The 72,089-nt window shown below is 36.0% G+C and overlaps 1 protein-coding gene across 1 annotated transcript; it reads right to left on the reverse strand.

Annotated features, from left to right (window-relative positions):
- Positions 1-22,011: 22,011 nt before the first annotated feature.
- Positions 22,012-50,142, reverse strand: LOC116864648 (phospholipid scramblase 1-like). Its single transcript, XM_032852430.1, has 9 exons — positions 50,084-50,142; positions 46,656-46,682; positions 44,042-44,122; positions 39,154-39,503; positions 37,504-37,546; positions 35,447-35,667; positions 33,868-34,029; positions 25,447-25,608; positions 22,012-23,138 (listed from the first exon to the last, which is right to left on the reverse strand). The coding sequence occupies exons 2-9, from the start codon at positions 46,666-46,668 to the stop codon at positions 23,100-23,102; spliced, it is 1,071 nt and encodes a 356-aa protein (XP_032708321.1). The 5' UTR covers positions 46,669-46,682; positions 50,084-50,142; the 3' UTR covers positions 22,012-23,099.
- Positions 50,143-72,089: the final 21,947 nt, after the last annotated feature.

Genomic DNA, 72,089 nt, shown 5'->3' on the forward strand with positions numbered 1-72,089 from the left:
ACTCTCATTTAGGTACATTAAAATAAAAAAAGAAACAAATAAGTGATAGCAATATAAATGCAAGAGATAAGCATCAATTATGATAAGAGAAAGATGAGTTTTGGAAAAATATTTACCACAGAATGCAAGAGTGAGTTTTCAATAGATTGCATTCCAAATAATCAGAAGTGAGAGCTGAGATAAATGAAAAAAGGATGGCAGCAAAAGAGAGGAAAATGCAAACTGAAGAGATTTTTTTCTTTTTAGTTTTGCTATTTATTTAAGTTTTTGTGATTAAATTTTCAAGGAACTGCAAAATATTTTCCAAAGTGGCCAGTACATTTTACATTACCTCTGGCAATGTATGAGCATTCTGATTTCTCAACATTCTTGCCAACACTTGTTATTGTCTGTCTTTTTAATTATAGATACCCTAGTGGGTATAAAGACATATCTCATTGTGGTTTTGATTTACATTTCCCTAATGGCTAATTCTGAGTAATAATTTTTCACGTGTTATTGGCCACTTGTATATATTCTTTAGAGAACACTGTCTTCAAATCCTTTGCCCATTTTTACCTATGTTATTTGTTTTTTTGCTGGTGAACTATGAGAGATTTTATACATTTTAGACTAAGTCCTATTTTAAGACTTACAGATATTTTTCTCCTCTTGTGTGGGTTGTCTTTCCACTTTCTTGATGATGTTCACTAAAACACAAAAGTTTAAAATTTTTGATATAGTCCAATTACCTATTTTTGTTATTTTTGTTTGTGCTGTGTCATATCTAAGAAACTGTTCCTTGGTCCAAAGTCACAATGATTTTATTCCTCTGATTTTCCTAATGGTGTTAGTGTTTTAGTTCTTAAATTTAGATCTTTGATTCCTTTCGAGTTAATATTTGAATATACTGTGAGTTAAGGTCCAACTTTACTCTTGTGCATATGGATATACAGTTGTTCCAGCACCATTTGTTGAAGAGATTGTTTTTTTTTTTCACTGACTTATTTTGGCACCCTTGTTGGAAATCAATTGTGCTTAAATGTAAGGGTATATTTCTGGACTTTCATTCTATTGCATTGATGTATATGTCTTTCTTTCCTAAGTACCACAGTGTTTTTACTTTGTAGAAGTTTCAAAAGGGAGAAGAGTGAGTCCTCCAACTTTATTTTTTTTCAAGATCATTTTGGATTATTTTTGTCCCTTGAGTTTCCACATACATTTTGGAGTCACTTCATCAGTTTCTACAAAACTGCTTGTGATTCTGATAGAGATTAATTGAATCTGTAGATTACATCACATTAGGAAATATTGCCATCTTAACAGTATTGAGATTTCTAATTCACAAGACCTATGAAATTTCATTTATTTAGATTTCCTTTAATTTCTTTCAACAATATTTGCTGATTTTCAGAATTTTATGCACCTTGTAAAATTTATTCCTAAGTATTTATTCTTTTTGACACTGTTATAAATTAATTATTTTCTTCTTATTATTTTGGAACAGTTCACTGCAAGTTTATAGAAATATAATTGATTTCATTTCATTTATTGTAAATATTGCAACTCTACTGAACTCATTTTTAAAAATTCTGATGTTTTAGTGGAGCCCTTAGGGTTTTCTATATAAGACTATGCCATCTCCATGCAACATGGGGGGTTAAGGGGGTAGGAGAAGAATAAATGAAACAAGATGGGATTGGGAGGGAGACAAACCATAAGTGACTCTTAATCTCACAAAACAAACTGAGGGCTGCTGGGGGGAGGGGGGTTGGGAGAGGGGGTTAGGGTTATGGACATTGGGGAGGGTATGTGCTATGGTGAGTGCTGTGAAGTGTGTAAACCTGGCGATTCACAGACCTGTACCCCTGGGGATAAAAATATATTATATGTTTATAAATTAAACAAACAAACAAATAAGACTATGCCATCTCCAAATAGAAAAAAATTATTTTCCTTTTCCAATTTAGATGATTTTATCTAATTTTCTTGCTTAATTGATGTTAAGAGCTTTTAATACAATGTTGAGTATATTTTATTTTATTGTGCTTTGTAGATATCACATTTTTTTACAAATTGAATGTTTGTGGCAATCTTGCATCCAGCAAGTCTATCAGTATCATTTTTCTAAGAACATTTGCTCACTTCATGTCTCTGTCACATTTTGGTAATTCTCACAATATTTCAAACTTTTAAAAATTATTATTACATTTATTATGGTGAAATGTGATTGGTGATCTTTAATGTGACTATTGTAATTGTTTTAGGGTGCTACAAATATTCATTGAGTAATGCTTTTTTGTGTTCTGATTATTCCACCAACAAGCCATCCCCCCCTTTGTCTCCCTCTCTCTTGGTCTCCCTATTCTCTGATCCATAACAATATTGAAATTAGGACAATTAGTAACCCTACACTGACCTCTAAGTGTTCAAGTGAAAGGAAATGTTGCATGTCTCTCACTTCAAATCAAAAGCCAGGAATAATTAAGCTTAGTGAAGAAGGCATGTTGAAAACTAAGATAGGCCAGAAGGTAGTCTCTTGCATCAAATAGCCAAGTTGTGAATGCAAAAGAAAAGTTCTGGAAGGAAATTAAAAGTGCTATTCCAGTGAAAACATGAATAAAAAAATCAAAACAGCCTTATTTCTGAAATGGAGAAAGTTTTAGTGGTCTAGATTGAAGATCAAACTAGCTACAAACATTCCCTTAAGCCAGACCCTAATCCAGAGCAAGGTTCTAACTCCCTTCATTCTAGGAAGGCTGAAAGAGGTAAGGAAGATGCAGAAGGAAAACTTGTAGCTACAAATGTTGGTTTATGAGGTTTAAGGGAAGAAGCTGTCTCCATAATTTAAGGTGAAATAAGTGCTGATGTAGACGCTGCAGCAAGTTATCCAGAAGATCTAGCTAAGATAATTAATGAAGGTGACTGCACCAAACAAGAGGTTTTCAATGTAGATGAAACAACCTTCTATTGGAAGAGATGCCATCCAGAACTGATAGCTAGAGAGGAGAAAAAATGCCTGGCTTCAAAGCTTCAAAAGATAGGATGATTCTCTTGTTAGGGGCTAATGCAGTTGGTGACTTGAAGCCAGTGCTCATAAAGCATTTTGAAAATCTTAGGGCCCTTAAGAATTATGTTAAATCTACTCTGTGCTCTATAAATAGGACAGTCAAGCCTGGATGACAGCATATCTGTTTACAACACAGTTTACTGAATATTTTAAGCCAACTGTGGAGATCTATAGCTCAGAAATATAGATTCCTTTCAAAATATTACTGCTTATTGACAAGGCACCTGGTCACCCAAGAGCTCTGATGAAGGTGTACAATAAGATTAATGTCATTTTCATGCTTTCTAACATTACATTTGTTCTGCAGCCCATGGATCAAAGGAGTAATTTTGACTTTCAAACCTTATTATTTAAGAACTAAACATTTTGTAGAGTTATAGCTGTTGTAGGTAGTGATACCTCTGATGGCTGTGGGAAAAGTAAACTGAAGACCTTCTGAGAAGGAATCACCATTTTAGATGCCATTAAGAACATTTGGGATTCATGGGAAGAAGTCAAAATATAAGCATAAACAAGAGTTTGGGAGAAGTTAGTTCCATCCCTGATGAATGACTTTGAAGGGGTTCACAACTTCAGAGGAGGAAGTAATTGTGATGTGAAAATAACATGAGAATAGAATTAGAAGTGGACCCTGAAGATGGGACTGAGTTGCTGCAACCTCATGATAAAACTTTAACAGATGAGGAGGTGCCTCTTATGGATGAACAAAGAAAGTGATTTCTTAAAATGGGATCTTCTCATGGTGAAGATGCTATGAAGATTGTTGAAATGAATATAAAGGATTTAGAATATTACATAAACTTAGTTAATATAGTAACAATAGGGTTTGAATAGATTGAGTCTAATTTTGAAAGTTCTACTATGGGTAAAAAGCTGTAAATAGCATCACATACCATAGAGAAATTCACCTTTCATGAAAGAAAGAGTTGGTTGATGCAGCAAACTATTGTCTTATTTTAAGAAATTGCCACATCCAGCCATCCCAACCTTCAGCAAGCACCACTCCAATTACTCAGCAACTGTTAACATTGAGGCAAGACTGTCCACCAGCAAAAAGATCATGACTCGCTAGAAAGCTCAGAAAATTAGAATTTTTTAGCAATAAGTATTTTTAAATTTAGATATGTACTTTTTAAAGATACAATGCTATTACACACTTAATAGACTATAGTATAGTGTAAAGAAAACTTTTATATGCACTGAGAAACCAAAAAACGTATTTGCCTTACTTTATTGTGACATTAGTTTTATTGTGGTCTTCTGAAACTAAACCTGCAATATCTCCAAGGTATGGAGACTATATAGACTCTCCTTTTACCATTGAGTATTCTTGGCTCCCTTATCAAAAATTAGTTGATCTTATCTGCATTTATTTCTGGGCTCACAATTATTTGTCTATGTGTCATTTTTATGCCAGTACCAAACTTTTTTTTTTTGAGATATCATTGGCAAATTAAAATGTAAGCTATTTAAGTATACAATGTGATTTTATACATACACACACACACACATACATACATATATATACACACATACATACATAAAGGATTCCCCCCTTTGAGTTAGTTAACATATCCATTAGCCATATATTTACTTGTTTTTTTAAATAAGAACCCTTAAATTCTATTCTTTTATCAAATTAAAATTATATAATGTTATCAGCTATAGTCACACATTATACATTAGATTCTCAGAAATTATTCATCTTATAACAGGAAGTTGATACCTTTTTACCAAACTCTCTATTTTTCCTACTCCAGGGGCCCTGACAATCACTATTTTGCTACCCTCTATGAGTTTGTTTGTTTGTTTGTTTGTTTTTTTAAGATTCCACACACAAGAATACGATGCAATATTTGTATTTCTTTGTCTGGCTTATTTCACTTAGCATAACACCCTCTATGTTTAGGCGTGTTGTCATAAATGGAAGGATTTTCTTCATATTTAAGACTGAACAATCTTTTGTATATATACACCATATTTTCTCGACCCATTCATTCATTGACAGATAATTATATTTCTTCTAAACCTTGGCTGTTATGTATAATGCTGGAATTAATGTGGGAGTCTTCAAGATCATGGTTTCATTTCCTTTGCATATATACCCAAAAGGAAGATTGTTGGATCATATGGTAGTCCTATTTTTAATTTCTTGAGGAACTTCCATACTGTGTTTTATACTGCTTGTACAAATTTACCTTCCCACCAAGAGCACACAAAAGTTCTTTTCTTCACATCCTCATCAGCTCTTGTTATCTTTTATTTCATAATACCTATTCTAATAGGTGTGAGGTGGTATCTCATTTTGGTTTTGATTTGTGTTTCCCTGATGATTAGTAATGTTGACCACATTTTCATGTATCTGTTGGCCATTTGCATTTCTTTGGAAAGAAAAATATCTAGTCAATTCCTCTGGCCTTCTTAAAATGGGATTTTCTTTCCTGCCATGGAGTTGTATGAGTTTGTTATATATTTTCATTGTTACCCTTTATCAAATGTGTGATTTTCAAATATTTTCTAGTTTCTATCAGTCAATGGGTTGCTTTTCATTTTGTTGATGGTTTCCTGTGCTGAGCAGAAGCTTTTTAGTTTCATGTAGTCCCACTTGTTGATTTTTTCTTTTATTGCTTTTGCTTTTGTTGTCAAAGCCAAAAAATCATTTCCAAGACCAATGTCAAGAAGTTTAACCCTTTGTTTTCTTTTAGGATTTTATAGTTTCAGGTTTTACATTCAAGTCTTTCATCTATTTTGAGTTGATTTTGTGAATGGGGTAGGGTAATGATCCAGTTTCATTCCTTTGCATGTGGCTACCAGTTTTTCCTGGCACCATTTATTGAAAAACTATCATTTCTCATTATACATTCTTGACTTATTTATTGAAAATTAATTGACCAAATATGCATATATGGATTTATTTCCGAGCTCTCTATTCTGTTCCATTTATGTGTCTGTTTTTATTCCAATACCATACTGTTTTGTTTAGTATGGTTTTGTATATAGTTTGAAATCAGGATGCCTCCATTTTTGTTTTTCTCTCTTAGGATTGCTTTGGCTATTGGGGGTCTTTTGTGGTTCAGTTTGGATTTTAGGATTTTGAAAAATTTGTTTTTGAAATATGATAGGTGTTGCATTGAATATGTAGATGGTTTTTGGCGCTATGGACATTTAACAATATTAATTCATCTGACCCAAGAACATGGGATATTTCAATTTATTTTGTCTTCCATCTCTTTCATCAATGTCTTACAGTGTTCAGTGTAAAAGTTTTTCACCTCCTCAGTTAAATTTATTCCTAAGTATTTTATTGTTCTTGATGCCATTGTAAATGAGATTGCTCCCTTCTCTTTCAGATAGTTCCTTTTTAGTCTATAGAAACAGAACTGATTTCCGTATGTTGATTTTATATTCTGCAACTTTATTGAATTTGTTGATTAGTTCTAACAGTTTTTTATGGGAGTCTATAAAGTTTTCAATATTTAAGATTATGTCATCTACAGAGACAGTTTTACTTGTTTTTTTTTTTTCCAGTATGAATGCCTTTTATTTCTTTTTCTTGCCTAACTACAGTAGTTATTAGTTCAAATATTATGTTGAATAGGGCTGATGAAACCGGACTTCCTTGTCTTATTCCTGATCTTAGAGGAAAAACTTTTAACTGTTCACTGTTGAGTATGATGTTAGCTGTGGGCTTGTCATATATGGATTTTAAAATGTTGAAATACATTCCTTCTATACCCAATTAATTGAGAGTTTTTATCATGAAAGTACATCAGATTTTGTCAGATGCTTTTTCTGCATCTATTGACATGATCATATGGTTTTTCATTTTTATTTTACTAATGTGGTATATCACATTTATTGATTTGCACATGTTGAAACCACCTTCCATCTCTGGGATGAATTCCATTTGATTATTTTAATATGTTGTTTCATTTGGTTTGCTGAATCTTGTTGAAGATTTTTGAATCTATATTCATCTGGGATATTGACCCATGATTTTCTTCTTTTTGTAGTGTCCTTGGCCCTGTTTTGGCATCAGGATAATGTTGGCCCTATAAAATGATTTTGGGAGTGTTTCCTGCTTTTCAAATTTTTGGAAGTTTGAGGAGGATTGCCATTACGTTTTTAAATGTTTGGCAGAATTTACCAGTGAAACCATCTGATTCTGAGATTTCTTTGTTGGAATTTGTTTGAATACTGATTCAATCTCCTTACTAGAAATTGGCTAATTCAAATTTTCTATTTCATCATGGATTCAGTCTCAGTAGGTGGCATGTTTCTAGGAATTAATCCATTTTAGGTTCTCTGATAGCATATCATCGTTCCTGGTAGTCTCTTATGAGTCTCTGTATTTATGTGGTATCAATTATAATGTTTCCTTCATTTCTGATTTGATGTATTTGTCTTCACTCTTTTTTTTTTTCTTCTTAGTCTAGCTAAAGTTTTGTTGATTTGTTTATCCTTTCAAAAAATCAGCCCAGTTTTGTTGATATTTTCTATTTTTTTTTCTTGTTTCTATTTCCCTTATTTCTTTCTAATTTTTGTTATTTCTTTTCTTCTTCTAACTTTGGGCTTGGTTTGTTCTATTTTTTTTTTTATTAATTTATTTATGTGTACAGTGGGGTTGTTTATTTGAGATTTTTCTTTTTTTCTAATGTAGCTGTTTATTGCTATAAACTTCCCCGTAGGACGCTTTTGCTGCATCTCATGAATTTTAGTATGCTATATTTACAATTTCATTTATTTTAAGATTTTTTAAACTCTCTTATTTTTTTGATTTTTGGTTATAAAGGAGTGTTTTGTTTAATTTTCACGTATTTGTAAAACTTCTAGTTTTCCTCTTACTGATTTCTATTTTCATACTATTGTCATTAGAAAATATATTTGGTATATTCTCAGTCTTCCTAAATTTGCTAAGAATTGTTTGTTCCTGACATATAATCCATCTTGGAGGATGTTCCATGTGTACTTGCCAAGAATGTGTAATCTGCTGCTATTGGATGGAATGTTCTGTGCATGTTGGTTAGATCCATTTGATTATAGTTTTATTTATTTATTTATTTATTTATTTTTAACAACCTAGATTTGAATTTTGGTTTTGGCCTTTACTAGGTGCACAACTTCTTTTTTTAAATTTAATTTTATTTTTTTAGTGTTCCAAGATTCATTGTTTATGCACCACACCCAGTGCTCCATGCAATACGTGCATGCCATCTTATTTTTTTCTGTTTTATACTTCTCCTCTTGCTATTTCCTTTATGAATTGATGATGTTCCATAGTGCTATGCTTTGATTCCCTTTCTTTATCTTTTTTATTTCTACTGTAGGTTTTTGCTTTGTTGTTACCAAGAGGCTTACATAAAACATCTTATAGCTATACCAGTCCTTTTAGAACAGATAACAACTTAACTTCAATTGCATACAAAAACTCCACACTTTCATTTCTCTCCCTCACATTTTATGTTTTTATATTGTATATTCATTAGCAAATTAGTTATTTTTCATCCTATTGTCTTAACTTTTATACTTGAGTTAAGTGATTAACACACTATTACAGTATGAGAATATTGTGAATTTGATTATGTACTTATATTTTCCAGTATGTTTTATATTTTCACAAGTTTTCATATTACTAATTAGGGTCCTTTCATTTCAGTTTGAAGAACTCCTTTCCACATTTCTTGTAAGGCAGGTGTACTGGTGATGAACTCCCTTAGTTTGTATTTTTTGAGAAAGTCTTTATTTCTCCTTCCTTTTTGAAGAATGACTTTTCCAGATAAAATATTCTAGGTTGGCAGGTTTTTCCCCTGCATTTTGAATAGATCATCCCATTCTCTCCTGGCTTGCAAAATTTCTGCTGAAAAAGCTGCTGATGGCCTTATGAGGGATTCCTTTGTATGTGAGGGTTTTTTCTCTCTTTTTTAAAAAATAATTATCTTTAAAAATTTTAGACAGTTTTATTGTGGTGTGTCTTGGTGAAAATATTTGGAATTGAAATTTTGGTAGAACCTGTGAGCTTTACGAACCTTATGTCCAACTCTATCCTCAGATTTGGAAAGTTTTTGACCATTCTTACATTAAGTAAACACTACGCACTCTTCTTCCTTTCTTATACTTCTGTCAGCCCAGTTAGGGATTCTGAGACTTTCTCAGACTTTTCCTACAGATGTGCTTGCTTCACATTCCTTATTCCTTCTTTGTGGTAATCCTTAAGGTTATATGCTTTCTCTTGATGCTAGAGGCTATATACTGATGGCTTCCTATTTGCTTTCTCTAGGTCACTGCTGAATGCTCAAGTTTGTGTGATTTTTTTGTAGTTCCACATAGTTGGGCCTGTTTTCTTTGTGCTCACTAGCTAACTGGAAAAGTTTGCTTTTGCCACTTTTGGGAGTATGCACAGGGAGATGTTCATGAGGAGGGGATGTGTGTGTGTTAGGCAGACAAAGTGTTGTGAGTGCCTGTGGGCCAGTTAGGAGGATCTGCCAGGGAGGCATCCCCAGTGGCTTTATAGTTGTATGGGTTATAGTTGGAGTTTGTGACAGAGTTGGTAGGATCCATGTCCTTTAATGCCCTCGCATAGCCCTAGATGCAGTTGTCCAAGCTGCCTCCTCATTGTTCTACTCAGTATTCAGGATAGAGAAAGAAGTGGGTCTCTTTTGCACATATGGGGAAGCTGGGCACCCATCTATTCAACTTTCCCCTATGCAGAAATCATGAACCAAAATGGTCTTTCTTGGCAGTGAGCTCTGCTGCCTTGGGGGAAGTGTGATGTGGGTAAGGTGAAGCTATTTCTCTTACCCTCTTTAGTGTGTATAATCTCAGAGATTTTTCCTAAACCCAGGAACCCACGCATCCTCTCCAAAAGGCAGCCAGCTTTTCACATATATCAGAAGAGCAGTAATAAAGCCTCTGCAAATTTTTAGATCTTTTTGCCTAAAGATGATAGTTTCCTAATGTAAGTTTTAAAATCTCCATTAGATAGGCCACAAAGAGGGCCATAGGCAAAAAAAGGGCAGAAGTAGTTTATGGTGACTGAGAGTTGGAACACATCATTCTCTCTGGAAGCTTCATGTGACATGGCTACCTGGTAGGTGAATTAGAAGAGGCTTGATCCTCTATCTGGCCCACATCCACAACCTCTCAAAGTTGTGAGGAAGAGATAAGATGCCCAAGCAGCCATGGCAAAGAAACATTCCATTTAGAACTTTGAAGTTAATTCGTTCTATGAATACTTCCATGTGTATTTGGATATAAAGTTAATGATTCTCTGGCAGTTCTAGTCCCTACACTTCCAATATTGGTTTACTTTTTTGCACCTTGTGCAAGGGAATGTTCTTGAGAAGTCCCCTTTCATAAGACTTCATCCAAATTAATACATTGAGAACTTCCCCATTTTCTGAACCAGGAAGGTACAAATGAGCAATCCCAAGGACTATATACCCTGTTGGCCCTAGTAAACTTGCATCATGGGTTGGAGAAAACAGATATAAATAAGTGATTAAAAGAAACATAGAGATATTATGTCTAACTTAAATTCTAGTATTTCCAGAATTTTCAAAGAGACGTGTTACCTCTTCACAAACCTTTGTCCAAAGTTGCCCTCTTAATTTCCTTTTCTTTTAGTCATTGAAAACAATAAGCTATGTTTCCTACTTATACAAAATTATAAGATATATAAAAAACTTAAAAATAAGAATTGTTTAAGGGTTATATTCATACCATGAGCTGTATCTTAACTATCTTAAAAACACTAAAGTCTCAATTTTCTTACCTTATAAATATATACTTTCATGTTTCATCTAGTTATATAATTTTCCAGTTGTGCATATACTCTCAAATACTCCTTTTTGAACACTAAAGGAAATTCAAGTATTTCTCTTTTGGTATATAGAAATCAATCTGAATTAAAATTATGAGTACACAATTTAAGATAGAATTTTAAGAAAACTAAAATTGGAAAACAAAACTATAGAGTGTGTAAGTTGTTTAGTAAATAAGTACACACACATATGTAATTATTATTGGAATCATATATCAAAACCTAAATTTAGGATGTCACAAATATGCATAGTAGTCTAGGAGAGGACTTCTTTCCTCAGTGCAGAAAACACCAGCTATATCCAGTGCTAGGAATGGATAAAATTATTCTTAAAAAAATTGTCTCTCAGAAATTTTTGGCAACATCTGAAAGTCATTTAAAAAAATGCTTGCAGTGTAACATTTGAGTTGAGAATTGATGGTGCATTAACAATAAACATAATAGTAATGGTAGTAAACAATGTTTATCTAATCCTAATAAAACCTTAAACCTTAAAATAAAAACCAATGTTTATCTAATCCTAATAAAACCTTAAACCTTAAAATAAAAACCAATGTTTATCTAATCCTAATAAAAACCTTAAAAACTTTAATAATTAAATTATTAACTTAAATTATAGAAATACGTCAAAGCATAGAGTGGTTCCATTAAGATTTTCATCCAAAATCACACAGCTAGAAAATTCAGGAGCTGAAATCAAATCCTGATCATATTTTGATTTGATAAGGAAAATGCTGTAGTTTTACCTATTTCTTACCTGCTCATTTGGTTGAATTTAATTATCTACCAGTTACTCTTAATTCCTTAAGGCTACATGAAGTCAGTTACTTAAAAGACTTTTATGAATAGAGTACGTCAACTAATCCTCTAAATATCAACTCCCATAAAACTTTGAAGAGGCACGGAGGTGAACCTGGCACAATTTCTCCAATTGAAAATTTGATCAGTTCCACCCTTCACAGATGGAGAAGAGTGCTAGAAACCATACATGAGAAAATAAAAAAGAGAGAGAGAGAGATACAGACTACTCCTTAAAATGAGTTTTACAGATCTTTGTTACTTTAAGACTGAGCCTCAAGTCTTGAGTGGTGTCAACTGAGCTGGGAACAGGCTCTGATCTTTTGGCAAAATTCCAGAAGACTTTGTTCCGTAATTTGACCACTAGAGAAGACCTATGTCATTTTTTGTCTTTAGACACTATATACATTAACAAAGAGTGATAAGACTCAACTCTTTCTCTTAAGTATGTGGTTGTTGTAGTAATGTACATCAACTTTTCCACAAGATAAGAAAATGTAATAAAATCAGTTATCAGTTTAAATCTGTTTTCTGTTGCTGGAAACATCCAGTTTTTCCTACTTCAAATCTATATGCCTCCTACATTCATGAGAAACTTCATAAATATGCCAAGTAAGGTGAAACTAGAGTCAATACCCTGCATATGAGTATCTACTGCTACTCTTAACAAGAGTGGCAGAGCAAGGTATTTCAGTGTTATCCTGAGAACATTGGCACAAACTTAAATAAACAAGACTCATTTACAAAATACAAGCTAACCCTGGTTTCGATTGGCATTCTTCTTCCTTAAATTATTACTACGATGCAACTAATACTTATTAAAAATTCAACATCACATAACCTAAAACACTTCATAATTATATTTTTTTCAAAAGGAATACCACTTTTCGAGAAATAATCCCAGAAAGTCTCATACATACAAACACAAATCATGTGTGAAAACAAGAAAAAGTGTTTTTTATTTGTTGATTTTTTTAAAATTGGAGATGTACCAAGAAAGGGGAAAATGGGCATAAAGGAGGACATTTAGGGTACTTACTTGCTCTAAATGAGCAGTGAAGACCTATGAGATAAGGACAAGTTGATTAGTTAGTCATTTTGAGAAACTAAAAATCCCATGTTAATAAAATAATATATTTAAACCATTTTTAAAAAGATTTTAATTTATTTACTTGGCAGAGAGAGTCAAAAAAGTAAAGCAGGGGGAGTAGCAGGCAGAGGAAAAGGGAGAAGCAGGCTTCCTGCTCAGCAGGGAGCCCAATGCTCCATCCCAGGACCCTGGGATCATGACCTGAGCCAAAGGTAGACGTTTAACTAACTGAGCCACCCAGGCACCCCAATTTTGATTCATATTAAATGTTAAATATGTGTAGTAAAATGGAAGATAATCGATGAAAGAACATCTTTGCTTCAGGTGCCTTGAAATAATATACATAAAACACATTCTAATAATGGCAATTTAACAATGGTAGAAGTGTTAAATAAATGTTGGACATTCTAAATATGCGTACTTGCATATTTAATATGTGCAAGTCTGACCTTTGGGGCTTGAACTCATGACCCTGAGATCAAGACCTAAGTTGACTGAGACACCTGGGTGCCCCATTTCTCACTTTTAATCATGAGAAAATGCTGATGTTTATAATAAATTGTTGAGATATCTAAATTTTATTTATGGACTATTTGCTTCTGAAAAGTAATGCATAGGTGTGACAACCCTATTGGTAAGTCAGTACAAATAGAGAACTTTGGACCTAATCAGGCCAGCCTGCAGGTGAGGATTTGGCCAGCAAAGTAGTTTGCTTGTTTGTTTTTAATTTGAGAAATACCGGGCTGCACTGCAATACCAATTCCCGACTCCCCTACATTACCTTACTCCCTGATGTCTTACACCTGCAGCCCCATGAATTTATCTTGCTTGCCCAGAACTAGCAGGCAATTAAATAATAAGAGTTTCAGTTGACTAGTCAATATGAGTCCTAAGACAAAGCTCTCAAAGTCATAAGCTCATGGACGCCTGGGTGCCTCAGTTGGTTGAGCATCTGCCTTCCACTGGGGTCTTGATCCTGGGGTCCTGGGATGTAGCCCCGTATTGGGTTTCCTGCCCAGGAGAGTCTGCTTCTTCCCTTTCCTCTGCCCCTAACTCCTGCTCATTCTCTCTCTCTCAAAAAATAAATAAAATCTTAAAAAAAAGAAAAAAGAAAAAATCACAAACTCAGTTGATGGAGTGTTTACTCTTTATTCCTCATCTGGCATGAGGACTTCTTTGTCCGCATGAAGAGTTCCTCTGCGGCAATTTCATTCTATTCACCCTAGATGCCTGAGTGTGGTCTGGCATGAGTAACAATGAACAAGAAAACAAATGGGAATCAGCAGAAGCTGTTTGAACAGTCAAGTCCCCAGGGTATATATTTTCTATTTTGAGTCACAGATTGAAAAATGAGTCAATGAACATAGCTGATGCAAATCACATTTTTGTTCTTTTGTTTTTGGTGATGGATAAGTCAGTATTTATTAACTAATATTTGTCTTCTTCTTTAGTTTCTTTTTTCTGCTTTACTGAGACATAGTTGACAACATTGTGAAGTTAAACATGTGCAATGTGATCACTGTGTGTGTTTGTGTGTGTGTGTGTATATGATTACAACAATATTAGTCAACACATCCATCATCTCACAGTTACCATTTTGTCTGTGTGCATGTGTGTGATAACATTTAAGGTCTACTCTCAGAAAATTTCAAGTATACAGTGCAGAATTGTTAATTAGAGTCACCGTGATGTACATTGGATCTTTCCCCCATTCTTTTTTAAAGTATTTATACTAATTGAGGCTCCCTGTTCTCCACCCACCAAATCCACAGGTGGCTGAAACTCCTGGTAATTATGGAAAGACAAGGGCAGCGATCTAAATCGAGTCACAGCCTGCTGTGATTGCTCTTATCACAGTCATCAGGAAATAAACATTTTTTTTTTCCCAGCCTGGGTTTCCCTTTTTTTTTTTTAATTTTATTTTTTATAAACATATATTTTTATCCCCAGGGGTACAGGTCTGTGAATCGCCAGGTTTACACACTTCACAGCACTCACCATAGCACATACCCTCCCCAGTGTCCAAAACCCCACCCCCCTCAACCCCCTCCCCCCCATCAACCCTCAGTTTGTTTTGTGAGATTAAGAGTCATTTATGGTTTGTCTCCCTCCCAATCTCATCTTGTTTCATTTACTCTTCTCCTACCCCCTTAACCCCCCATGTTGCAACTCCTCTCCCTCATATCAGGGAGATCATATGATAGTTGTCTTTCTCCGATTGACTTATTTCACTAAGCATGATACCCTCTAGTTCCATCCACATCGTCACAAATGGCAAGATTTCATTTCTTTTGATGGCTGCATAGTATTCCATTGTGTATATATACCACTTCTTCTTTATCCATTCATCTGTTGATGGACATCTAGGTTCTTTCCATAGTTTGGCTATTGTAGACATTGCTGCTATAAACATTCGGGTGCACGTGCCCCTTCGGATCACTACGTTTGTATCTTTAGGGTAAATACCCAGTAGTGCAATTGCTGGGTCATAGGGTAATTCTATTTTCAACACTTTGAGGAACCTCCATGCTGTTTTCCAGAGTGGTTGCACCAGCTTGCATTCCCACCAACAGTGTAGGAGGGTTCCCCTTTCTCCGCATCCTTGCCAGCATCTGTCATTTCCTGACTTGTTAATTTTAGCCATTCTGACTGGTGTGAGGTGATATCTCATTGTGGTTTTGATTTGTATTTCTGGGTTTCCCCTTTTGGTAGAACAGACTAGACAGTATGTCCTCATTTATTGGAACAGGCCCAGTCATGCCCTACACAATTTGTTAACCACACTGATTCTGGCCTGAGTCAGCAGGGGAAACAAGAGGCTTGAGATCTTTAGAAACCTGTGAGCCTGCAAGTCAAGCCACTTTGCATACTTCAAATACTTTGTCTCTCCCTTAATTTCTGAAACAATTTCCTCCTAAGATGTTCCCCTAGGAGGACACCAATAAGTCCACATGTGGTCTTAGTGCACACAGATTTCCCCTCTTATAATGCCACTGTTAAATAATGTGGTGAGTGCTCCATTGCCAGGGTCAGAGAGAGTGAAGCTTATCTAGATTTAGCGTGACTGAGACCTTACCCCAGCATGGCCCGATTCCCACTACAGTCTTAACACTTCTGCAGACATTCTTGGTTCTGTCTCCTTTCTTTCCTTGTACTGCCTCACTCTCTGGCTAATGATTATCCATTTTCATGCATAATGAACTTAATATTAACTTAGTTTAATTAATTTAATAATATAACAGTAATTAAAATAGATAGCTGTCCCTACTTTTACACAATAGCAGATTGTATAATCTGTATAGTACCATTTGCATTAATACTCTACAACATTACTTATTTAAAAAAATTACTTATTTAGGTTCTACTTATATGAGGTGTGAATATAAAATAAAAACTATTCTATAAGTCATAAAAAGCCATCATACATTAGATCTACACACCATATACTTCAGCCTCAAAACTTCTACTTTCCATCATTTTTTAATAAAAAGCTGCAATATCCAATGATTTAAAAATATGCACTGTGTATCCTAAAATATTTTACATAAAATTGATAATGTTGGTGTAGGTAACCTATTTAAATGACAAAATTTGACAAACTTCTAGTTTATTTTGACTACCATATTTCTTTCTTACCATGATTAACTTGCTTCCAAAATAAAACCAAGAAAAAACCAAGGTAAATAATAGATACCTGGTAAACTACTGGAGACTAATTCATTTTAACGAGACATTAAATATCCTGCTGTGGCATGTTCTTCCCCATGCCTGCTCTATGGCCCATGGTTAAAAGTTGGATATTCAAAGGGGCCAAATCAAAACAATATTCAAGAGAAAATATGCTGTCAAGGAAATTTGAAGGGAATTACTGATATAAAAGTAATGAGCATTTTTTCCACATATATAAGGATCAGGAGAGGAGGACAAGAAACTGATAAAAAAAAATAAAAAACTTATGAAAATTGATTCCAGTAAAGGTAAGTACCAGAAACAAGGGAAGAGATAACAATTTATTGATATTGGAGTGCTTATTTATGTAAAATAAAATTAGGTATCTCACACTATACCAAAAAAAAAAAAAAAGTCAGATCCAAGTGGATTAGTGACCTATGAAATATAAATCTGCCAAACAAAAACAAACACCTCAAAAATGCAAACCATGAAAAACAATAGATAAATATGGGTATTTAAATTTTTGCACAGGGGTGCCTGGGTGGCTCAGATGGTTAAGCGAATGCCTTCAGCTCAGGTCATGATCTCAGGGTCCTGGGATCAAGCCCTGCTGTCAGCTCTCTGCTTAGTGGGGAGTCTGCTTCTCCCTCTTCCCTGCTCCCCTACCCTCGCTCACTCTCTCTTTCTCTCAGGTAAGTAAATAAAATCCTTAAAAAAATAAATTCCTGCACACAAAAAAAAGACATCACAAATACTGTGAAAGAAATGCCACAATCTGGGAGAAAATATTTGCAATGCATAGAACTTACAAAAGATTTGTAATCTGAAAAAGTACTGCAAATTAATAGGAAAAAAGATAAGCAAACCAACAGAAAAAAAAAGATCCAAGTGTGTAAAAAGGTAATTCATATTAGAGGAAATGTGAACATCCAACAAACAAATAAAAATGTGTTGAACCTCACTAGAAATCTCAGAAATGCAAATTAAAACAATGAGATTTTTTAAAAAAATATCAGTTGACAAAAACTGACAATATCAAGATGTGGTAGGTATGTAAAGCAATAGCAATATTCATACACTACTGTTGAAACAATAAATTAGTATCACTGATTTGGAGAGCAATGTTACAATATCTCATGATAACGAAGGTGCTCATACTTTTAGAACTACCAATTCCAATAATAGGAATAGCTCCAGAGAACCTCTTCCATATGCATATAAGGAAATATGCATAGAAATATTCTGTTAAGATTGATGATAGAAGGCGAATGGCACAACCGTCCATGTGGGCATTCACCCTAGCAAGGTGGTTATCACTAGACTAAAACTGGACAAAGACCGCAAAAAGATCCTCGAACGGAAAGCCAAATCTCGCCAAGTAGGAAAGGAAAAGGGCAAATACAAGGAAGAAACAATTGAGAAGATGCAGGAGTAAAGTAGTCTTCTCTGTGACTTGAAATAAAAACTGTTAAAATGAAAAAAAAAAAAAGATTGATGATAGAGAAAAGTTAATGTATTAGAATTCTCTAGAAAAAGAGAATGAGGGAGAGAGATGGCAGAAGGAGAAGGGGAAGGGAGGGGAGGAGAGATTTTAAGGAAACTGGCTCACATGATTGTAGACATTGGCAAGTCCAAAATCTGTATGGTAGGCCAACAGAGTGGACACCCAGGGAAAAAATGATGCTGCAGTTTGAGTTTGAAAGGAGTATTTGGCAGAATTCTCTTTTCTTTGAGGGCGGTCAACCATTTTTAATTAAGGTCTTCAACTGATAAGATGTGGCCCACCAATGTTATGGAGGGTAACTGGCTTTAGTCAAAGTCTACTTTAAATGTTAATCTCATCTAAAAAATACCTTCACATAATCATAATTTTTGACCAAATATCTGGGTACCTCAGCCTACCCAAGTTAACATAATATTAACTGTCAGCCCATCCAGAACAGGATAGGTAAACTCATGGTATTAGAGTCATACAACAGAATACTATATATAACCATAAATATTTGCAAACTAGAGATACACGTATCAACATGGGCAAGGTACAAAAGAAAAAACAATGAATGAAAAATTTCAATTGCTGAAGGTATATATAATATGATGCCATTTATATTGTTTTTAAGCACATGAAAAGTAATGCTCTATGTTATTTATGGATATTTATATGGAAATATGTATGTATAAATATATATGTATATACATACCATAAATTTCCACACACACACTGGGAAGAATAACGGCCCCACAAAAATATCCATATTCTAAACCCATGTTATGTTACATAGCAAGGGAGAATTAAATTGCAGATAGAATTAAAGTTAGTTATCAAGTAAAGTTAAAATAGGGAGTTTATCCCTGATTATCCAGGATGGCCCAATGTTATCCCTAGGGTCCTTTAAATGTGGGAGAGAATGCAGAATTGGAGTCAGAGATAGAAATGTTATAATGGAAGCATTTGCTAGTTTTAGCGATGGAAAGAAGCTATAAGTCAAGGAATATAGGTGGCCTGTGAAGATGGAAAAGGCAAGAAAAAGGATTGTACTCTAGTGCCTCCAGGAATAATGAAGCTCTTTCAATATCTTGATTTTAATTTGGTATATTAATCTGCTTAGGGTACCATAAGGAAATACCACAGATTAGAAGGCTTAAACACAGAAATTTATTTTCTCACGGTCTGCAAATTTGGAAGTTCAAGATCCAGACACCAGCATGACTGGTTTCAGAAGAGAGCTCCCTTTCTGATTTTTAGATGCCCCTTTTGTATGTCCTCACAAGGTCTTTCCTTGGTTTATGTGCATGAAGAGAGGACCCTAATCTTATCAGATCAGGGCCACATCCTTTATGCTCATTTAAACTTAATTAGTTCCTTAGAATGATTAAGTTACATTGGTGTTAGGGCTTCAACATATGAATTTTGCGGAAACATAAACATTTAATTAATGAGGCCTAGTAAGACTTATTTCAGACTTTTGACCTCCAGAACCATAAGATAGTAAATTTGTATTGTTTAAAGCCACTAAGTTTGTAGTAGTTTGTTATAGAAGCAATAATAGACTGATACAAACTTTGGGATCTAGAAATGGGGTACTACTGCAACAATTCCTAAAAATGTAGAAGAAGTTTTGGGATTTGGAAATGGGTAAAAGCTGGAAGAATTTTGAGGAGCATGATAGAAAAAGCCAAGATTGCCTTAAGTAGACTATTCACAGAAATATGGATAAAAGTGACTCTGCTGTCAGTACTCAGAAGGAAGTGAAGAACATGGTAGAGAAAAGATGTACTATTTTAGAGAACTTATACCTCATCGTGAACAGATTGATGGTAGAAATATGGAATATTTCTACTCAATCTGCCCTTTGAATTTATCTGACTTCCTGGAGAATTTCTAAAATCCCTTTTACTTTATCATGTTATCCTTCTACTTTGTGCAATCTACTATTCCAGTGTTTCCACCATATTTTAAAACGTGGCATCAAATTTTTCAACATTATTAAAATTTTCTCTCAACAGAATGTTCCTTTTTCTCTACTGTCGTTTCCAGAAATAAATATGCAGCGTTCCTTCAAGTCTATTGAAATTATAAACTGTGTACAAATGTCAAGACACTTGTTGCAATTCCTGATGATTTTCTTATTTAAATTTCTAACTTTTCATGTGTGATGATTTTTCACTTTATTAATTTTTCATGATAACATATTTTTCTAGTATTTGAACTTAAATGGGTTCTTCAGAGAGTGTGTGGGTTTCTGTTCAACTCCTCCTTGCATGTCCTTGAAGAAGGAAAAAGGTTAGATCAGTTGTAGTTTTACTTTGCTTAATCAGAGATCCTGAATCCTATGCAAAGAACAGGGAGAAGGAGTGGGAGAGCAGAGAGAAAATCAAAGTAAGATGTAGTTGTCACAGGAATAAGGCCAGCACCTCTAATCTCATTTGGGGTTGGTTGTGGTAACTGACATTTAGCTTGGGTAGCCTTCCCTTTCTCCACCAGGCACAAGTAGAGCCACCAGAAAACAGCCATGCAAGTACCTTCACTTTAACTGGCATGCTGTCTATACCAACTGCAAAGTTAACACGAGTGTTTTGGTTACACCTCATTAGTGGAATCTGGCATGGGGGAGCTGCTTGGGCTAATTAAAGGTGGTCACTTTCCCTGTAGCTCCCTTGCCATCCCAGTGTTCTCAACATTAGGAGCTAGTGATCGTGTTGGAGTTCTGCTAAAGATGAACGGAGTCTTTCCCCCAAGTCCTTGTTTCCTAAACACACTTTTCCTTTGCGTGAGTTAAATTGTAGGTTAGACATCTCCTCTCACTCGATCCAGTCTTTCCTACAAAATAGAGTACATTCCTTTAAGTTTCTGATGGGTAGTCATGTTAGTGTCTCAGCAGGGCCGCTCCCCTGCTGAGCTTGCTCTCCGGCCGCTCCCCTGTCACCTCCTGAGCTCCTTGCCACGCTGCGACCACCAAGGTTGGTCTGTTCTCTCCATAGAGGTCGTGAGGACCAAGTGCGGCCTGAGCAAGCCCTACCAGGACAACTTCTTTGCCTTTAAAATCAGCAGCGGAGCCGCTAACGTCGTGAGTCCCACCATGTGCTTTGAAAACCTTGTGATCATGAGTCTTGTGAAAAACAAAGTGGGCAGAGGCCTGAACTTTGCCCTGGTGAACAGAACCACAAGAATGGTGCTGACACAGAAATGTTTCGACATATACTCTGGAGATGTTACGCTCCTGGTAAAGTTCCTTAAAGAAATCCCAGAGGGGGCGCCTGGGTGGCTCAGTGGGTTAAAGCCTCTACCTTCGGCTCGGGTTATGGTCCCAGTGTCCTGGGATCGAGCCCCACATCGGGCTCTCTGCTCAGCCAGGAGCCTGCTTCCTCCTCTCTCTCTCTCTGCCTGCCTCTCTGTCTACTTGTGATCTCCATCTGTCAAATAAATAAATAAAATCTTTAAAACAAAAACAAACAAAAAAAAAGAAATCCCAGAGGGCACACTGGTGCTAGTGGCCTCCTATGACCCAGGAACCAAAATGAATGATGAGACCAGGAAGCTTCTCACCAACTTGGGCAGTTCCTATGCATAGCAGCTGGGATTCAGAGATAGCTGGGTCTTCTTAGGGGGCCAAAGACCTCAGGGATAAAAGCCCTTTTGAGCAGTTCTTAAAGAACAACCCAGACACAAACAAATACGAGGGCTGGCCGGAGCTGCTGGAGCTGGAGGGCTGTGTTCCCCAGAAGGTATCTTAGGGCAGCTGCAGGACTGAAGAAGCCCCCTTGCTGTCCTAGAGTCAGCGCCAGCTGCGGCTGCAAGAAGGAAACCAGGTGGCCTGTGGAAAGTTCCCCCGGCGGGGAGGGGGTCAGTGCCCTCTGCACACCTCCCCTCTTCGGAAGCAGCGCCCTGCCAGGGGCTGCGGCGGCCCAGCCGAGGTGGCCCGCCATCAGGGGTCCTTCCGGAGCCCCTCTGCAGTTAGAAGGAACAGTGTGCTTTCTCTCAAGATGGCCGGCGGTCAATCCCAAGAAAGGACAGACTGCCACACCTGCGGCCCACCATTAAATTTTATTTTTGCTGATTTTGAAAAAAAAAAAAAAAAAAAAAAAGGTTTTTAATAAAGATCATCTATGCTTTTGCTCCTTTTAAAGGAGATCTGAAAGCAAAAAGGTGGTAAATGTGTAATATTCAGAATACCACCTAAATTGACTATTCACAGTTTATTTAAAAATCAAATATGCAAATATATCAATAATTTTTAAATCAGTTATTTGATTGTTGGTGTAAATAATCCAACAGACCATTACTGAAGTTTCTACTCAGATGAATATATATGTTCTATTTAACATCTGAGTGATCTCATAACTGTTATGCTCTATGAATGATAAAATAAATACAGGAGTTAACCATTCATTCCATGTGTAAATAATTACTTCAAAAATGATAACAATGTTTCAGTTTTATAGAGTCTTTGAATGTGCTCTTCTTTACCACATACCCTTTTCCTTGGAAATCATTAAAACATCAATAATTTATTGTCTTGTTAATACGAAAATCTTTTTATAGTAGTAGATTAACTTATAAAAGAAATTACATATACTGTAATTTGCTGAACAAAAACAAATACACATTTTACGTTCCTCGGTAATATGAATATTAAGTATAATTTAACATAGTTGTAAAGGAAATTGAAATTATATCGATTTTTAACTTATGTGATTATATAGTATTTGCAAAGTAACATTAGTTTTTACACATGTGAAGTAAACTGGAACTATATTTAATAAAATGTAACTTTTATATTAAATTACTTTAATAAGGCTTTAGTTAATTTTCTATAAAAATTGAAAATAAAAGAAATTACAGTTCAAAACAATTTACCATGGGAAGTTTCATGATTAAATGTAAAAATTCACATGTCCTTTCTCCAAAATACACAAAGAAAAAGAACATGTATGAAATAAAAGAAAATGCATAAAAACATTTATAAGTAAGTGATATAGAAAATAAACTCATAATTCCAAAAGTCATATATAACAGGAACTTCAGGTATCACAGTATAATTCACATATGCTATTAGTTATTTCAACAAAGAAAAAAAAAACCAGCTTTTTTTTTTACATAGTCCCAATCAATTCACAGACTTCAAACTTTCTGATGAGATTTTCATTAATTCACATTACCATGCTCCTTTTTATTCGTTGTTTCCACTCCTTTCAAAAAACATGAAGTCCTAGATAAGAACAAAAATATGGAAATGAGTTTTCAGCAACAAAGCAGAGAGCAGCATCTGGGAAAAGTTGATAGCTTTCCAATACAGTAGCAAGTACATCCTGTAATTCTGTTCATTTACTGATTGCCTGAATGAATTTAATTTATTCTCTGATAATGTTTCTAAATTTCACTTTTTCTCATGCCACTCAAAATATTTCTCTTTTTGATTTTTCTTTCTTAACTTTTTGTATTCCTTCTCTAGTAATACAACTTTTCTTAAGACTGGAATTCAAAGTACAACATTCAAGATTTTTTCAGGAGAATGATAGCCATCTTAGAGGTAGCATGCATGTTAGATTTTTTTGGCCCAGTTTTATGATTTCTCTTGCAAACTTGTCCACTGTGTTCCCCAACTTGTCTCACTATATCAGTGTCTAACCAGACCCTCTTCCCTATGACTTTTATCAAATCCTATGGATTTTCTGTCACATCTATCATTTTCATTATCTGTTCACAAAGAAATAATTTAATCCTTATCATCATTCACTTGCAACTGCAGTATGATAATTTTACCTCTCCTCAATCCATTTCTTACATAGTCACCAGGATTTATCTTTCTGAGATTTGGATTTATAACTATTTTTTTATACCTGGTTTAAAACCAACCAATTAACTAAATAATTTTCAGTATCTTCCCCACATATACAAGAAGTTGTCCAACCTTTAAAAGTCCTTTAGAAGAGGCCCAATGTACACCATAGTCATTTCCTAATAACCCCACCACAACTCCCAACCCTGTTTTTTCATCTATCCAAACACCTCAGACTGTCCTTTCTCCCTTTTACACCCCATACCTTTGGTTATGGTGTGTGTATGTCTGGTCAAACAGTTTCCTAAGGTTAATTTTACTTTTCCCATGAAATAAACAGTGAAAACAGTTTTTAAACCGAACTGTGGTTATATTAAAACTTTATGTAGAAAATATCGGCCCTATCCCAAATTAGATAGAATAGCAAAATAAAATCTCAATATCCACTCACCAAGCTTTAATAATTATTAACCTGACCAATCTTGGTTCATTAATCACTCTATCCCCTAATCCCCGTACCCTCAACTTCATTATTTAAAAGCAAATCTGTGATATCATACCATTTTATACTGAAACACTTCAGTGTGTGCCCCTAAAAATTTGTACTCTTTTGTTTTTATATAAGCCTAATATCACTAGCATATTTTTAAAAAATAATAATCTAGTAATATCATCAAATAGCCAGTTAGCGTTCAAATTTCTCTGAATTCCTTCTAAATGTCTTTTAATATTCATTTGTTCAAATCAGTATCTAAATATGGTCTACAAACTACATAAGTTGAGGTCTCTTAAGTTTCTCTCTCTATATATATTATTTTTTATCTTTTTATTTTATGGACACTTATTTGTTGAAGCAACTGGATTCTTTTTCTGTATATTCTCTCACTTTTTAGTTTTTTGGGATTGCATCCCCATGTCAGTGTTTAAGATGTTCATCTAGTGACTCCAAACCCTGCTTGTTTATTGGAGTCACCTGACAGTTCTAAACAGCTTGCAGGCTTGGTCCCACCTCCAGAGATTTTGAACACTATCTGCATGCAGTCTTGACACAGGGAGTTTGAAAGCTATCCAGGTATTTCTATTGAGCAGCTTGGCTTGAAAACTATTGCTCTGTCCCAGGAGCCCTTGATTTTGGCTGCATAGTCACCTGGGGAGCTATACAAACTTCTAATTCTGAGCCTTTAATTTAGTTAAATTGGGGTACAGCCTGATACTTGGGGTTTTTTTAAAGTTCCCTAGCTGATTAAATGTGAAGATAAGTTCAGAATCACTGCACTATCCCACGTAATTCCTCTCAAATGGCAGTTCTATTTAATGGCTCAATGGGATGTTTACTCTTACTGCAGTTTGCACTCCTGTATAAGATGATTTAATTTAATAATGAAAGTTGGGCAAAATCTTGTTTGACTGAGTCTATTCCATGCAAGTCCAAATTCAAACTCTTTTTCACAGCACTGACTTCAATTTTTAAATAAAAACCCCAAAGACCAGGGCCCCTTCTTAACACATGAGGTCCTTCTGTTACCATATGAAGTTTCATAGACTCTCCAGAGAAACTAGTTACCTGCGAACCCAGAATACCAGAAGATAATGAAATTTCAGGGCTAGAATTAAATGGGCCCCTTGGAATAAAACCTATAAATTTCACAAGGTCATTTAAAAATGTACAGTTTACTCAGTCATTTCAGAATGATACTAGAGAAACCATCTAAACCCAAGATTAGCAGAATAGACTTACAATAAGGAAACATGCACCGAGCATCACAGCTTTCATTTTCACATCAAGGTCTAAAGGAAACTGGATACCAAAGTTATCAGCATCTGTAAATGCCTCTCTCACGAGACCAGTCCACTGCTTGGAAATCTTGCCAACCACATTTTCTTCATCAAGAGATTTGATCTAAAGTGAAAAAAAAAAAATACAACCTTAAGGAATTCTAGAAAACTAGTAACAAACTAAAAGTTGAAATAAAATGAAATACTTTATCAAAATTATGTGTAATACTTAACTATGAACATTATATCACTATTAAATGCATATAGATTCTTGTATCTACTTTCAGATGCATGAAAAAATAAACCTGTTTCTTTGCTGCAGAGAACTTACATGAAAGTAGTTTTGCTTAAATATTTAATATTTTCTGTTCTACGTTAAAATAATCATAAATAAGTTGATCTAAAACAAAATTTAAGCAGAAAAAGGTAAAAATACAAAATGTTTCTTTGGTGAAATTTCTAGAAGACCATCAGGTAGGTACTAAATGAGTCCCCCATGCTGTAAGAGAAGCACAGAGAGTTTATATAAGCTGAGTGTTTAAATGTGATGGGAGGGTTGGGGCACCTGGGTGGCTCAGTGGGTTAAAGCCTCTGCCTTCGGCTCAGGTCACGATCCCAGGGTTCTGGAATCGAGCCCCGCATCCGGCTCTCTGCTCAGTGGGGAGCCTGCTTCCTCCTCTCTCTCTGCCTGCTTCTGCCTACTTGTGATCTCTGTCTGTCAAATAAATAAATAAAAATCTTAAAAAAAAATGTGATGGGAGGGTTCATTACCACCATCTGTAGAAAAATATGAAATGCAAAGAGCCTGGAAAAGAAGACTGGCAGTTTTGAGTAAAGGAAAATAACCATTAAGTAACTTGATGGGATGCTGTAGGTCAAGGGTTGGGGTAAGACTGAACAGTGGGGTGGATAGACAGTGAACAACAAAAAGAAGAAGGGCGGATGATAAGAAGGGTCCAAAGTAAAATTTTTCTAATTTTACAATTCCGCCTGAGGGAAGCCTTGGGCCATTATAAAGAGTTGAACATTTCATGGCTGGACAAATGCACTCACCAAGTAGGTACGTGGGGGAATGAATGTAACCCACACTTACCATGGTATTTGCATGTAGAGTTATGTCAAACCAGGAAAAGAAGTCCTTTTCAAATGTGCACAAGGTACCACAGGTGCTAGCCACACCCACTGAAGCCCTAGTTCAGGTTGAGAACAGCAAAATAAATATGGGGAAACTAGGTGCCCTGGGTGGCTCAGTCAGTTAAGTGTCTGCCTTTGGCTTAGGACATGATCCCAGGGGTCCTCAGATGGGAGTCCAGCATTAGGCTCCCTGCAGAGTGGGGAGTCTGCTTCTCCCTCTCCCTCTGTTGCTCCCCCTCCTTGTGCTGTTTCTCTCAGTCAAATAAATAAATAAATAAATACAATCTGTTAAAAAACGTGGGGAAACTAAAAACAGCTGACTCATTTTATTTTGGCTTGGGTTGATGGGTTCTTTACAAATCTGAAATAAACTTCTAATATGACTGTGATAGCATAGATTATTGTTCAGCAAATACTCATGCACTACCCTCCCCCACCAATTGTAAGCCCAGAATATGTCCCTGTACACTGACAGAGTTGCCCATATGACTTGCCTAATGGAATGTTAGTAGATGTGACATGAGCAAAGGCCTTAAACATGGTTAAGTTGTTTGCTCTGGTTCTTGTTCTCCAGTGATCAGCCACTAGAAACACAGGATCCAGGTAGCTGCATTTGCTACAGCTCCAGAATGAATATACCTGAAGTAGACCTGAGGGCAACTTACATTCCAAATCAGAGCCATCTAGCTGAGCCTGGGTATACTCCCTGAGACACAACTGACCTGCATATTCATTAGCATGAGAATAAATACCTGTAATTTTAAGCTACTGAGTTTTAGGGGTTATTTGTTATGCAACATTATTGTGGCTAAACAGACTAAAACAAATTCCTCTTGCATGCCTGTGTTTTTTGTTTGTTTGTTTTTAAAGATTTATTTATTTATTCAAAAGAGAGAACATGAGCAGGAGGGGTTGAGGGAGAGAGAATCTCAAGCAGACTCCACACTGAGCAGGCAGCCTGACATGGGGCTGGATCCCAGGACCCTGAGATCATGACCTGAGCTGAAACCAAGAGTCAGATACTTAACCGACTGCACCACCCAGGTGCCTCTGCATACCTGTGTTTTATACATAAATAGCTGTCATTAGCATTTGAAGCTAGTAATAAAACCTTATATTTATTTTTAAATTTAGTCATTATTAATTTCAGAAGTGTTTTTAAAATAAAACATACAGAAGTTAATTTATAAGCCACCATAATCCTACCACTAGATTTAACCAATATTGACTTTTCTCCTTTTAATTCCAATAGGAAGAAATTTAAAAATTTACTAAAATTTATGTAAGTAGAACATGTAACTTTTTATGAAAAGGCTCAGAAATGTGGATAATGATTTATAACTGAAAAGAAAATAGGATTAGATAATTTTTAGCTAAATTCTAGGTATTTGAAAATGGAATATCTATACAATAAAATGATTGTAACTTCTAGAAATAATAAACTAATATTAAATACCTATACATACATACTGAGAACTGATAGTGGTATTCTAAAAAAATCTATAGGCTCATCTTATAACATAAATGCAAAAAATTCAAATAGAACATTAGCACATAGAACCTAGGTTAAGTGTCAAAAGAATGCTGAAAATGTATTTTATTTATTTGCTAATTAAGCATTTATACAACATTTAGCATATGCATAACATATAAATGCTTTATAAGTATTAGGTGATTTTTTCCCCCTCACAATATCTTTACAAAATATGTACTATTTTTTTATTATTTTTATTGACATATAATGTATTATTTGCCCCAGGGGTACAGGTCTGTGAATCATCAGGCTTACACACTTCACAGCACTCACCGTAGCACATACCTTCCCCAATGTCCATAACCCAACCCCCTCTCCCTCCTCCCCTCCCCCCACCAATCCTCGGTCTGTTTTGTAAGATTAAGAGTCTCTTATGGTTTGTCTCCCTCCTGATCCCATCTTGTTTCATTTTTTCCTTCCCTACTCCCCAAACCCCCAATTCTGCCTCTCAAATTCCTCATATCAGAGAGATCATCTAATTGTCTTTCTCTGATTGACTTCAAAATATGTACTATTATTAAACACAGTTTTCATATAGAAAAACTGAGGCAAGAAGAGTTTAAATAATTTGTTTAAGTTCACACAGATAAGAAGTTGTGGGAAGGATTTCAAACCCAGGCACTCTGTTCCAGAGTCTATTCTCATGACCATTGTGATACCCTGCTTTTAGACAGTTAGGTATCAATTCTTAGTAAAAATCTACAACAAGGGTCAGCAAACAATGATCAGTGGGCCAAATCTAGCCTACCTGCTTTTTTGTAAAAAAGTCCTATTAGGACACAGTTATATGCTGTATTTATATATTGTCTGTAACTATCTTCATGCTACAATGACAGATTTGAAGAGTTGCACACAATGACCATATGGCCCATAAAGTCTAAAATGTTTTCTATCTCATCTTAAAAACTTTTTTTCTTTTTGCTAATTCTTGCTCTAGGTAAAATAGGACTAGAAAAACAACATGAAAAATAATAGCCAATGTCTTTCTAAATTGTGAAACAATGCTGCTATTTCAACTGAAGTCATCAACTTGGTAGGTATTCTCACAATTGGCATTACTATTCAGTTTCGCTGCTAGAATAGACTAGAAAAGAAAATGAGCTAATTGGTAAATAAACATGAGAACAGTTAAAATGATTTCACTTTGCTCTGTAATTTTTAAATAGAAAAATTAAGTATAAATAAGCAAAAATGTTTCTTCAGTTAAATACTTAGTCCAGTCAGAAGACTGGATAGAAGGTAAACAAATAAATAGCCTTTTTCAATAAGAATAAGTACTTAACATATCTCGATTCCTTCTTAATAGTGAAAATGCCTCTAAATTACTTAGGAAATTTTTAACAAAAAAAGAAGTTCTATATAAAGAAACCAATATGATCTTATGAAGAATATAAAATTAGATATGAATGAATAAAAAGGCATAACATTTCTGGGATGAGACAGGTTTAGCCTCATAAAAATGTTAATTTTTAAAAATGGTATACAGATTTAATACAATACTAATAGGATTCTAACTTCTGAAAAATTGCCTTGATATTCACAGGAAAGGAAAAATCTGATAGCAGCAAAAAAACACAATAAAGAAGACTAGTAAGTGGCTCTTTGGCTATGACTTAATATAGAATACATAATTAAGTTGCCATAATTGAATCATAAGGCACTGTTGTAAGAACAGATAATTAGATCAATGAAACGAAAATCTAAAATAGATCCTATCATTTATGGGAATTTATTTATTTATTTGACAGAGATCTCAAGTGGGGGGGAGGCAGGCAGAGAGAGAGAGGAGGAAGCAGGCTCCCTGCTGAGCAGAGAGCCTGATGCAGGGCTCAATCCCAGGACATTGGGATCATGACCTGAGCCAAAGATAGAGGCTTTAACACACTGAGCCACCCAGGTGCCCCATTTATGGGAATTTAATATATAGTATTTCAATTCATTAAGGAATGAATACTTCACTTAATAAATTGTGATGACATAGCTGTCTAGGCATCTGAAGGAAAAAGATGTTTGATCCTATCTTCTATAAGTAAAATTCCTGGTAAGTTAAAGATTTAAATATAAAAAAGATTTAAAAATGAGTAAATAAAATATAAAGTTGGGAGTAACTTCAAAATCAAGACAGGAGAATGGCAAGATATTAAATAGATACATGTGCCTATATATGATATATATATGTGTGTGTGTATACACACACACATACATACATACACATACATAAATATGTAAGTTCCACAAAGGGTAGATTTGTGGAAATTATTTGCAGATCAGAGGACAGGGTTGATATCTTCAACATACAAATTATATTTACATACAAATTACATTTATAAATTGACAAGATAAAAATAAACAATCTAATAAAAATACAGACTATGGATATGAATATGCAATTCAAAGACCACAAACAAAAGTAGCCAGTAAACTTAGGGTAAATTGTTCATAATTCCTAACAGTCAGGGAATTACATATTAGAGATAACCTTCCCCCTCCCACTTGCTAATTTTAGATTTCCTTTTTAGATTGAAGTTTGCAGTTCACGTTTTATCCGGGTGTCATTCCTTCTTCTTACTCAGAACTCCTTGTATTTTTTGAGTCTGAGAAACCATGGCATCAAGTCTGCATGATTTTTATTCATTTATCCCTTTGAATATTATCTTGGCACATTCTCTGTATTCTCTTTTTCTGTGACTCCTCTTTGGCACATGAAGAGTAGTTTATTCTAGTTTTCACATTCCTTTAAATTTTTTTGATCCTTTCAAATTTATCTTTTCCCATTCTCCCATTTATTTTCCTCATATAGATCATCCAGTTCATTATTTCCCTCTTCACCTGTATCTAATTTTCAGCTCAACCCAATGCGGGGTTTCAGCTCTACCCTCCCAATGAGATTTCATCAATGAGTGTTCCTTATTTCTGGAATTTCTATTTGGTTTGTTTTCAGATCCTCCTGTCCTTTTTTATAATAGTCTCATTTTCTCCTTATGACCTTTTTTGCTGCTTCTTTAGCCTCTTTAATGTTTATTTAGATATTTCTTATATAATTGATTGCAGACTGTTCTATTATATGCAGTTTGTTGGTGAATTAATTCTTAGAACATTATGTAATTTTTAATCTTTTCATGTGAATATCAGCTTTTTCTATAGGAACAGAGAGTGTTTTGGTGATCAGTCTTTGGCAATCTCCTAGTGTGCTTTTGCATTCAATTATGTCATCTGTATCACCACTCAGGATCAATTTCTATGTTATGATGTTCCTCATCCATAAGAGTGGTATGAATTGACTCAGATACATAGAGGGGACTATAATGTATTAGCAGTTTCATGGGTTTTTTTCCCCCTACCAAAGGTCTTGGAAGGAAACAAATTCCCTTATTGCCTCCATTGGATAAAAAGTCTGCTTGTCTTTCTTCTACTCACCCTTTGGAGAATCTCATGGCTTCAACTACCATCTATATGCTGAAAACATCCCAAACTTTTTTTTCTACATACCAAAAATCCAACATAACTGAAATACAAATTATGAGGTTCTCACAAATTAAATATTTCTTCTCCAAGACTGTTAACCTGGCTAATGGCATCATTATCCATTCAGCTGCTGTTTTTTTTTTTCTTTTTTTTAAGAGAGAGAGAGAGAGAGGGATTGAGAGATTGGGGGTGGGCAGGTGATGGCAAAGGGAGATGGAGAGAGAGAATCTTAAGCAGGCTCCATCCCCAGGCTCCATCTGTCAATCTCACAACCCTGAGATCATGACCTGAGGCCAAATCAAGCGTTGGATGCTTAACCAACTGAGCCACCCAGGTGCCCTCATTGAGCTTCTTAAACATCAGATATTAGAACAACATGAATCAGAATCATCTCCAAATTTTCCTTCATGCTCAGCTGACATCAAAGCCATGAATCAGTTCCATTTGGTATAATTATGAAATGTCTCTGAATTAGTTCTCCCTTTAGAGTGGCTCCTGCTCCTGCTGTGTTCAGGCCATTATCTCTTCTCTACTTTGTTTCCATACCATTAATACTATGATGGAGTCCATGTTCCACTGTGGTTCCTTACTGATAATTCCTGCTTTCAAACTTTTAATTATACCTAGCCTACAGAAAAAGATTCAAGGGACTACATTCTCAATTCTCTCAAAGATGCTACCTAGTTAGAACCATTCTAGATGCACAGGAGACTAGTTAATTCATTACATATAATGGATGCTTTAAGGCATCCACTGAGAAGGGTTGCTGGGAGATTTCTAAATTCCTTAGCATTAAATATAAAAGTTTCACAATCCAATTTCACTTGTTGCACCAGTATTTTCACTTATTTTCTACAAATAAAGTCTATGTCAGCAAAAATTCTATTAATATTCCCTCAAAGAACAATCACCTCTCAGTCCTCTGGCTCTTTCATAGGAATGATAACCCCTACATAGAGAACTATTATTATACAAAAACTATAAGGTCTTTACCCATGCTTAGCATATATCCCCTCAATTCCCCCCTTACACTATGTATATGCCTTTGTAAGAGTCTTTATAAAGTTTCTATTGTATCACATGTTTTCTTAGAAGTGCCTGTCTCTCTCATTTGACTCTGAAGTCACTGAGGGGAAGAAGTCATTTTTATACAACCAGGGTCTAACAAAGGACTTGAAAATCATATGATTAGAGAAGCCAGGAAGATAATATAAAGAATGGAGCTGGAGAGTGGAAAACTGTAGGAAGTCAGGGGACAGTGTCAGATTGCATATATCTTATAAGGCAGCCCTGCTCAGTTTTAGATTTTTGCCCCTTTTTGTACAAATGTTGGTCCAGCTTAACATATTTTATTTTTCCAAGAGAATCATGGGATTAATATTAAGTTATAAAATCTCCCTATTTTTAAATATTTGCAACTAAATAATTTGGTCTACAAGACTAGGCCATCTATGGAAAAACTGCTGTAATGAAACTCCTTCATGTCATAAATACACAGATAAATTATGGTTTACAGTGATCAAATTTTTTAAAAAACATTTTATTTATTTATTTGACAGACAGAGATCACAAGTAGGCAGAGAGGCAGGCAGAGAGAGGGAGAGGGGGAAGGGGGCTCCCTGCCGAGCAGAGAGCCCGATGTGGGACTCGATCCCAGGACCCTGGGATCATGACCTGAGCCAAAGGCAGAGGCTTTAACCCACTGAGCCATCCAGGCACCCCTACAGTGATCTATTTAACACAAGGATAAAGAGAGGCATAACTGGGAAGTATATGTTCCACTATCTTTCTTAAAACTCTCTTTGCGTTAGTGAGCTTTTTGTAGGAACTCAAAGATGTCAGAACTTCTGAAGAGGATCTAGAGCACTGGCAGCCTGTATTTCAGATTAGGGAAGGATTCATTTGCTTTGGCAATCAGACTTAGATGATGAGGTTCACATTTTATTTTAAATGGATAATATACGGAGCATCCATATAGACACCACCATGTTCAAATGTTGGATGTTTTGCTTATATCTATTTGTTTATTTGACTACAAAGTTCTGCTTCTTTTTTTTCCATTTAGTATAATCAACACTGATGCTTGATCACAGTATTAACCACCTTTCTAACCAAAGTTACATATATAAGCACATTGTCTTCTTCTTGAAATATCAGGACACACACATTTATTTTATTTGTAACATCCTCCCAAATTATATTATCCTTTATGAGGAAATCAAGACCTATAAACATTATCACATCTCTTACCTCAAAATCAACATCTGCACAACAGCTGCATAGAACACATGGACCAGTAATTTTTAGCACATCCTCTCTCCTCTCATTTTGAATTGTAAACCTGGGCAGGCACGGATGCCAGTTCTGAATAACATAACCTATAGGTACACCAGGAGGAGCATGGATTGTTATCTACAAAAGCAAAAGAATATATATAAATCATAATAATTATAATGTCTAGTAATCACTCATTTATTGAATACTTTTGAAGTGTAAGACACTGTTTTAAGCACCACTTAATTTCTAACACATCCCTACAAGGTTGGTACTATTATCCATATTATAGAGAAAGTAACTGAGGCACAGAGAGGTGAATTAACTTGTATCAGATTTCAAACCTCAAAGAAGAAAAATGAGGTAAAAACTTGGGCAGGTTGCATGCATCGTTTCCACTCTTAAGCTTTGCTCCACTCGCCTTTGTACATTTTTTATTCTCCATATTTATAAAAATGTCTAAATTGTTAAGGAACTCTTTTCTTAAACTTTAAAAAAAACAGTGTTTAGATGTAGGAACACAGCTCAGAACAGTGGGGAAATTTCTAAATATAAGTAGCAATGGTGCCAAAATGGAAAGAAAATGAAGCCTGGAACCCTGGCTCTGCTACTTAGCTAGGTGACCTTGAAAGTGCCTTAGTGTGGTCTTTTTACAATAGTGCATTATATGTTAATATATGCTTCATATTATAGAGCACATTCAATGAAACTCTTAGTTTTTCCTCAGATATTCCTTGATGAATATTACTATATATAACCTAAATGATATGGAAAATAAATAATTCAGCATGAACAACTTCAGTTATCTTTTTAAAATATGTACAGTATTAGATTTCAAATATTCATGTGTTTGTAACTGTGTCTGTCATGCTCGCACAGCTCCCTCTCTGGAATGACTGAGTGGCCCCAACAGGGCTGGTTTCAGGCCAACGGAGATATATGCAAAAATCAACTTCCCTATAAACTCTCTGTGCCCCAGCATCTCCTCTGAGATCCACATTCTATATTAGTGGGCTCCCAAGTAAATAAAATGGATACCTGGTCTTTATGGAGTTAAAAGTATTCATAACTACCGTATACCTCTTATGGGGGCTCAAATACATTCATAATTTTTATAGATATATATAAAAAAAAGGCATTGAAATTTTTCAGAGAAGGCCCTTCTGTGAGGTTGGCCCACACTGTGAGATGAAGACATACAAGATATTCTAGGATATTCTCTGTGGTATCACTGTTCTGGCTTTGGCCAGGCTCTTCATGTTCATTGTAGGTAATGGATTTGACCAAGGTGCCCTACCTTCTCAGCTCTCCATGAAGATCAAGAAACCCTGTCTCTGAGATTTCTGATCTCAACCCATGCGACACACTACTCATGGCCATGGGGCTAACTGTTCATTGTTTTTCACTGCCTTTCTTGGACAATTTACTCTCAAGTATACACTAAGAGCTTATGGACCAATTTTCCTTTAAATCTCATTTGATTACATAATCCAATGAAAGGGTAAAAATTCTTGCTGAACTACTTTACAAATGACCCTGGTAATTGCTCACTGACCTCCTGAAGGCAGCAAGGGAAACAACAGCTGTCACACTTTAGTGGTCTCTCCAGAGTTATAACCTCTCGGCCCATATTATCAAGAATTCTCATGGTAAATGGCCTAGAAGCCCCACAGCAATTTCGGGTGCAGAAATCCGTATCCTCTGCTGCAAAGTAAATCCTCTGTCCAAAGCTGTTCTTAATTTCATATTTGTTATTAGTTTCAAAACCTGTTAAGACTACAAACATAAAAGGGGAATCATTATGACCATATGCTAAAAGAATATTGAATCTATCCTAAGATACTATAATGTGTAGTTATGCCATTTTTAGATGATACTTCAAGTAACACAGGGAGAAAGAAAAGAAAAGGTGTTTAAAGATGATCTAGATGGAGGATAAATGGGAAAGGGAAAGAAGAAGGAAAAGGTTTTAAGGCATAGAGAAATTAAGAGTCCCTGTGTGAGACATGGAAAAGAAAACAACTCATATATCTTTCTAATTCCGTAGACTCATGTCTGAAAGTCAGACTGCTGCTGAGGGATGGTGCAATGCTGTAGATGGTCTTAGTTGTGCTAGGTGTATGCAGAAAATATCCAGTTGCTTGGTATAATTTCCATATATTCAGTTATGTAGGAGAATGTAGGATGGTTGCTATGTTTATACTCTATGAAACATTCTATCAAATAAATTTTTTCTATATATAATATTTGTGGCTTATATTTTTGCACTGTGTGAGGGAAAGTAATGAGAAGGCTTATTCTTAATGCATACACATAGAAAGGGAAGGTGAAAATGGAAGATGAATTAGAACATCGCATTAGGCCCAGAGCACCTGGGCCTAATTCAGCAGTAGTTGTTCAGAAATGGGAGATGGGTACTAGACAATGGGAAGAGGTCCTTAGCAACCAAGGCTGCAACTCATAGGCTATCTAGGCCACTGGCATCCTAAGTAAGCTCTGTACTCTAGAGGGGGCTATCTCTTCACAGGGAAGCAGAGGTATGCTAAATGCTGATGCCCATGTGATAGCTTACCAATGGGGTTCATACTAAACCACACATTGCAAATGTCTCCTTGCTTAGAGCCAGAAAGGAACAATTAATGGTCCCACTAGTCTATAGTCCTTGTTAATGTGTGTCATGGGATGTCAGAGCCACCAAAATAATGAATGATTAAAAGATAAATATGGGACAAAAAACACTCCCTAATGTCTATCTGACTTTTAGTCAGGTAGAGATGTTCTTCATATATTCTATCACCATGACCTCCCTTAGGTACCTTTGCTCTGGCTCAAATAGGCTTTGGGCTCTTTCTTTAAAAGAACCACCCTTGACCTCAACATCTGACAGTCACATGTTTTGTGAAAAAAAAAAAATTAAATTGATTCATAACATGGACTCTATTATCCATTAATTAAGTAGTTTAATCTCAAAATTCTTCAGCTGGTTTATCTGTAAAATGAGGTCAATGGTTTTACACAATCTCTAAGTTACCTTCTAGTTACTCAAAAAAATAAGAATAAAACAAAATAACTCTATGATTACTATAGTGCTGTTCTAAGAAGGTAGGCTTCCAGGCCTGCTGACCAGCATCCTCCAACACTGCATTAGCTCTGTACCCAAGGTGACAATCCATAGCCCACAGAACAAAGGTTTTACAGGGTTCATATGAACTCCAAAACATACTCATCCAAATTGAAGAAGTTTACTTGCTTTTTAAATGTACTAAGGTAACTGAACTAGTGCATTTGGTTCTGTGTCAATATCAAGATCATCATAGGCTGGGAAGAAAACAGCTGAAGTCATTTCTAGAGAGAACTGGAAGAAAAGTAAGTTTTGATCAGTTTCTTTCTAAGTCACGGTCTGTAGCATGAGGACAGATGCTCAGAGTAATAGTATTTTACTAGAAATGAGCTACTGATAATTACCATAATTTCATTATCATGGAGACATTTATAAATAATCAGACTTAACTTTTCCACATCAGTGAAAGTGTTACATTTGTGGTTGTTGATATGCCCTTATCTGTATAAATATCTCATTCTAGAAATATCATCAATACAATGAATACATACCTTCCAGAAGTTCAACTTGCTGATGAACCAGTATCTGATCTATCTATTACAGCAAAAACAAACAATTAAGCTATAAGTATATTGCCATGCTTTTTACACCAACCAAATTAATATTAGTGCTTTTATATTTTAAGGAATGTATACAATCAATTATCAGTATTTATCATTTAATAATAGAATACCTTACTTCTAAACTTTCATACTTAAAAAAGTATAAAATTAAAGTTAATATTATCTTTAACTGAAAAACAATCTATTGAATGTGTTCACTATTAATGTGGGCAAATTCAGTGGGGCGTCTGGGTGGCTCAGTGGATTCGGCTCAGGTCATGATCTCAGGGTCCTGGGATCGAGCCCCGTATCGGGCTCTCTGCCCGGCAGGGAGCCTGCTTCTCCCTCTCTCTCTGCCTGCCTCTCTGTCTACTTGTAATCTCTTTCTCTCTCTCAAATAAATAAATAAAATTAAAAAAAAAAAGTGGGCAAAGTCAGGTCAAATAAAATTGACTCACATTAGAATCCCTCTAACAATTTTTTTTAAAAATTTCCTTCTTGAAAAGACTTAGGAAATATTAAGACTCTATCCATTTGAAAAGCTTATTTCTGGATCTAAAAAAATTTTTTTCGAAGTGTGCTTGATACAATCTTTTGGAGCAGGTAATAACTTCCTCTATATATTCTGTAAGGCCTTGATTTTAAAAAGAATCTATTCAAGGTATTTGTCAGAGAATGTATGAACTACTAAAAGTTCTTACAATACATGCTGCCCAAGTGCACTGTGGGAAATTAGTACAGAGAGTACAAGAGAGCCAATTCATTTGCTGAAAGCTGGCTGGTTACCACAGGAATATATTTATTTGTTTATTGATCAGACACATAAAATTTCATATTCCTGCTCTACCTACCAGATTTCCAACACTGGGCAAATACTAACCCTCACATTGCTAGGATATGGTATCATGCAGTACACTAAAATCCAGGATTTTTTTTTCTTACTGGTGGCATTAATAAAATTGGTTCTTCCAAAGAACAAAGCATCATAAAATACAGTTTTATTACTTATAATAAAAAGTATATCACGTTGTACACAAAATACTAATTCTTTGTTTTTGGTATCACTTATTGACACTCAACACCAAATTTAGTTTAATGTTTATTTTCACCTTCCAGAAAGTTACTTGGTGCTGAGATTAAAGATACTGAGATCCAGCACCAAGGTTCCAGAAGTAAGAAGCCATTCCTACTTCCGTAGTGTTTTGTCTCCAAGTCAATTATACAACTTCTCTGGACCTCAGTTTCCTCTTCTGTAAAATGATGATAATTATAGCATCTATATATCATAAAGCTTCTAAAAGGATTAAATAAGTCAATACATGTGTTATACTTTGGAACAAAACCAGGAAATAGTGCTTAATAAAATTTTGTTATTGGCCATTACCACAGATTATAGTAAAAAATCAAAGAAAACACAATTTCTTAGGACATTTGCATTTTGCTTTAAAAGCAAACTTCACTTGGAAGAAGTATCGTAACTTGTTAGTATAAAATGTTTTACCATTTCAGACTTCTGTGAATTAGTCATTTCTTAATTTCATTAAGTAAACTATAAGTACAGTTTTATTTTTTATGAGTGTTTCATTTATTTGAAATTACCTGACTTAAATATTCCAATCCAGGTGGACAATCTATTGGAGGTGGTGGTGCTGGCATCCATGGTACCCCTGCAGGTCCACCTGGCTGACTGTACACTGGCTGGTGTTGGACAGGAAAGCCTACCTGGCCAGCACCTGAATAACCAGCTGGTGGAATTGAGTAGCCAGCCTGGGGGCCAGGGTAGCCAGCCTTGGGGCCAGGGTAACCAGGCTGGGGGCCAGGATAGCCAGGCTGGGGGCCAGGATAGCCAGGTTGGGGGCCAGGATAGCCAGGCTGGGGGCCAGGGTAGCCAGGCTGGGGGCCAGGGTAGCCAGGCTGGGGGATAGGGTAGCCAGTGTGCTCTGGAGGTCCTGAAATATAAACAGATGAAATAATTTATAACGGCACAGAAAATGAAACATGAATTCTTTTGGGATTACTCAACTGAAATTTCAGCCCAGAAATCCTGTTTCTATGAAGCTTAAAGTTTGTATTTTTATCTTCTATCAATTTTTCAATGAGATATTTGTGGTTTCATATCCCCTCCCATAGGGCTCGGGACTGTGAATAGAGTTGGCCCAAGCCTTATTCACTGTTCAAAACTCAGTTGAAAATAGTCCTGAAACCTAAGAAAGTGATGAAAATCAACAACGATCTAGAGTCACCTACAAAAAGATTCTGGAATGCCTTAATAGAAAAGAGAGATGGCATTGTGTCAAAGGCCCAAAATAAAGGCTTTGAGTTAGCATTTCTAAAACCAAAGCACTTTATAGAAATATGATAATTCTGGAGTTGTAGGAAACAGTACCTCCCTTATGTAAAGAACTAAGGGTGGTTTTACCCCCTCAGGGAATATCTGGCAAAGTCTGGAGACACTTTTGGTTGTTTTGGCTGGAACACAGGGTGATACTGGCATCTGGTAGACAGAGGCCAGTGATGATGCTAAATATTTCCTGAAATACCAGAACAGTACCCTGAAAATAAAGAATTGTAAATCCCAAAATATTATAGTGCTGCTGTAGAGAAACTCTGGTATAAAAATGGTATAATAAATGTATATAATAAATGTATATAATAAAATGGTATAATAAAAATAAATAAAACATGTTGTTACTTCCAGTATTGTCCAGGTGCTTATCTGGGTTAACAATTGGCCTGAACTTTAAACCCACATTACATTCCTATCCTAAGACCTCCTAAGTGAAAAAAGAAAATCCATTATAATAGGTTACAAATTTAAATTTCAAAATTTACTGCTCTCAGCACTCTAAAAAATGAAATTTGAGCACCAAGGAAGGTAAAAAGTTACAACAAGCAATTTATAAAGACTTTAAAAAAATTTATTTATAATAAATAATTTATAAATACTTTTAAAAAATCATTGATAGCAAAATACACCATTATAAAAAGATTTAGAATAGAGACTAAATCTCATATTAGTACTTTTTAAATATAGTTTTTATAGTTTATTCCTTCTTAGAATAAATAAATATTTACCAATGTTCTACAATGTGACTGGCTTTCTTCTAGAATCAGTGGACACAGCTATCAACAAGGTAACCCATCCTCAGGATGATTATAGGCAACTTTTGGGAAAACAAAAATAAATTATTTTTAAAAGATTTCAGATGGAACTCATAGAGAAAATGCATGGTGGAGAGGGAAAGGTATCAACCAGTTACTTTAGATAGGAAAAAAAAAAAAAAAAGGTCTGTTGAGATCTAGAATATGAGAAAGGAAAAGCTTTGTATAAAGACCTGGTGAGAAAGGTTCAAGAGGAAGGAAAACCAAATGCAAAAATCTTAGACTTTAAGAATGAATTTGGCATGTTTGAGAAAGAGAGAAACATCATAAAGAAGAGGAAGAATAGAATCTGTTGTCAGTGAAGAAATAGGAGCAGTTCGTCTAGAAAGCCCATTCATAAGAAGTTTCCATTTTATTCCAAGTGTGACTGACAGGACTTTGAGGATTTTAAGCAGACAAGTGAGTTCCATAATCTGATTTATATCTTACAAAGTTTTTAGGAATGCTGAGCACTGGGATATAAAATGAGAAATGCCCATGAAATCCCTGTCCTCATTGCCTAAGGGGAAGATAACCTTATATTTATCCTTTACTCTAGAGATCCGTAAGACCAGTACGATCAATTGATTAACGAGAGTCGAAGGCAAGCTCCTTGAAAGAAGGGACCAGATTTTTATGACTATATATGCCAAAACAAAGTGTTGGGATGGGGAGAGAGAAAAGGAAGGAGTTGCGACGTCATCCCTGAGGACTGCCTTTCAGCTGAGATCTAAAGGATACAAAGGAGTTGAGTAGATCAGGGGCACAGGGAAAAAGGTTTCACAGAGAAGCCCTGGGATAGTAACACATCTGTAAAAAGCCATGTTGGTTTGAATAGCAGAGAGTCAGGCTTAAGAGACAGTCAAAGAGAAGGCAGGGGAGCCCCTCAGGTCTAGTGAACCAAATTAAGCATTTTGGCCTCTATCATAAAAGCAACAACAGCACCAGCTTGCACATATGAGGAATTTGAAAGGCAACGTGGGGGAGATAAACCATAAGCGACTCTTAATCTCACAAAACAAACTGAGGGTTGGGGCAGGGGGAGGGAGAAAGTGGTTGGGTTATGGACACTGGGGATGATATGTGCTATGGTGAGTGTGTGAAGTGTGTAGGCCTGACGATTCACAGACCTGTACCGCGAGGCTAATAATACATTAAATGTTAATTAAAAAAAAGCAACAAGCCAATGATGTACACATTGAATACAGTCCGTAATATGAACAGATAAGCATTTTTAAAGATCACTGGCTACAGTGCAAAGAGCAGACCACAGGCAAACCAAATGGGGATACATGAGTTAACAGGTTACATTATTAGCATTATTTCAATCTTCTTGAGACTCTTGGAGAGGATAGCTGATTATTTCCCAAATCAATGAATTAAGCATACAGAACTACCTGAAATTTGGGTAATATTTTCATTTGTATGAAGTCCAATTGATTTAACATATTATTAGTACAATAGTCAACTAATATTAAGTCACTTATTATTTGTAAATCTTTGTAATAGGTGTTTTACATATACTTTCATTCAATCTCCAAACAAAACTGAGTTGGAAAATATTAGACCCAGTTTACAGAGAAGAACTAAGGCTTAGAGGTTTAACAACTTGTTTGAACCACTGCACAACTATGAAGTATAGAAGCCAGAACTTGAAGCCTGAGACAGCCTCTCTATGTCTTTTCCCCACCTGCATAAGGGGGGTGATTAATAACAACTTTATAAAGTTGAGAATTAAATGAGTTACTCCACATTACACACAGTGGGCTCTCAATTTTAAACCATTACTACTGTTAGCATCATTGTCATATTAAAACTGGCACTATATGTGGCCTTAGGACTTGAGGAATAAAGTTAAGCTATTTTTCTTACAAACTCTTGTCTGATTATAACTGAATTTAATTATGTATCACCTACTTTTAATTAGCTGTGGGGTGGATTAAATCATTCTCTAAGTACCTTGGATACATACTGCAGCTTGCTAATAATTCTTCAAACAATCGCCATATAAGAATTTAGAGCAGTGGTTCTCAGCCCTGGCTGCACATTAGAATTACCTGGGGGAATTAAAGAAATTACTAACCCTGGGTCCCACTACCTGAGCTTCTGCTTTAATTTTCCTGGGACAGTTCACTGGTAGAGTGTTTTTAAGAACTTCCATGTACAACTTAAGTGCAGGCACTCTTAAGAACTATATCTTAGAGATTTTCTAGCTCCCATTCTTAAAACTGCAAACATCTGGATGAGATCCAGGCCCTACTGGGAAATTACTGGCTAGACAATTAAAAAGGCCATTTAATTCCCAAGCAGATTTATTTGCTCAGAGTAGAAAACAAAAGAGATACACCCTTCTGCCCAAACATGATCCCTTTTGATCCTAAATCCCCAGGATGGTCTCTCAAGATTGTAGTAGTCAGACTACTTGCAAATTTGGGTGCACCATGATCTTTGCCATTTAGTAAAGTTCTAATAATTTTAATAACTGTATTTGTCTAAACGAGAATCTCTGAAGTCTTCTATTTGTTGGTTCAAAGGGAAAAATGTACTCCCTAGTATGGAGTGATATGATTCAACTGCTTTTCTTAGGTGAAAAGCATGATTCAAGATGTATACAAAAGTAAAGCTTTCATATGTTATGAGATGAAAACGAGAATTATCCCCATGCAGCTGCATTTTTATTACTTACAGCTTCCAGTTTTAAGTTCTTTTCTGTGACTCTCACTGTACACAAGTATTCTCAACTAGTATCTGACTCAAAAATACCCAAGGATAAATCTCCTAAATGTGATTACATGATGAAAATTTTCAGAATAAATGAAGAATCAATTAAATCTCTCACTTAAAATGTGTATTTTGGGGTTTAATTTATGTGCAGACTTTATTTGCTAAATGTAACCTATTTTTTATTGACTCTGTATCTTTACTATCCTGTATAAGTAAAAATTACTTTGATGATATTTATGATACTACATAGTCAAGCAAAATAATCAAGAACTAGGCTGCCAATTTTATTATTGCACTTTTAGTAAAAGACACTACTAAAATATACATACAGAGATAGACACATGGATATATACATGCTTTGGGGAGTATCAGTAATTGAAAAATATGGGGTTTTTATTCTTTTTTTTTTTAAAGATTTTATTTATTTATTTGACAGACAGAGATCACAAGTAGGCAGAGAGGCAGGCAGAGAGGAGGAGGAGGCAGGCTCCTTGCTGAGCAGAGAGCCCAATGCGGGGCTCCATCCCAGGACCAGGGATCATGACCTGAGCTGAAGGCAGAGGCAACCCATTGAGCCACCCAGGCGCCCCTGGGGTTTTTATTCTTTAAACAAGTGTCTTACCTTGGAATGCTGCTGAAGGATATTCGGGGGGATGTCCAGGTGGTAAATTTGTTCCTGGATAAGGAGCCCTCATTTGCCCATCTACAATTCAGGGAGAAGTAAAACATATACCTTCTTTAATAAAATATATGTCAGAAAGAAAAATATATTGTCCTTAGGCAATTTTCATTTATATGATCCTGTGCTGTACTAAAATTGATAAAGTGAATTCTTCACTTAACTACAACAAGCTATGCTTGCTATCAGACTTAATTTGCAGTAGAATCCTGTTTCAAACAAATTCCTTTTTTGATAAAATGAGATGGCTGAGTTGCTGGGGCTGAATTTCTGGTTCTCAAATACGCCTGATGAATGTTCACTTCCATATTTTGATTCCATTAGTAGTAAGAAAACAGTGTTTTAAAACCACATACAGACAGTGAAGAAAGATGTAGGGATCATACTGCAAAGATTATGGATGATTTCAAAGATATCTAAATTACTGCTACAAGAATTATTTTTTAAATATGTAAAATAATGCATACATTTTAGTGTTTAAATATCCTTTTTATGCTTATTCTTCAACTCCCCCAATAAGGCTGAACCATAGAAAATTCCTAATATTTGACTGATTATGACCTATGAAAATCATAACTGACTGAATTACATAAAACTAACATATTAAACTATGTTGAGAATTTTTAATCATTCTTCATATTTGTGTTTTCTAGTCACTTATTTAGTAGTGACCCCAATCAGACAAGAAATATTTGTTGAGCACCTCCTGTACGGCCTCTGAGTTGACCTCTGAGGCGATACTGCCTCTGTCTTCATGCAACTTACGGTCTAGTGGACACTACACTTATACCATGTTTCATTATGGCTTGCTAACTATAAACTCAAAATAGTTTCTAACCAAATGATGAGGGCATGGCATTAATATAGGAGAAAAAGTAAGTCAAACTTTCAATCTGATATATTTCCTATATCCTTCTTTACCATAGGTCTTCAAAGACCACTCAACTCATATGGTTTCAGTAGGAAAGCTGGATTGTGAGCCACCCTTCTCCATTCAATTGGCTTCATAATAACTTCAGTAGAATGGACTCCATGGAGACTATGCAAAATTCAGGTAACAAAGAATCCTCTATTTCCATCAGGACTTTTCCCTGAACAGATAGTGGAACATAACCTGATTTATTATAGATCTCTGAAATACTGCCAGTCTTTCCATCCCAACCATTCCCTTGTTTGCTGGCTTCAAGGGTTGGCCTACCTCCTAGTTCTCTAGCTCTCAAGGCCCTGCCCACAGCCCCCACTCCCAACCTGAGTGAGATCACACTTCCCAGATCTCAAGAAAATACACTGCAAGTGTGATTAACAGATCTACTCTTGAATGATATGTCACATTTTGGCACCTCTTAATAGGTAACATTGTTTGAACAACAGTAAATATATATACATATCTAGGAGCAGAAATTCATATAAAGGGAAAACAAGCAAATGGGGAAGAGGTCAAGTAGACCAAAGGGAATATGACTGATGAATGGATTTCTGCATTTGGGAAATGGAACTTAAAATAACTTATAGATATCATGGGGCTGTCATGTTATCATAAAGAAATTTTATTTTTACTTCTATATATATTTACATATATACATACATACATTTGATTCCTATTATGCACACTTAAACACACACACAATTACATATATGAAGATGAAGAGTTAAAAGGTGACTATGACCTTGGCCAAAAGAATGCTTCTAAAATGATCTAAAGCATCCTAATGCTGCAGCAGATATGGCAGTGTAATACTGTATCAATTTAAAAAGCCTTGAGTTTTGTAAGTAAAATTAAATTAATATAGCAAACATTAAGAGAAGAAAAGAAAATTCATGAAGGAAAGCTGGGGTTTCTAGTCCTACAGAGTTTTTAATATATCTAGCAAGGTTGACATTGTGGTGAAAGATAAACATCTCTTTGGTAGCTAAAAAAAATAAACAGAATATAAACCTTCTCACAAAGCAGGATTTTGTTTTTCATACTTTCCCCCACGCGGGGCTTGATCCCATGACCCTGAGATCATGACCTGAGCTGAAATCCAGAGTTGGCTGTTTAACTGACTGAGCCACCCAGGTGCCCCTAGAATTTCCTTGATAGTAAAAAGCCATAACATAATGATTGTTATTTATTTAAACCTGCCCACATGTGTCTGTTATGAAACACAGAGCAAGGATATATAAGAAGATTTTATTACAATAGACTGACATATTAAATCTATTATCTGTTAATTTGAATTGAATAATGTTAACGCATATAAAATGCACATAAAAAGGCAAAAACTGATCTAGATGGAAGATAGTGTAAATTATATAACATATTTCCCAGTAAGACTAAAATTCCTTAGGCTTACCTAAGGTTTTTTAAAAAATTTTTACAGGAAAAATTAGTGGTAGTGGATATATGTGTACTTTGTCTCTATGTCAAAACAATGAACTAGACTCTGGGTTCTAAAGCATAAACAAAACAAAACAAATTATATCTTTTTAGAAACTGTATAAAACATTATGACAAAGAACGTATTAACAACAGATTTAACATTATAAAATGAAAATAAACACCTAAATTACTTACTTTGTTTTTCCATGATTTAGAAAAGTTCTGAAAAAGAAGACCTGATATTATTACATTGTTTACAAAATCTATAGGTCAAATATGACAGCTGAAACAAGATATTCTGAAACTAAACATACACATAAGATATTCGTCTATTCCTCTCGTCCACCAGAATGGTCATTTGAACCCTTTGGTCTTGATCCCATTCCCCACTGATGCAGTTCTGAGTACAACTTAAGAAGTTGTGGGTCACCCCAGGATGGTGGACATTTTCTACAAATCTTTGTGGGGAGAGGGTCTTATAAAGCAGAAAGCCAAAAGGAAAACACTATGATCTTAGGATCTCATATTGCATCCAAGTTAAACTCCAAAACTGGAGCCTTCCAATCTACACAAAAGAAATGTGTGATCTAGCACCCACCCTTAGGGTTGGGCTCTAAACATGCTTCACCAGGACAGGTTAGCTATCAGATTACAGTACTGCAAGTATCTCTGGATTCCAAGTTCTGTGGATACTTTCTGCCCAACTTGAATAGTAAATTTGAAAAGGCCTGACCCTTTGTTCTATGTTTCAAGATACACTTTTAGCCAGAGAACCCACTCTCAACAGTTGTCATAGTTGTGGCATCACAACAATACAACCAAAATTTTGTGTTTGGTTATTTCTACAGAAAATAATAATAATAATAATACAACACAATGCACTCAGTACTTCTACCTTCCAGTTCCTTGATTCCCCCTGATCTCTCCACTTAAAATCCCAATCCCCTTTCTGCCTGCTAATTACAATTAACACATAAGGCAAAACCTCCTATCTAGAGATCCAAGGAAAGGAAAATAATAGACTCTAAAGCAGAACTTATTTGTCTGTATTTGTTCTTTTCTCTCCTACTTGGTTACATTATTTTGAGTCTTAAATTACAGATTTGTGAAAATGAGTCCCTGATGGCAAAACTACTATAGAACAAAATCCGGGTCCACACTATGCTGTAGGTTTTAGAATTTTTGCAATTACACAGTATCTCAAGCATGAAAAATGGAATATCATAAGTTCAGTTACAAAATGTTAAGTGACAGTTGTAGCTATATGTGTGCCAGGTAAAATAAAGAACTTGTGGAATAAGGATGATACTCATCATGTCACCCTGTCCACTCTTGTTTGCTTTTGATTTTCTCAAACTTAAGGGTCTATTAAAAAGAGGTAATGTCACTCAGTTTTGGAAATGACTAAGCTGAGTCCTGGGTGAATTAATTAATTAGTTAATTAACACAATAACTTTTAAATAATGTCCCCACTACCCTTACTAAGAAACAAATCCTTGAAAAACTTCCAAGAAAAAGAACACCGTATTCATCCTGTACTAAAAGACATAAAAGTTTCTAAGGAAGTCAAATATATTGTACCAGTGGAATCTTAATCACCTCAGGACAAATATATAACTTCAAATTATAATCTGATTACTACACACTTCTTCCTAATTCTGTTAAATGAGAGTTTCTGAGGAGATTAGTGCATCATATACTATAGTTATGTAAGTGTATCTATGGTAAAATTATTCTATCAGACACCATAAGACCCACTGCTGCTCTGGGCTATTTGAAAATTATAAACCTCTTCCATCAGGGAAGAGAAACAATGCAAGTGCCATCAGTCGTGGCTCCATAACTCATACTACAGTGAAATCCTTGACCCATATCTTGGAGTCCTGAAATTTCTATCTTATTGCTTTAAAAAATAGTAATGTACAATCTGGAATCCAAGGGAAGCATCCCTAATTTGGAAGATCTAAGACTACTATGCTTATAAACTAGGCATAAACTAGATTTGAATTATTTATTCATATTTGCTTCTTAATTGTTTAAGAACAAAGCAGTTAACATTTTTCTGAGTCCCAAGATGTGGATATATGTTCTGCATTATTTTAGCAAAACGTTACTGCTCTAAAGACAGTGACAGAATTCTATGTCCCTAACTTCCTTTGAATCTGAGAGCCAAAGGAAGTCTAAAATCAACCAGGCCATGGGTGGGCCTTGGGGAAAAGTGAGGTATTATAGACAGAGAACAGTAGAAGTCCTGTGGCTAGAAGGAACTTTACTCACTTAAGGAAATGAAAGCTTTGTGGATTACAGACAAAAGAGAGGAAGAGGTCATCAGACATTAGGATAGAGAAGTGTATGGGGACAGTTGGTAGCCTTTAATATCTCTCTCCCTGAATACTATGGTCTCAAAGGCCAGAAGATGGCCTGTCTTGTACAGGACAAGGCACTTCACAGGCGCTTGTTGACTGAACAAGGTGTGTACAGTATTATTTCACTCCTTTTGGTCATAAGGAACAGCTCCCTTACAAATGTGAAGGGTGCTTAGTCTCTGATCCAGCCACTTATTTTACATCCCACTTTTCTATCCAACTGCAGAAATCTGCTCATTTCCCTTTTCATTTATTCTTCATTCCTTGCGTCTACGCAGTGTTCAAAGCCTCACAGTTGTCATACTCTAGGACATGCTATTAAGAGAAAGTTCTGCATTTAAGAAAGTTCAACAATGAAAAAGGAAATCATGAATCCCTTGACAATTCCACTAAATGACACTTGTACTAATGTTTCTCACATTCCTAAACTAGGAGAAACAAGGCCTGCCTGTTCCTGAAACTGGGAAGTAGCCATTGTAGGACCTCCAGGAATAGCTGTATAAATAAAACCACATGGGAATCAGATAATAATCTTGGAGAAGCAGGGATTTTACTATTAAATATATTAAAAGCTAACCCTACTGAGTACTTGGGGCAGTGCTAGACACAACTCCAACAGCTTTACACTAATATATATCACACTCCAACGCTTATAACTCCTTTTGGATCTTTACACAATTTCAAAGACAAGGATGAAGATGAAGAAACTGATACTGAGGCCACAGAAATTAAGTAGTAGAGGCAGGATTCAATCAGGTGGACTCCAGAGCTAAAAGTTTTAGCCTCTAAGCTGCAAACCACAGCTTTCTTTACAATTCATCCAGTGTTCTAGGGTGGCTAGCACAGTTTGGGGGGGGGTCCATCCATACACCTAATAAATACTTACTGTTAAGCGACAGCTAAGAGGGTCTATTAATCATCCCTTCTAATTCCACCCGTCCCCTCCACCTCCCAGTAAGTGGCGGATACCCACAGCTCAGGCTCTTGCCGGGTTCCTCAGCGCAGCCGAGAGGTGAACAGTACTAAGCGGGCGCTAAGCCTGCAAGGAAGTCTGGGCAGGAAACAAATGACGGGCCAGAGGGGTCCCACGCGAGTCGCCCTTCTGCTTCCGGGGTAGTTCCCTGGGGCCTCCGGGACCCTGACCGCCACTCACCCAGCCAGCACTAGCCCTCGTGCCCCGGCCCCCGCCAGCAGCCCCCTAGCGCCCCGCACCCTGCCCCGGAACCCGCGCGTCTCCCGCGCTCGGTGCGCGCCCACCTGTGACTGTCGCCGCGCTGATGCCGCCGCCAGGCGAAGTACGGGAACCTCCGAGCGACCTCGGTGACGGGAAATTCTCCCGGTTTCGTTTCCTGGTTCCTACCCTGTCCCCGAGCGCCCGCGTGCCTGCTGGAGGGCGTAATTGCTGCGGGCGCCGGCTGCCGCGGCGATGCTGCCCCGCCTCCTCTCTTGCTCCCTACAGAGACTTCCAGGTTAGTTTTGCGGCCAACGAAGCTCTACAATGAACGGGGAGGTGGACGCCAGCTGGAACTTAAAAGTCATCATCAGGGTTGTGGCCGCCCTCACGGTGGGGTGGTGGGCACTAAATTCTCGGAAACTTCCGTTTTTCTGGCTTTAACCTCCGTCCCTTAGATTTCTATCGCTCTCAAGTTCAGAGACAAATGAGGCGGGGGTCAAGCTTGTTTTTCTTCACGGTGGTTTTTCTCTTTAGTTCTCTTAGTCTTTTTCTGTCACTTTCACTTTCTCATTCTGTCCCTGTCTTTCCCTCTCCTTCTCCCTCATTCTCCACCAAACGCTGTTAACAACTTTTAAAAGTCAAACTAAGTAGACGTGCTTAGAATGTTTAATTTTTCTCACCGGACTGGAAAACACGCTCAGTAAATATTTGTTAGAGCGAACTGAAGGATTCACTGATTTTTTTTTCTCTAAAATATCTTTTTTATGAATGTAACACAGGATCTTCCAACCAATAAAGCTGAATACGGAAAAAGCAAAATGTGCCTTCTGCACCTCCCCTCCCCTTTTCTTACTATGACACTGGCCACAGTGAAGAAACATGTGAGAGGAAGGAAGAGGGGGTGGGAAGGGAGGAGAATAGAAGAGGAAATTGAGAAAAGAAGTAAAAAGGGAGGAGGAGGAAACCAGCCACTTAGGTTTGAATCCCTTCTCATCTCTGTGACTGCAAATTAAAATCCCTGTGCCTCTTTTTTTAATATGTCAAATGAGGGTATATTAGTAGTATCTATCTCATAAAATTAAACTTGAAATATGTAAAAAGTTTAGGGTGATGCCTGCCATGGAGTAAGCACTCAATAAATATCATTATATATGCAAATATATATATACCCTGTACATAGTGTTTCTTTCCATAAAGAGGATTGTTTCACAAAGAGTGTTCTCTGGTGCATTTATTTTTTTCTCCTTTAGGATGCATCTTAGAAATCTCCTTACCTCTAATACAGAACGGTCTCATTGATCTGATCATCTGGGTGTAGTTTATTTCCTTTTTAATAATTAGAAATTTTGCTGTAGTCATCATCCTTGCACATATCCTTGTGTTTACTTTTGTTCTTCTGCCAATGAAGTATGAAAATGCTTGTGGTGGTGGATACTCCAGGGATATTTATTTTTGTTTGCTATCCAGTTTCATACTCAAAATAAGCAAGCTTCTTTCTTGCTGTTCTCTTCTTCATGGTAGTGTGTAGGATTTTTAAATTTTGCACCTTGGTTATGGCTCTTTGTGATTCAGCCTTCTTATTTAAGCTACTTAAGGTTATTTTTACCCAAAATCATTGTAGGGCTGAAGATCTTAAATGTATTCTTTCTAAAATTCTCCTCATTGCTCTAAACTCTGTTTTCTTTTCTAGACTAAGTGCTATAGACATTAGCTCCATGAGGCCTGCAGCCCCAAGGACAACTGATACAGTGGAAGCATCAGGAGAAGGTCCTGACATCTGGGTGCTTCAAGTTTATTTGTATTAGGACAAAACTTTCTGTGTTGAAATATCAACCTTGGCAAAGATTTTTAGTTTTCCAGATAGATTACCAAACACAAATTCTTTAGTTGTCAACATTGGGCCATACTATTTGGGAGAATGCTGGTGGCATTATCAACCTTCATCTCCAAACTTCAATGACACAACAGAAACTTTTTTTTTTTCCTTTTTATATGATGGACCAACCAAATGGAAGTGTTCCCCTTTGGTGCGGTGGGGGCTCTGCTTTATAGCATGACTGAAGGACCCAGGCTAATGGCAGCACTGGCATCTTTAGTATATGGCTTCTGAGATTTTTCTGGGCTTTGATATTGAGTCTGCAGAGAGAAGAAAGGAGAAGTTGGTTGTACCTGGGAGGTCTTTATGGGCCAGGCCTGGAATTGACACATATCATTTCTGGTAACATTTCCTTGGTTAGAACTTAGTTGAACCCCCACACTGAAATGAAAAACAAGCTGGGAAATGCTACCCAGTGTCTTCCCAGAAAGATAAGGAAATGAATCTGTTACTAAGCAAAAACCTTTTGTATCATTTTCTACAGATTCTTACTAAAGATAAAAACAACCCAAAAGTTCCTCCTTAACAAACCACATTGCCAGATGTATGGTCACAGCTGTTTATAAAATCTCAAGTTCTGTTACCTTACTAACAATATTTTCAGAAATTTGTATTGAGAATCACTCCAAATGAGTCAGGTTTGATCATCAATACTCATATTTTTCCAGTCCCACTGAAAAGAGAAATGGGAATTTTAAAGGTACAAATGTATATGACTGAGTCTATCAAGATTTTCCAAGCAGCTTTTGTAACGAAACTCTAGAACATATAGAAAGGATATTCACCCAGAAATAAGAGTTCTGTAATGGCTTACTATACAAAAAGATGTTGCAGCTAGATTTTAAAAGAACAATAGAAGATAGCCATGAGCATAAGGCTGGGACATATGCAAAGTGAGGTCATGATGTCTTTCAGGAGTACAAGTTGTTAAGTACGCTACATTGTAAGAGGGGACAGGTTAGGGAGTTGAGCTTTTGATGATGCAGAGACAATGAACTGTTCATCAAAATTTGCGTTTTCTTTTTCTTGGGATGGAATTGTTGCTGATAAGTGCTCAGCTAACATGTGGCCATGTGGCAGAATTGCAGCCAATAGCTGTGAGAAGAAACAAGTTTATTACTTCTAAGCCAAGGTTCTTAAGAAGTAGGTGAGCCTCTTTCCCTTCCATTGGCTTGATGCTAAAGATGATGAGACCCTGTGAAATGGTGGAGCCACAAAGCAGAAGGATCTTGTGGCCCTGAAACACCACATGAATAAAAGTTTCCCACAGACTAGAAACTCCCACCTTGATAAGTAAGGGAGAAAGAGCCTTGTATTGAGAAAGGTATTGAAATTGGTTAGAACAGTTATGATTATCTAAACTAATCAATCCTGGGGAAGGTAGGCAGGGACCACAAGTAAAAGCTCATATACTATGCTAAAGAGATTGGGTTTGATGTTGGAGAGTGGGTTGATAACATAACTTTAAGTATGAAAAGGACACGGTTAGTTTCTTGTTTTAGAAAAACTAAACTAGTGTGGATTTATAGGATAGGAGAAACAAGGGTAACATTTTAGTGACAATTCCAGACATAAAATAATACAATACTGAGAAATATAGTGAGGTAGTATTTACTGAAATTAGAAAGGAGGGAATGTATTCTAGGGATAGAAAGAAGGAAAAATAAAAAAGGAAGAATAGTTTGTGCTTGGTGAGATTTTGGGTAGGGAAAGGGAAAAGAATTATTTTAAGAATGTTTTTGTGGTGCCTGGGTGGCACAGTTGGTTAACTGTCTGACTCTTGGCTTCAGCTCAGGTTGTGATCTCAGAGTTGTGAGATTGAGCCTCATGTCCACTTCTGTGCTCAGCATGGAGGCTGCTTAAGGCTCTCTCACCCTCTCCTGCCACCCTTCTCTTCAGCACTCCCTCTCTCTTTCTCAAATAACTAAATCTTTTTTTTATTTTAAGCAAGAATGTTTTAATCTTGAACAGTTGAATGGGCAGTAGTACACACATATAGATAGGTATCACAGAATGAGATTAGGAGAGAGACCAGTTAAATTAGCTTAGTTTGAGATGCCTATGAGACAAAATGGAGACAACAGATAGATGATTAAGATAGCCCTACTTACCTGTGAGAGAAACAGAAATATGCACAGTAATCAAATTATTGAAACTGGTAGACCCATACCATTGAAACTGCAGCGTGAGGAATGAGTCAGGCATGGAGATAAATGACACCAATATTTAAAGAGCTTGGAGTTTTGATCCTTTCACTGACAAAAGAAAAAAAATGAAAGGGAAGACTAAGAGGGAAAACAGAAGGGTGGTATTTCCAAAACTGAAGTGGAAGAGACTTTTAATGAAGAAGTAATCAAAGGTGTCACCAGCTGCAGGAAGGAAAAGAAGTTTCAGTTGTGGTGGCCAAGTGCTATGTATAAGTCACAAGATCATGCTTTTTGGTTTGTACCCAATGACGAGAAAGAGTGCTTACACATACCTTGTGGTTAAACACAATGTCTAATCTATTGTGCCTTCCACCTTCCCAGTTCTAGATGGAAAGGGAGGTCATTAAACAGAAAATATATCCCATCATTTTATGCCACAGCTGAAGCCTGGTTGGTGGATATAACCACAGTGGAAAGAAAATAGGATCTCACCCCATAGTTCCAGGTCCCTCAAATGCAGTAGTTCTCATTCTTTTTCAGGCAGAAAACAGAGAGAGACAGAGACTGGTGTGGGTGGGGATCCTGTGTTTTCAGTGGGCAGAGTGAGCGTGCCCACACTGCAGTATTCAGGTTGCCCTGGAAGGGTCACAGAGCCGAATCTTTTCACAAGTTTTACCACTTGTAGCTATGGTTTATCAGTTACTGTCTGATAAGCTTACCTTTCTTAGTATTTCACTTTGCACACATCAGACAATTTTCACTTACTCAAAATCCAAACCAACAAAACAAAACAAAACAAAATGATTGAATTGAAGGCCTAAAGTTTCTACTCGTTTAGCCAATATCAAATGACTGTCTAAAGAGAGGACTTATTATCAGGTTTAAAAGGGAAAGCCAGAAAATCTAACCACAAAATAGGTTTTTTGTTTTGTTTTGGCTTTCAGTTAAAGATTTAATAGTTTTCATAGAGTCTAATATTTAAAAGGCCATTACCATTCTTAGCAAGGGCAACTTCATTGGAATGGTAGAAGTGGAAACCATATCTCAGTAATTTGCAGAGTAAAAGAGAAGACAATAAAATATAAACAATAAGTTTAGGGTTTAAGAAACAAAAACTACAATTACTGCTAACCATGCTTAAAAGTAATTGTGAGCAAATATCAAGATTATTAACTATGAGGATGTAATAAGAGACCTAAAGGAGAGTCAGGTTCATTTCAACTAACCTTTGTTAGTTGAAAGCGTAAACTTTCTTGGAGGTATCAGGAGCAAAAACAAGAGAAGAGACATTTTTATGAAACTTTAGGAACAATCTGAAACCCTATTGACTGAAGAACTTAATATTCAGATTATAAGCGTTCATGCTTATGAAGTACAAATATTTGGTTACTGAGTCAGAGGCTGAACTTGCATGTCATACTTTTTAAGAATGTCAAATGTAAACAAAACAAAGGAAGACATTACAAATAGAGACCCGCAGAAGGTCAACAATGCCTTCAACTCCTCAGTAAGTCGTTATAATAAGTCTATCCTATGTCAGCCTGAGTTTGGCATATAGATTATATATTAAAAAGGTCAATGGGTAAAACCTCAATTACTTAATTACACTGCATCATGTTTGCCTTCTGCTTGGTCTCTCATGTCCTTTTACTACTTATTTGTACCACCTACAATCAAGTTGCCAGTGGAATCAACATTGACAACAAGTAGTAACAAGGCAACCATGTATCATGGTTTTTGTTGGAGATTAGTTTTACTTTCCCCAGCTCAGTACTGGCGGTGATTCAACATTTTAACTATATTTTTAAAAGAAGAACACTTTAAACTTGATCTTTCCAGCAATAATATGATGTTATGTCTTTTGTGGAAAAAAGAAGAAATTGTTTGTTATTTGATGTTCAGTGTAGGCTTGTAAATTCAGATGGTGAACTAAATTCAATTGCAAGGTAATGTTTTAAATTCATACCAGAGAAGGAATTACACTTATTTCTTTGGTCATATATTCATCTGTAAAGAGATAATAGTGAAGAAAATTTTTCATAGACATGTGTGATAACTTAAATATAGTGATATTTTAAGGAATGCAATTGCACTTATTAGCCTGGTAAAGAGATTCCAAACCATTCCTTCATTGAGTATTGAATTTCTAATTCATTCTTTAGACTTACAGGGTTAATGCACATTGGAGCATTAAGCAGTTGGGTTTAATCTGGGTTGTGTAGGTGAGGAATTCAAACAAACGAGGATAGATGTTAGATTTTTAAAAGCTAATATTGCAAGGAAATCTTTTAAATGGGGTTAAATATTCACTTATCCCCTTTTTCTTTCAAATAATTTTATGAAGCTAAATTATCAGGTAAATTTCAGGGTCAATGAGCTTGATAATTTTAATTCATCAATTAATATATCTTGCTAAAAAACTTCAAAAGGATTGTATCAAATTTACTTCCACCTGAACATTTGTTTGTATTTCTACTTATAGAATGAACTATTTTTTTAAAGAATAGATTTTCTAAGTTAAAACCGATATGCATAGAGTTATTAAGCTTTAAGTTAGATGCTAAAATATAATTTTAATGACATAAGATAGTTTTGATAGGGGCACCTTGGTGGCTCACTTGGTTAAGCATCTGACCCTTGATTTTAGTTCAGGGTCCTAGGATCCAGCTCCATGTTGGGCTCTGTGTTCAGCAGGGAGTCTGTTTATTCCTTTACCCCTCCCTCAGTTCATGCTCTCTCTCCCTCAAATAAATAAATAAATAAAATCTTTAAAAAAATAAAGAAAAAAAGTTTTGATAAATGTAGCATCCCTATATAATCATTTAAATAATTAATATAATCAGAAATTATTTCTTATAAACATATATACAAACCTTATTTTGTTATGCCAAATGTTATTATAAGGCAATGATAAAAGCACAAATGTTTGGAAAAGGAAAGTTGCAAACCATTTTATATGGTTGTCATATACATAAGGATATTACTTAAAATAATATAAGGAAAAATTAGGATAACAATTTCCCAATGCTTTGTGTTCTTGTATTTACTTTAAAAAAAAAAAGATTTAATTTATTTATTTGAGACAGAGAGAGGGACAGAGTGAGCACAACCCTGGGGGAGGGGCAGAGGGAGAGGGAGAAGCAGACTCCCCACTGAGCTGGAAACCCCAGGCAGAGCTCCATCCCAGAGATCATGACCTGAGCTTAAGGCAGATGCTTAACCGACTGAACTACCCAGGTGCCCTTTGTTTTTACTGTATTAACTGTCTTCAAAACTCGTGTAGGGGTAGGATGGAAAACCAGAAACATTATCTGTTGTGATTTAAGAGATGACATGCTTGGTGTTCAGAAAATGATCAGGAGGGATGTATGCAATAGTGACATGAAGAGAAAAATAGCAAGTGCCAAATCCAAGTGATGACTCTAGGGAGATTTATTATAAACCTAGGGTTTTTTTGACATGTCTTATTTAGATGTTCTTAGAATTTTTGTATTCGAAGAGATGTTAGGCCCTTGGGGTCAGTCCATTTATTTGGAAAATGAAGAAACCAAAGTGCTAGAAGTTTAATTTGGTGAAGTAATTTATAGAATTAGTGGCATATGGATACGTAGCAAACCAATTCTACAGGTTAATGTTTGCTTTAAAAAAAAACAAATTGTAAATAATATGAGTATTTTATAAAATATATAAAAACATGTAAAAATTACTAATAAAAATCAAAGTATAAATAATATAGACATTTTATAAAATATATAAAAATATATAAATTACTAATAACTATCACATATTAATGACCACTATAACACAATGTATTTGTCTCTAGTCTTCTCTGTATGTACAAGTATTTTGTATTTATAATAAAATTAGACTCAGTTGGTACAATTTAGCATGTACCTTTCATTTAATATATAGTGATCCTTCAAAAATTTATGGAAGGGTTGCATAATATTTAATGTAATAATTGTACCATAATTTCTTTATTATTAATATATGTAACGTTGCGAACACTCTCCTACATCAAACATGTGAGCTTCTAGAATGCTTTAAGTGTTATAATTCTAAATATGAAATTATTGGTATCAGTGCTATTTGTCCTTGGTAATAAATATGTGTACAAAATGGGTCTAGTCTGCATAGAGAAAAAATATATGGGCATTTATTTTTGCATTATTTAATTGTAGATACAGTGTAGGAGGATATATGCACCACACAACTTTCTGTATTGCAGCAGTTAATTGGGCAGTAACAATAGTTTCAGGTAAAACATTACATGGCATAACCAGGGCCCATAATCAGCGGTTGCGTGATTGCAGGTTGCTGCTGTAACAAATTGCCACACATTTATCAGCTTAAAATAACATAACTTTGTTATCTCACAGTTCTGCAAGTCAGCAGTCTGGGTTGGCTTGTCTTAGTTCTCTGATCCGGGTCTCACAAGGTTCAATCAAATCTTTGTCAACTGGGTTCCTAATTGGAAATAATCCACTTTCAAGAAATCCATTCAAGTTGTTGGCAGAATCCACTGTGGTTGTAGGCAGATTTCAGTTTCCTTGTTGGCTGTCAGCTGGGGGCCCACCCATGGGGGTCCCTAAACCTCAGAGCTAGCGATTGCTCATTGAATTCTTCTTTTGCTTGGAACCCTTCGGACCTCCATCTCTGCTGTGCCTTTCTAACTGCCTCTTCTGTTTTCTTGTGCTTTTTAGGCCTCGTGTGATTACCTTGGACCCACCCAGATAATCCAGGAGACTACCCCTATTTTAAGGTTGGCTGATCAGTAACTTTAATAACTTTCACAATAGTACCTAGACTTCTGTTTGATCAAGTAAGAGGAAGATGGAAAATTGGGGGGGAAATCTTTATAATTCTTTTTTTTTAAGGTTTTATTTATTCATGAGAGACAGAGAGAGAGAATGAGAGAGAGAGAGAGAGGCAGAGGGAGTAGTAGTCTCCCCGTGGAGCAGGGAGCCCCAGGTGGGGCTTGATCCCAGGACCCCAGGATCATGACTGGAGCTGAAGGCAGATGCTTAACCAACTGAGCCACCCAGTCATCCAAACTTTAGAATTCTATCCACTACAGGACCTATTCTGATTGCTTGAGTCCCATGCCATGCCAGTTATACTTTTGATTTTAATTCCTCAATATAATCTAATGCTGATAGCAAGGAGTTATGTCAGAACCTTGGCTGTTAGCCCTATTCCTCTACTCAATATTACTGGTTGAGGGAGCACCAGTTATTCCCATGCATGACTGGGTATTGGGGTCCAAACACTGCAGTTATAGCTATTTTATCCTGTGGACCAGTCCTGACTTCCCCTTGGCACTCTACCAGGGGTTCCACGAGGCTGACTCCCTCCCCCAGAGGACAGCCTCTCAGGGATAAATCAACTTAAACTTTACCATCTATTGTGCCTATAAACATAGTTTAAGCTTTGGGGTTTGGGAAAACGCTGCTTGTTTATTTGGTAGTTATCCTTGGGCTCATAGATAATAAAAAATATAGGTCTCTTTAGCTCCAAATGAGATAGCAATAGGTCTCAGTATGGTGTGCTATGGAAAGAACTTTTTTTGATTAGAGTGAAAATTCAGAATCCATTCTTCAGAAAAGTTTGAGGCTTCAATAACCACAGAATTGGCTCTGGATATGGGATAGAGAGATTTCTGAAAAATTAGAGTATTACCTCTTTCTCTCCCTTCCTCCTCCTCCTCCCCCTCCTCCTCCTCCTCTTCCTCTTTCTTTTTAACAGAGAGAGAAGTGCAGGGATGAGGGCAAGAGGCAGAGAGAGAATCTCAAGCAGACTCCCTGATGAGCACAGAGCCCAACTCAAGCTCCATCTCACAACCCTGCAATCATGACCTGAGCTGAAATCAAGAGTTGGACACTTAACCGACTTAGACCCCTAGGCACTCCTCTCCATTTATAATTAGAGCTGAGCCATTCTTTGCGAATAATACTTCAAGGACCCTCTCACAAATTGTGTGGAATTATCCTTTGCAGAAGAGATGGATCATTTTATTCAAAAATGAGTACTCATGACATGTGAAATGGAACACATAGATTCAGGAAACAGATTCAGTTATCTTTGTCCTCTTCCCTCCCTCCATTCTTGGAAAATGCAAAAAACAACCATCCAGATTAGTTTCCTTTGGACAAGAGTAGCCTGTTTTTTTTCCATGTGTCCAAAACCAGTTACAAATGTTACTTCTCATTTTAATGGCTATTTCCTAATAGGATATTCCTATTAGGAATAGGATATTCCATGTTCTTTTCCTAATAGGATATTCAAATTCAACTTTTCCTCACTTGCATTTTCTATTTCTTTCTCTCCATCCTCTCTGCCTCTTCTTCTCTATTTTCCTTCTCCTTATTTTTTGTTTGTTTAAAATTCCTGAGATTTTTCTCCATTGATCTTTTATAGCCTAACCTAAGTTAAAACTTTTGCTATTGACTTTTCAGCTGCTGACATTTGCCTCACCATGTTCTTCCTTATAGTTTTCTATTCTTATTTTGTAGATTGTTTTTATGTCTGAGAGGATATTAAATATGGGATTTGGAGTCTACTTTTTTCCAGCGATGTATCTGTTTTTCCCAAGTTTTGATTTTCTTTTTGTTTGTTTTTATCTCTCTTATCTGGGGCCTTCCTCAAGTATCTGGTGATATTTAGATAGCTCACGGACACAGATGCCAGGGGGAGGAAAAGAATGGATTTCGGCAGCAAGCCTTGTTGATCGCTTTGCTTCACTGTATGGTAAAGGAGTAGAAAGCTGCATTTTTTTTTCTTTTAGGTGTCCCCCAAATCTAGTTTTTCTTTGACCCTTCTGTTACTTTAACCCTTTGACAATTTTGTGACCATCTGCATATTGTGAAACTATTACAGCTTTCTTGCATCTGGATGAGAAAGAGTAATTAGAAACCTGAATTTATGTACCGTACAAGGGAGAGAGAGTCTGAGAGAGGAAGAAAGAAGGAAATGAAAGAGAAAAGTGCATTTGGATATCCTGTTAGGAGAGGACCACAGGTTTACCTTGTTCATTAGAAGAAGAAATAACCATCGCAACCAGGTTTGGATTCACTGACAGGCTAGGCTGCCTAATTCAGAGGGTAGTATCCTCTTCCATAGACAACAGTTCAAAGTAGCTAAAAACTAACTTCTATGTAGGTTCTGATCCTTGAAATCATAGCCAAACAAAGCCACCAAGTAGGACACCCTCAGCCACACAGCACTTCACACTGAGCAGCTAACCACCACTGAATGAAATTCTCCCATTTTCTAGGACAGGTATATATCTCCAGTATGAGCCTTTATCAAGCATTTGCCAGGTCCAAGGTTACCTAAACATGGAAACAACCATAAATTCTCTCTCCAACATCTGGCTGGCACAGTTGGGTTTTCAGAGAGCTGTCCACAAATGCCTTCACTCTGTCCTCATATTCCCAACAAACTTTACTCTGAGTATAAGCAAAACACACGCTTTCTTCTCCGTTTGAAAGAACTACCTCAGACTCCAGTGCTTAACACAGCTAACTGGAGAGTGAAAGAGATAATGATCTACATCTATAGATTTGTGGAAGGGCAACAATTGAACTACTACTTCTATTAAGACTCCCGTTTCTGCTGCTACTATTTTTATAATGACTATTTCCACTACTACTAACTGGTTTTAATAGGAGTCTAGAGGTTCCTTTTTTTTTTTTTTAAGATTTTACTTATTTATTTATTTATTTGACAAAGAGTGAGTGAGAGAGAGAGTATAACCAGGAAGAGCAGAGGGAGAGAGAGAATCAGGCCCCCCCCTGAGCAGAGAGGCTGATGTGTACCCATAGTACCCTGGGATCATGATCTGAACTGAAAGCAGAGCTAACCTACTGAGCCATCCAGGCGCCCAGGAATCCAGAGGTTCTATCTTAATTACATATAATAAAATTAGAAATGTCATCATTTTATCATATTACTGAGAGTAAAAAAAATTATGGACCAAAGAGCTTCTCATGACAGTCTTGGTCCCTATTCAAATTCAAATTGTTTATTGCAAAATAGATTATGTTGGAGGCTATCTACATTTGGCTTTATGGCAGTTGTTAATAACGAACTGGAGAAGAGTTACCAAAAGTGATATAACTCACTTTATTGGGGTCAGTGAAGATAGCAAAGATAAGAAGTGGAGGTGAGCTTTTGTACTTTTCTTTCCTTCTATTAGTTACTTGTCAGAATAGGACTCTAGTCACATTACAGATTTTTTGTTGTCATTTAGAAATATCACCAAATTAGTGAGTGTATATTGATGTAGGAATGACTTTAGGGTTCAAAGCCTGTGGCCAAGAAAGAATTTCCTGAGACAGTCTTTGGTTCAAGAAGGTGGTTTACTAAAGCACAGCGACAGGATGTATGGGCAGAAAGAGCTGCACTGGGGTCATGAAGAATGTGGCCCATTATGTACTTTCAAGTTGGGAGGGAGCTAGGGATAGTGTAAGCCTCCCACGTATTTTGGAAATAAGGTTTCCAGGATCCTGAGGGGGCTAGCTACTGTTAGGAAAAGGCCATTTATTACTGCTTAGTAGAAACTCAGTCATGAGGCTTTTCAGATGTATATTGGTGGGTCATATGCTTGGAGGATGATTGCCAATATATATTTTAGGGTTAGAGGTAAAGAAAGTTTCCAAAGGAACTTTTCTATATTAAAGTAGACTTACAGGATCCTGGGGGTCAGGCTAAGATTGCTTTTACCCTTAGTGAAGTATTAATATCGAAGTAGCTGAGTTCCTAGAGGAATGTCACTCTGCCTGTTTCAAGGACTTGTCAATGGGCTTTGTGTAGTAAGGAAATTTAATCATTTTTCTTCTACCTTTGTTTCTCACATCACGTATCATTTATTCTTCTCCTATGACAGTGTACAATAACTGAATAGAAACAACATTCACTCGTTAAAATTGATTTTTTTTAAAGTGATATATTGAGGTGTGATTGAAATACAAAAAAATTGTACATATTTAATGCATTTAGCTGTATGAGTTTGGGCATAAGTGTACTTCCATGAAGCTGTCACCACAATCAATGCCATAAACAAGTCCATCACTTCCAAAAGTTTCCTCCTGCCTTCTTTATTTATCACTATTTTTATAAGAACACATAATATAAGATCTACTGTCTTAGCAATTATTTACTATATAATATAGTGTTATTAACTATAGGCACTATAGTATACAGTAGATCTTTATTCATCTTGCATAACTGAAACTTGTACCCTTTGCCTAATAACTTCCCATTTTCCCCTTTTCTGCCTCTGGCAACCATGATTCTATTCTCTGTTTCTGTGAGTTATACTTCTTCTTCTTTTTTTTAAAGATTTTATTTATTTATTTGACAGAGATCACAAGTAGGCAGAGAGGGAGGCAGAGAGAGAGGAAGAAGCAGGCTCCCCGCCAAGCAGAGCAGAGAGCCCAATGCAGGAGTCGATCCCAGAACCCTGAGATCATGACCTGAGCCGAAGGCAGAGGCTTTAACCCACTGAGCCACCCAGGCGCCCCGTGAGTTATACTTCTTTAGATTTCTCATATAAATGGTATCACATAGTATTTATCCATCTGTGTCTGGTTTATTTCACTCACCATTATGCCATGTAGGTTCATCCACACTGTCACTAGTAACAGGAACTCCTTCTCTTTAAGGCTGAATAATTTTCCATTGCATGCATAAACTACATTTTCTCTATCAATTTCATCCATCAGTGGACATCTAGGTTTCTTCCATGTCTTATCTATTTGGTAAATACTGCATTGAACATGGGAGTACAGATATATCTTTGAGATCCTGATTTCAACTCCTTTGAGTATATTTCAGATATGGGCTTGCTGGGTCACATAATTTATGTGTGTGTGTGTGTGTGTGTGTGTGTGTGTATTTTTTTTTCCTGAGGATACGACATACTGTTTTCCATTGTGGCTGCACCAATGTACATTTCCACCAACAGTATACAAGGGTTCTATTCTCTCCACATCTTGGCTAACATTTCCTTTTTTTTTTTCTTTCCCTTTTTGATAGTAGCCATCTTGTTTGATGTAAGGTAATATCTCATTGTGCTTTTGATTTACATCTCCCTTATGGTTAGTGATGTTGAACATCTTTTCATGTACATGTTGGCCATTTGTATGTCCTCTGTGGAGAAATGTCTAATTAGTTTCTCTACTCATTTTTAAATTGGATTTTTCCCTACTGAGTTGTATGTGTCCTTTATATATTTTGGATATAACATCTTATCAGATATATGTTTTGCAAATATTTTCTTCTATTCTATAGGCTGTCTTTTCATTTTGTTGATAATTTCCTTTGCTGTACAGAAGCATTGTAGTTTGATGTAGTCCCACTTAAATAATTTGCTTTTGTTCTGTATGATTTTGATGTCATATCTAAGAAATCATTCCTAAGTTAGTCCTAAGACTAACCTCAAGAAGATTTTCCCCTGTGTTTTTCTCTAGGAGGTTTGTGGTTTCAGTCTAACGTTTAACAACTTAATCAATTTTGACTTGATTTTTGTGTATGGTATAGGATAAAGGTCCAACTTCATTCTTTGACATACGGCTCTTCAGTTTTCCCAACATCATTTTTTTTTAAAGATTTTATTTATTTATTTGATAGAGATCATAAGTAGGTGAAGAGGCAGGGGGAGAGAGTGAGAGGGAAGCAGGTTCCCTGCTGAGCAGAGAGCCTGATGCGGAACTCGATCCCAGGACCCTGGAATCATGACCTGAGCCGAAGGCAGTGGCTTAACCCGCTGAGCCACGCAGGCGCCCCCCAACATCATTTATTAAGACTGTCCTAACCCTTGATATCAGTGTCCATGACTAGGCCTAAAATATCTTAGGATATTTTTAAGTCACCCTTAAAATTCACATTTTAATATTGTAAAAAGTAATCTATGTAATATTTTTTCCTATAGATTTCAAAAATATTTAGATAGATCATCATAATTCTAACATTTTTAATAGGCATAATATCTGATAACTTCTTATAAATGTTCTTTGGAGAATGCTGAGCCATTTACCTCATTCATAGTATTTCTTAGATAATAAGAGATTTAATGGAGAGAATTTCTCTCTGGAACACTGGAAGAGTTGAGACTGTTCAAGGATATTTGAGTACTGATATTGGTCAACTCTACCACCCCAGATATGGCCTTGCTAGTATTGAATTTGGTCCAAAAATTGGGAGAGCTTGATATAGAGAGTCTCTTAAACATGAAAACCTAACATATTAAAATGAATTCTTTCTCAATGGCAATGTAAGCCCAAGTGTAAAACAGTAGGATATCCTTATTAACCCTGCCATGATTCTGTGTGAATGGAGAGCCTTAAGCAAGTAAATGCTGGAAACAGAATGGGGGAAGAGACATTAAAAAAGATGTGTCTCTATCATCTAGAAATGTCTTTTTCAATTCTGAACTTTTTCCCAACTTTTTGTTAGAGTATTCCAATCCCCCACCCTGCTTTTGCTTTTTGTTCAGTATGAAATTAGTTTTTAAAGTATTTTTCCAAAGTTTCCTTCTCTTTGTTATAATTTGATGAATGTTTCATGTGTGCTTCAAAACAGTATTTATTCTTTATTTGTTGCACGTAGGCAACAGTTCTCAAAATGTGGTCAAACTATTTATCACAAAGATGTTATTTGCCTTTTCCACTCTCTCTCATATGATTATACAGTGGAAATTTCCAGAGGTTTGTGGTATGTGATGATAACATCACCACTCTGACAACTAATGGAATGTGAACTTGTACTTTTTTTTTTTTTTAACACTTCTGTTTTAATTTCTAATTCTGATAAATGTCAGTAGGTAAGACCCATGTAATCAAAAGCTCTTTGGAATCTTCATTGAATCTGACTTCTATTGTTACATTTTTCAGAGGCCTTAAATAGCTGCTCTATGTCCAATCCAGGTTTTTTTTTTTTTTTAAAGATTTTATTTATTTACTTGACAGACAGGGATCACAAGCAGGCAGAGAGGCAGGCAGAGAGAGAGGGGGAAGCAGGCTCCCCGCCGAGGCAAAGTCACGATCCCAGCACTCTGGGATCAGGACCTGAGCGGAAGGCAGAGGCTTTAACCCACTGAGCCACCTAGTTGCCCCTGTCCAATCCAGGTTTTATGGTGCTATTAAGAGGGAAAGACAGGATGCATTGTAGTTAATCAATACTACCTGGACCTGGAACCTTTGTATTTTTTTTATTCTATTCTTTTTTATGATACTGAATATTGTATGTGCTCATATATATGAACATTATGAATCATGCATCATGTAATGTGTTTAATCAGGATAAATTATAGGTATAGATAGGTTAACTCTTTGACATTTGTGAGCAATTATACTTTGATAATTTTTTTAAACACTTGCCATATTTACTTCCAATCCTTTAAAAAAATTATAAACTATTTCAAACATAGGAAAAATACAGAGAATATTATAATATGTATAATATGTATAATATAATAATATGTAGATACATACATATTGAGGGGGCTAAGAGCCTTCATTCTAGATCCAGGCTACCTGACTCTGTAGTGTGATATCAAGGAGGTTAGTTAACCTCTCTGTTCCTCTGTGATTTTTTTCCTCCTTATCTTCTGAGATAAGATTAGATAAACTTAGGGAAATAGGGAGATATGACCTATCAGTATACTCACATCTGAAGTATGATGAGGACATCACAATGCAGGATAAGCATACTTAGAGAATTTCTATCTTTTCTATATTCCACTGTGTGTGTGTGTGTGTGTGTGTGTGTGTGTGTGTTGTATTTTCTTTCTTCATTCATTCTTAACAGACACTTTGGTAGTTTCCATGTCTTGGCTTTGGGAATAATGCTGCAATGAATATGAAGGTGAAGATAGCTCTTTGAGATGGAGATTTCATTTCTTTTGGCATACACTCAGGAGAGGAATTTCTGGGTCATATGGCAGTTATATTTTTAATATTTTGAGGAATGTTTACAGCATTCATTAGTGGCTACGCCATCTTAGGGTTCCTTTTCTCCACATCTTCACCAGCACTCCTTTTAATTTGTCTTTTTTATAATAGCCATTCTAACAGGTGTGAAGTAATAATCTCATTGTGGCTTTGATTTCATTTCCCTGATCATTCGTGATATTGAACTTTTTATGCACTAGTTGTCAGGTTGCATATCTTCTTTTGAAAAATGTATATCCAGGTCCTCTGACCATATTTAAACATTTAACTACATAAGATACAGGTTAAGTCATTCCATTCACTACAATAACATTCCTGTTAGCTTGTGTAGTTACTAACATTCTTAGAAATATGGTGATTGTCTTTAAACACTCTTCTGTATGCTTTACGGAATCATCATATCCATTCACTGAAATATCACTTTTTAAAGCATGTTAAGAAGCACACTTAGAAATATATGCAGTGAGAAGCACATCTGTGAACTGATATAACACTGTTCTCTAGTGCTGAGCATGAAACCTCTTAGACTCAGAAACATCTCTTCCATGAGGTTTAACAAACCTCTATGTCCATTCCAAAACAGTCAATACATCCATTCAATAAAGCTCCATTCCAATCAAGTTACCTTACATACCAAGCAAGTAGTAGCACCATTATTTTTTCTCTTTAAAAATTTCTTCGTGTTTTCTTCTTAGTCCTTTCACCTATTTCTCCCACTTCTACTACCACCTGATTCTGGCAACCATCAGTCCATTTTCTGTATCTCTGAGCTGGTTTTCTGTTTGTTTATGTTTGTTTGTTTGCTTTAGATTCCACGAAAGAGAGATCACATGGTATTTGTCTCTCTATGTCTGACTTACTTCACTTACCGTAATCCCCTTGAGGTCTGTCCTGGTTGCTGTGCATGGCAGGGTTTCATTCTTTTTATGGCTGAATAATATTCTCTGGTACACATATATACCACAGTTTCTTTATTCATTCCTTCATTCATTGATGTTCGGTAGAATTTACCAGTGAAGCCATCCTGTCCCGGACCTCTGTGTTTTGGGAGGTTTTGAGTACTGATTCAATCTCCTTTCGTGTAATTGGTCTGTTTAGATTTTCTATTTCATCATGTTTCGATCTTGGTAAGTTGTGTGTTTCTAGGTATTTACCCATTTCTTCTAGGTCGTTTAAATTGTTGGCATATAATTGTTCACGATAGTCTCTTATGACCCTTTGTATTTCTGTGCTATCAGTTGTAAAGTCTTGTCTTTCATTTCCAATTTTAAGTCCTCTCTCTTTTTTTCTTGCTGAGTCTAGCTAAAGACTTGTCAATTTTATTTATCTTTTCAAAGAACCAGCTCTTAGTTTCATTGATCTTTTCTATTCTTTTTTGTAGTGTCTTTTTCATTTATTTCCATACTGATCTTTGTTATTTCTTTCCTTATACTAACATTGGGATGCATTTGTTCTTCTTTTTCCAGTTCTTGAGGCGTAAACTTACATTGTTTGAGTTCTTTATTATTTCTGAATGTAGACATTTATTGCTATGAAATTCCCTCTTTGAACTGTTTTGCTGCATCCTATAAGTTTTTGGTATGTTTTATATTTTTTTCATCATATGTAAGGTATGTTGTATTTCTATTTTCATTTGTTTCAAAGTTTGTTTGTTTTTTTTAATTCCTAGTTTGATTTTTTTATTTGATCCATTGGTTGTTCAGTAGTATATTGTTTAATGTTTACATATTTGTGAATTTTCCAATTTTCTTCTTGTAATTTATTTCTATTTCATGCCATTGTGGTCTGAAATGATGCTTGGTTTGATTTCAGCCTTCTTAAATTCATTAATAGTTGTTTTGTGGTCTAACATATGCTCTGTCCTGGAGAATATTCCATTTGCTCTTGAGAAGAATGTTTATTCTGCTGCTTTTGGATGGAATATTCTGTAAAAGACTATTAATATTTCTTAATGTAAAATTTCAATCCAACAGTTCTTTATTGATTTTCTGTCTTGACGGCCTATCCATTGATGAAAGTGGGATATTGAAGTCCCCTACTATTATTGTGTTGCTGTTTTTCCTTTTATGTCTTTTGACATTTGTTTTATATATTTAGTTGCCTCTATGTTGGATGCACAACTATTTATACATGTTTTATCTTCTTTTTGGATTCACTCCTTTGTCATTATATAATGACTTTCTTTGCCTCTTATTGCAGTCTGTCTTAAAGTCTATTTTGTCTGATGTGGGCATAGACAAAAACTGGATGCCAGACATGCATTCAAACTCCTTCTGGGATGCTGGTGACTTGGAATGAGGCAGAGGGAGAGAGTCTGAAGATGGTGCCTGCTGCCTCTCTGTCAATGGAGACTGTTGCAGTTTGCCTCTTGATGTGTGTTAAAACAGAAGCCTGCTCCAAAGGCTCCCATAGCTATTGTGATAAACTAATAATCCTCTTTCATGGAAAGACTGGGCAAGATTCAGTTTGTTTTCTCTGCATTGTACCCTGTGGAATTAGCCATGGTGAGTCACATGAACCCTTTAACATCTGTCTCTGAATTCAGTATGGCTTTGTGGGTTTCATGGCTGCAAGCCCTACAGGCTTTTATTTTTATTTTTATTGTTTAAATATTATTTCAGAGAGAGAGAAGCAGAGGAGAAGGAGAGAGAGCCTTAAGCAGACTCTGTGCTGAGCACAGAGCCAGACATAGGAATCACGACCTGAGTTGAAACCAAGAGTTGAATGCTTAACTCACTATGTTACCTGGCACCACTTCTACTGGCTTTTAAAGCTAGATATTTTGGGAGTCCATCTCTCAGGTAGAAATATTAAAAGTTTGGTGCAAGATGTAGGGTTCAAACTCTTCACTCCTCAGGGAGAAGCTGGGAGTTGTGAGTTCTTTCTTGATTTTTTGTCCCTGCACTAAGAATGGGGTTTATGGTAGGATTGTGTCATGTCTCGGCCTCTTTTACTTGTTTCAGTGTGTGTGTGTGTGTGTGTGTGTGTGTGTGTGTGTGTGTCTCATTCATCTCATGTGTAAGTTACTCAGAGATCTTCTGGATTTCTTTTAGAGGGAATTTTTCCATATACAGTTGTGGTTTTGTTGTGTTTGTAGGTGAAAGTGAATTTAGGAGGCTCTTATGTGGTCTTCTTGAACCATAACCCCTCAGTCTTAATCTTTTTAATACTTCTTTTCCAGATATCCTCCAAATTTCCAGTGTTCTTAGAGTTTGGAATCTATTGGTATAGTGTTTATATGACCCAGGATAGAGGATTATGACCCACATAATGCCATAGCTACCACTTCTGTTATGGACATTATATTCCTATCAATTCTTCTTCTTCTTCTTTTTTTTTTTTTTTTAAATTTTATTTATTTGACAGAGAGAGAGAGATCTCAAGTAGGCAGAGAGGCAAGCAGAGAGAGAGAGGAGGAAGCAGGTTCCCCGCTGAGCAGAGAGCCTGATGTAGGGCTCGATCCTAGGACCCTGAGACCATAACCTGAGCTGAAGGCAGAGGCTCAACCCACTGAGCCACCCAGGTGCCCCTCTATCAATTCTTCTTAATACAACTTTGGTTTTTCAATAGTTGCTCAAGCTTATATTTCAATAAGACCCTTATTATTCTATTATGTGAAATTACAGTACAATCTCCACTTTGAATTCTTGAAGATAATTTTTACTCAAGCCTGATACATTACATGTATCTGTTCAAAATTTTCATTTATTCCACAATAAGAAAATATTTTTCAAAATTAATACGTACAGGGCACAGTGTTTTTTGTGTCATTGAGGACAGATACAAAAAATGGTTCAAAGGCAGAGCTTCCCATGAAGGAACTTACAGTCTAGTAAATAATATGAATCATAAACAGAAGACAAATACCTAAAATGTACAGTACAATGTGCTAATTTGCATAATATTGTTGACATTATATCTTGACAGGAATAGAATGGAGAAAGCAAATCAGACTGAACAAAAATTAGAGAGCAATTTTGAGACAGAAATGATTTTGGCATTCATAAATGAAGAGTAATTGGACAGACAGAGAAATATGAAAATGTGCCATGGTGAGGGAAGAGTATAAGTAAATGTAGAGAAATAGAAGTACCCCAAGCATAGCTAAATCTGGATAAAGGCCATCAGCCTAAGATTATGAAAAATCTAGATGTTTTCATTCTTTTTGCTTTAAAATCAATTTGAAACACTTCATAATGGTGTTTTAACTTCTTAACAGTGACATTTCACTGTCTCCTCCCTTGTGAAGCTAATAGATGTGTAGTTTGTTTTGTTTTTGTTTTTATAATTGTCCACAATGATATAAAGTGCAGGAATCAAAGTCTGCCACCAGTGTGATGATTCTTGATGCCTTCCCTGACTTCACTACTGTCCCATTTACTGTCTGAGAAATCAAAATATTCCATTCTGCAAAAAGATTAACATTTTGGCTTCCCCTGGAAACTACAACCAGTCCTAAGCCAGTCAGTGATTCATGCATGCAGATGCTTTCTGCATTCATAAGTGCACATAGTAAACCTATTCTATTAGAATGAGAGGATAGAACTATAACATATGTATCAAAAATAGAAATAGGTTTTATTTCCCACAGTGGAGTCATAAGACTTTGTAGTATAGAATTTACTTGGGAGCCAATCACTGTATCCCTTTTTAAATAATTATTTAATGCACAATTTTTATCCATTAAACCTTTTGTCTGGTATTTATTATTGTAAAAATGTATGTTAATTATAATAGAAGACAACATAATGTTTTTACACATTTGACTCATGTAATAATTACATAGTTAATTCATTCATAATGGTTATTAAAAGTAGGTAAAGAGAGAAATCATTATTTTTCTGTAGGCTACAAAATTTATAATATATTTGTTTGTTAGAATTTTTCATTTCTTTAGAAAGAGAAATATTAAAATCTAAGAAAAGAACTCGTGGTTTGTTAATTATATGGATAATTCATATATATTTATAATTTTCTTCTTTTCTAATACTATGATATAATATAGAAAAAGAATTAAGCCTCTTTTTTTTCTTTTGCAAAAACACAAATGTGGCTCCTAAGTCTTGTGCCAAATTGCACCCTGAATGGTACATTTATGAAGCATATGGAAACC

This window comes from Lontra canadensis, unplaced genomic scaffold (genome assembly GCF_010015895.1).
Source record: "Lontra canadensis isolate GAN:19392208 unplaced genomic scaffold, GSC_riverotter_1.0 scaffold6, whole genome shotgun sequence".
Taxonomy (NCBI): Eukaryota; Metazoa; Chordata; class Mammalia; order Carnivora; family Mustelidae; genus Lontra; species Lontra canadensis.

Coding starts and splice junctions, on each gene's coding strand:
- LOC116864648 (XM_032852430.1), bottom strand. Junction 37,547..39,153: donor GATTGGAATATTTAAGTCAG/GTAATTTCAAAT, acceptor TTGCTGTAATAG/ATAGATCAGATACTGGTTCA. Junction 35,668..37,503: donor GCAAGTTGAACTTCTGGAAG/GTATGTATTCAT, acceptor TTATGTTTGTAG/TCTTAACAGGTTTTGAAACT.